Below are 71,268 nucleotides of genomic sequence, written 5' to 3' on the forward strand. Positions count from 1 at the left end.
CACAGTCACCAGTTCACCTTAGCCTCTCTGAACTAACAGGAACTAAAATTTCATGCCTATAAATTCCAGCTTATGTGGGTCAAGTGTGGATTAATTTTGTAACTCAGCTTCCTGAAAACACCTATTTTTATTGCTTAGACAGGCATTTAGGACTCAGTCTGATTCTACAAGGATCATAACCGCAATCCCTGTCATATCTCACAGGATGATGACTCTGAAGTGTCATTTTCTTGGCCATTTAAAGGCTCAAGTAATGCTGGCACATGCAACTCTTGGTCTATATCATGGAGTATAAAACAATATCAACACATAAAACAATAATCGCAACAATCACTCCCAGTGTTGATTCACTCTTACTGCTCCTTTGCACAAAAGTGTTTACCAGCGCAGCAAGACAGGGATTATGTAAAACCTACTCAGGCACAGCCGGCAAGTGTGTTGACAAGGGGCAAAAGCTTGATAGTTGCTGTGACTCGACCTTCCATAGTAAATGTTACAAAAGGAGGCAGGAAGGCACTTGTATTTTTTAGACACCTTCTGTATATCAAAAATAGTTTAAGGTGAAGAATTCTTCCTCCTCCAAAGCCCAGAACATGCTAACAACAACAGATCCAGAAGGGTTATTAGGAGATTATATTTTTTAAGGAGTCAACTAAGGAGGTAACATTGCTGATTAAAAATAAGCGCCTGTTTCTTGGACAGAAGTCAGCAAAGACATAGAAGTGTGGCGTCCTCTCTTACTTTCCATCAATCTTTTCAGAGAAGGGGGCTGACAAATGTGATGCAACGCCTGTGGAGAGGGGTACATCTGTGCTCCTGAGGGAACTGAACTTCTAACCTCTGGTGCAAGAATGTTTTGAAAAATCTGCGCAATCATGATGGCAGCGTGTGTGGCATCTTGTCACCATGTCACACACATTCCACACATCTTTATGTGAGAGGAAAATGTTGCACCCACACCACTGGAAGTCTGGCAGATGGTGAGTTGGACACTGGAAAGTCCTGAGAGACTGAATGATAACTAACTCTTCTTCTTTGAGTCAAAAGATCCAGAGCCACATTGGAATGACTTGTGGGTTAAATGTCCCAAAATTAAAGTTTAAGCACTCAAGTGATTTAATTTGATTATACACATCAGTATTTTATCTGGCAAATGTGCTTTTGTTAGCACAGAGGTAAAACACTGTCTCTCTCTGCTCTCTCATATTTTCTACTGCACATGTTCAGGTGTTGGGTTTCATGCAAAATGCAATAGAAGCTCCTTTAAGTCAACACTGTCCATTGAAGGGTTTATAACAAATGAAGGTAGAAAAATGTATCGTTATTTGCCCTCCTAGTAATAGCTACTGAGCAAACAAAACTGACTGTGTGGATGACACATCCATCTTTCAAACCGTACTTCCCAGAAACATTACACATTGCAATTAATTACAAATGACATGATGTGCTCCACATTTTCACCCCCAGATAACAGTGACTATCAGTTCGTAGGAAATGATGATGGCAGTGAAGATGACATGTACGCTGCTAATTTGAAGGTACTGTATTTACATGAGCAAGGGCTGCCATTTGGCTATCTGCATGACTCTGGCATGGCTGACCTGCACACACGGCATCATGTGGGTGGGATATGACTATAGAAACATGACTGCCAGTGGATAGGGAAGAGCAGTCTGCTTGTCTGTGTGTGGGCCTTCACCAGCCATCATGGAGGTATCAATTCAGTCAGCTCTGGAGATTCGTACGTGACAACAGGAAGTCACACTAATATCACCTTTTAAGTTGAAATGGAAAACTTGTTAGCTAGCAGCTGCTTATTTACACATAGAGCAGTTATGGAGGAACATTAGCTTCGCTTGGAGTTGTGTTTCTAGCCACTTGACAAAACTCTGTTTTAACTCTGTATCTGGTCTCTACCAACATTTGGGGCATGTTTGGGGCTGAGCAGATAGTGTCCAGAGCTGTGAGAGCTGTGAGGGTGAACCAAACAAGCTGTAAAACCAAAACTATGAGTTGAAACCCATTGTAAAGCTCAGTAAAGCTGAGGAAAGATTCAGCTGTTAATGTCTCTGTAGGTTCATCACTAGAGGGGACATTTTCACACCTGTATTTACATATTATCATTTGATTATTATAAAACTGCCCCTTTAAATGAAAAAGTCCAAACTTTTTATTGCATGTACATCTTACTCACAACCAAAGTAAAGTAACATTTTATCATTGCAGTTCATTCATGAAAGTTATGGCTAGGGTTATTCAACTATTATTGCTCAGAAGAAAAGCTTTTTCATCTATTAAACTAGAATCGCACTCAGTAGAACTCATACCTCCACCACAGCTAAACAATCCTACACATCATTTGTTCTCAAGTATAGATTTTATTCATTTATCGTCTTGAATTCTTATGCAACACAGCTGTATGGTTTTATTACCTATTCAGTGGAATTATGATCTCAGCATTATACAATCCATATTATTATCTGAATCTGCACCTAATTGTACAAAACAGTGAGTGAACGCCGTCTGATTTTTTTTGTCCATCCATTAAAGGGTCACAATCATCTCTGGCATAGTGTCATAGTGTCAGTCTTTGTATCAGGAGCTTAACAAGTTAATCTAACAATGAAATTGAAAAGCCTCTGGCACTGTGATTTGCATATCTGGGTCTGGATACCAGCGATTAACCTTTATTTTGTTTAATATATTTATTTTGTTCCAATGGAGAAACTGTCCTTGGGAAACCCTGTTCAAATATCACCATTGTACAGCAGCATATCAGTGCATCTCTCCTCTTATCTTGTCCCACATGTGTTCCCAGTGATCATCATTGGGATCCATTGTCTCTGTCTTCCTCCATCACTTTTTATATTCATATCAGGATTCATCAGCCTCCATCTCACTCCTCTAGGATATTAGGTAATCCCTCCAACCCTTCCTCAAACCTCATATTGCCAGAGGAAAAAGACAATTCCTTATGCAAAGGCAAACCACAGACATAAATGTCACTCAGCAGGTGACAGCAGTGTCACGGAGAGGCTACAGATATTCCTGGAATGTGTCACAGGTTCAAACACCCTGGGGTTGTACAATGTGGCTCCATGGCAAGCAGCCGTGGGTGGGGCTTTTACCATGACATCATGGGAGAGAGAGGAGAGGAGAAGTATAAGAGTGACAGAGCTCAGACACCTGCAGACAAACAGCAGCAGCAGCAGCAGCAGCAGCAGCAGCAGCACATTAAAAACACAGCTGTAACTGTACAGATAACAGTCTCTCTGCAGAGCTCCATCCATCTGTTATCAGCCATGTCGACTCACACCAATGTTCTTCTTCTCATCACTCTTTGGGCTTCTGTGCAGGATGGTAAGTCTATTTTTATGATATCTTAAAAAAAAAAAAAAAAAAAGTTTAATTCTTGTTTTAGAGGGATGTGCATGACTTAAAGTTTAAGCTCATCATCCTTACATCAACCTCAGAAATTTCTTAGTTATGCTGAAAGAGAATATCAAGAAACACTTTTGGTGTTTGTCGGCAAATTGTAGACTGCAGCTCACATATTGTATGTACAGTGGCATTAATCTCAGTCGCCCTGCACAAAGCAATGTGTCCATCACTGTAAGTTGGCGCGCATGCATGTTTTGGCAAGCCCAGCAGCGCAGGAAACATAATAGCTTCGGCTTCTTTTATCTCAGTGTAATTTTTACTGTTGCTAAATGTTGACACACAGTTTGCAATTGATTCCTGTGATAAGTCGAGTACAAGTAGTAGGAGCATGGTACAGTGTTTTCTTTTATTTATGTGAAATAGAGTGTTTGTTTGTGAGTCTTTGAGATTTTTTACTGTTCATGACTACAGCATGACGAAGAACTCATACATCCCCTTCCCGTGAACGTGTGTGTTTGCCCACTGTGAAAGATAAAGAGTGATGAGTTTTAGAAGAAAGAAAGAGAAATTTGTGAAGAATAGATGATGAGTTTCTTCATGTTCTCATAAAAAAAGTGGTTGGTTTAACTTGGCAGCAGTTGATGTTCATTGAATGAGCGGCTCTTTGTCTTGGACTAGGTTTCGGTCTTCCGATGATGAAAGAGCTGAAAGTGGAAGCTGGCGATGGTGTCCCGGCACAGAGAATAAGGACCAAGCGCTGTGCCTGCAGCAGCCCTCTGGACTCTGAGTGCCACTACTTCTGCCACCTGGATATCATCTGGATCAATACACCCAGGTGAGCATGAGAAAACACACCACATGGAGAATCTGGCACAGAATAATATAAATCGCAGAAAGACAGTCAGTGCATTATAACTCTGAGCCCAGTATCTGCAAAATAAACATGTGCTATCGGTATGTATTATTGTGTAAAGTACCAAAGAGCAAAGTCTGCCTTGTGTTTATATCACGAACAAGGCACTGAGTCTCTCTTTCTCTCTGCAGTAAGACAACACTTTATGGTCTAGGCAGCATTCTGTCGCGACGCAGAAGGTCCACTGGCCGCTGCATCTGTGCCAAACCTGACGATCAATCCTGTACCAACTTCTGCCTTCAGAGGTGAGTCGGGGGCTGGAGCATCCCATAGAAAAGCAAAGCCACACTGTCAAGCACCCAGTTAAAGGCCCTTGTGAGCTACGAGATAATGTTTTCCCTTTGAGGAGGATGAGGACTGGTGTAGTCTGAGGGAACATCTCATTTCACTGCAGCTATTCTTAGCCTAAATGTGTTGTTACTGTATTTGATAAGTCCTGCTTGTCCGAGGGTGTGATCATCAAAACAACAGAGCTGATGACCGAGGGAGTAAAGCAATCTAATCCTGGCGCGCAAAGTTCACAAAGCTTGTGTCTGATTGGCTGCGAGGGCGAAGGAGTGAAGTTTATTGGAGTCTGGAGGCAATGAAAGGCCAACTCAAGCTCTCACGTTTCCTTGAAATGATAAACAAATAATGTCAACACCCAGAAACAGTGGAGACAGTGACAGCAGGCATAATGTATGGTTGACAACGCCACATGTTTAAAGAGTGACATTTATAGTCTTGATTAAAATATTAAGTGCTGATTGGATGCACTTTCTTAGCATAAAACATTTAGTGAGCCTGTAAAGATAAGATTTTTTTTTAGGTTACTTAGTGTAAAGAAGTAATTACGGGGTGATCTTTAACTACGGAGACATAATAAAACTTTTAAAGTGACTGCAGTGTCAGGCTGACTCTTCATTTCAAAGACACATGTCATGTTTGATAACTATGCTGTTTCTGTGTGTGCAGGCCTGACATCACATCTGAGAAGACACATCAGCTCAACATGCTCAGCATCCTCAGGTGAGCTTTGAATTACTAGCAAAACAACTCTCACGACTTCACCTACATTCTGATCATATTTTAAATGATGTAATTTTTTGCCCCACAGAGCTTTTGCCAGGAGACCCGTGAAAGTCCAGGATGCAGTTGATCCACACAGAGACGGATTTTCTGAGGCTCAGAGGAAGAACACTCGCTAAACAACGTGGGTGTTGAAGCAGCGAGAGTGAGAGAGAGAGAGAGAGCAGCGAGCACCTGAACAAATGACACTCCTTTAACAGAGAGGAGGGAAAGAAAGGGCTGCTGAGAGATGTGTCCGATGCAGGAAGGCCAAAGCGCCGCAAAGATGTCTGTTTGTACCTGGAAATAGAGGGTGGAAAACACAACACATGCATCATGGAAACCAGATGGTGGCTCAACATAGAGAGGAGCTACTACTGTATCAGGACATGAGAAAGCTGCGCTGGTGGTCATGTTTGACTCAGGACTATCAGGTCAGTAAGAGATGTACAGACTGGCCAGGGCGGCGCTGACACAGAGGGATGTAACAGAGAGAAAGGGACTTGTATAGCATACATAAATGTATAGGAATTTCTCATATACATGGCATGTTTTTACTCATTCTTTAAGATGCATTTGTATTCTTTGTTTTATGGATGTGCAGATTTACTATTTTACAATTTAGACAATACCTTTGTTACAGGACTGTTTATATTTACTGAAGAAGTTTTGCAGACTTGTGGAAATTATGTTAGACATCTGATCAAGACTGGCAAATATGAATCACAACACCTCTGTATCAAGCATTTTATGTGTGCAAAAATCCATAAATTAAATCTGAATCATGACAATATCTACTTGTTACATTCTTTGTCAAACATTTTTGGTTGTAAAGATTTTTTTAATGATTAAAAAAACACTATATCTTATTTTTGTCTAATACTCAAATGTATGGCCCTCTTAGTTAACTTTAAGTGCACTGTTTAAATAAAGTGATTACTGTAAAGAAACCATACATGAAGATAAATTTCAGGGAAAATAAATTCTCTTAGGCGGCATGTGTGATTCAGTTGTGTGACAAGCAAACACATATCTGAGTTCAAAAGGAGGCCTGAGATGGATGAATGGTCCAGGAATTCAAGGCTCACAATAATAATAAGTTTACCTGGTATTCAAAGGCAGCACAGCCTGTGTTATCATAAGGATCTGTGGAAAGAATGCAGCGTTTTGTAACTTTGCTCAGGGGGTGAGAGAGAGGTACAAAATGCCCTATCACCCTGTGTTCCTCTCTGATTGCTTGTACTGTACATACCGTCCACACACACCTGAATATGCAAGGAGGCAGACGAGGGCTGGAGCCGAAGGAAACAATCGCAACAGATGATTCGTTGTCATCTAATGAATAAAGTGGCAGTGAACTGACCTGCTGCTCTGCTCTAATCAAAGAACTCTGATCAATGATAACACTCAAGTGTTAATGTGGCTCTAATTTCAACAGTAGGTTTTCCTGCTTCATTGCATTTCATTCCTGTCATACTTCTCCCTCAACATTTTTTTTCTGGAGATACCCCCTGCAGCCATTTTTTCCAAACACGCCTGAGCATAGTCAGATGCCGAGATTGTGCAGAAACTGGCAGATACACGTAAATCAACTCTTACTGTTGGAAGAGTTGCTCTTGGGAGCACAACTTAAAAAAAATTGACTGAGACTTAATTTTTGGGTCAGGATAAATTCTAACAATAGAGAAAAAAAATGAAAGAACTATTACTAACTGTGATTTTCACACACAACAGCCTCTAGAGTTTATTCTGAATGGTGCAAAAAACAAAAAACATCCAGTGAGCAGCAGTTCTGCTGATGCAAACGGCTTGTTCAGGAGAGAGGTTAGAGACAGTAAGGCTGAGGTAACTCGGAAAACCACTCTTTACAGCTGTGGTGAGTGGGAAAGCATCTCAGAATGAACAACATGCTGAACCTTCAGGTGGATGGGCTACAACTGCAGGAGACCACATCAAGTTCCTCTCCTGTCAGCCAAGAACAGAAATTTGAGGCTGCAGTGAGCTCAGGCTCAAAACTGGACAGATGAAGACTTGAAAAGTGTAGCCTGGTCTGATGAATGTGGATTTCTGCTGAGGTATCCAGATGGTAGCAACAGCATGGATCAATGGACCCGACCTGCCCTGTGTCAACAGTCCAGGCTGGTGGTGGTGGTGTGATGGTGTGGGGAATGTTTTCTTGGCAGACTTTAATACCAATCAATCATGATTTGATTGCCACAGTCTGAGCATTGTTGCTGACCTTGTGCATCTCTTTATGGTTTCAATTTACCTTCTTCTAATGGCTACTTCCAGCATGATAATGCACAATGTCACAAAGCAAAAGTTGTTTCAAACTGTTTCATGAACATAACAATGACATCAGTGTACTTCAGTCGCCTTCTAAGTCACCAGATCTGAATCAAACAGATCACCCTTGGGATGTGGTGGAACAGGAGATTGCCAGAATTAATGTTTGTCTGACAAATATGCAGAAATGATGTGATGCAATATGTCAACATGAGCCAGAACCAGTTTCCAACATCTTGAGGAATCCAAGTCACAAAGAATGGAGGATGTTTTGAGAGCAAAGGGAGGCCCGCTCAATGAGTGTATATGTTTGTTTGCATCTAATTCAGACCTTCCTTCGTGTTCTCTGCTTACACACCCACATCTGATTTTTGATAAATGTTTTTTACAATGATTTTGAGAAGAGAATGTGTTCAGCACAGGCAAAAAACTAAATAAATTGTAAATATTTCCCAAGACTGTAAGATGACAGTAGAAGCCATGAATGAACAGCACAACTGGCACTATGGACTTTTACATGGCTGCACCACAGAGCTTTGTTTTTTATGCCTCTGCGTGCATACAGTTTTCAGGTTGTCCATACATATGTCTAACACGATATCTCAGCAATGCCATAATGGAACTTCTTAAAATTTGGCACAAACATTCACTTGGACTCACACATTGTGGCAAAGAAATAGTTCTGAAGGTGTTATATTTACCCTTATGTTTTTGTCTGGATTAAAGAAATGAGATACAACATGTAAACTAGTGGTTGTCAGATTTTGTTGACCAAGCTAGCTGTTTCCCCTTGTTTCCAGTCTTTACGGTCAGCTAAGCTAACCAGATGCTGGCTGAAGCTTCATATGTACTGTACAGACATGAGACTTCTCAAACTGTTGAACTATCCCTTTACGGGCTTCTTTATCTGCACTTAAGAGTTAAGACTCAAGAAAAGAGTTTTCAGCATTTTTGTCTTTGCCTGTCCCTTTCGTTCATTATCTTGTATAATGTAGCATACTTTATCATTTTAAAAGGTTTAGGGGTTCTGAAAAGTCATGTTTGGGTATTATTGTTCTAATGTTAACATACAGTATTTTAGAACATTCACAAACATCATACTCAAAATCACTTGCATGCCATCTTTTTCATTCTTCCTTCTGCAAACTTTTCTACACTTTACTCTTCTTTACTATTGAACTCTCTGGGTTTAAATGGTCATCTGTATCCTACACAACTAAACAGGAAACATTCTCAACATTCACGCCAGTCCAAAGAAGGAGAAGGAGAAATGACAGCGAGCTGCAGGTCTGTCTCACCTCATTCACTCAAATTTATATGCAGCCACTGGGGGTCTGTGATGTGGGGATTCATTTTAGCCTTCAATTCTACAACCTAGTTACCAAGTTGCACCAACAGCAGCAATAAACAACAGCACTGACTATACTGTAAAACATCTTAAAAGATAAAGATGATATGGAAAACATATAAATTCTTATTAATAATTAACTAATATAAGGTAATGAGGAAATATGACTCAGCAGGGCTTTGGGAAACTGCAGGCAGCTTCAGTGGCAGAACTCTGTCCATGGTGCTGGAAAAGGACAGACCCTAGTGAACCACTTCACTGTTGCCACCACACACACATGAAAATCACTGATTTCCAGCAAAACATTGAGTGTAACCTTTTGTTGTCAACTGAAGATATACTGTAGTTGTTTTAACAAACACAGTAAATCACATATGGGCAAATACTCAGCATTACATGACCAACAAACTGACTTTAATGATAAATATTACAGAAAAAAGGGGGGAAACTGAATGAATGATATATCAAGTCATCACACAGAATGATCCCAATGACTAAATGCCAAACTCATTGATCACTGTCAAAAATAAAATGGTAGTAAACACAGATGAATAAATACGTGAAATGATGATACACGTGAGAACTTAGCCTAATTTCTTCCAAATATCACATAACACTGGGCACAAGTCTGAAAAAATACATTATTTTCTTAGTTGGAGCTGTTCTCTTCCTTCTTTGACAAGTTAAATTTTCTGCTGCATAAAAAGGCAAATTGTCTTTATTTTAGGCAGTAGTGAGAAAAATGACTTCTACATGTAACTGAGGACTAAATATGTGATAGGTCCTATAATTAAAGGTTTACTGAGCTGGTTTCATACTTGCTTCTCTCTTTCCAGAGGCTACAGAGTTCACAGTTCTTTCTTGTTAAAGTAAATAAACTTATTAACTGTGGAACAATGGTGAGCATGACTGTTTTTTTGTTTGTTTTCTTTTTATGTTCTCTCTATTCTTTAATAAAAACGATGGAGTCCCAAGTTATACAGTAGGTTTCACAGGCCTTCCAACTGAGCTATTGTATCCACTTCAGCCAGCTCCAGCTCCAAAACAGGAAGTTCCTCTTCCAGAAAACAAATAAACAAACTCTCACCTTTTCTCCTGCTCTTTTCTCCTCAGTAAGTCCCCCTCTCTGCTATTGTCCAACAAACCCCTTAAGTCTCTTGGGGCTTGTTGTGTTGTGTCTGGCAGTGTGTTGTTTGGCTCCTTTAGTGGCTTTACGTGACTCTAGACTTGATCTGTGGGGACTGACAGTTAAAAGTTATTGTTGCAGTTGCTAATAAAGGAAAAAGAAAAGATCTGATAAGAAAAAACTGTTACTGTAGAGGAAATAGATTACAAACACCACGATGTTAGTGTTTTCAAATGAACACCTTGTTAGTCCAGTTTTGCTCATTTTAATGTTTGAATTACTATGAAATTATCTAACATAAAAATGTTTATTGTACACTATAACATAATATGATGCATTTCTGAAGCAGGAAATATTACACACTCGAGAGGATGTGAACATTTATACAATCAAAATATGAAATTTCCTTTGTACATCTATAGTTTCTCAAGCTACTAGTTGCTCAGGATGAAAACCAATAAAATTTTTATTATTATTACACACTTGCATGCCGTTCCCTTCCCTTTCTCTCTCTGTCACTTCAGTGAGTCACACAATACTGCTACCTAAAGTAGACTGAAACTAGGAGTCACCCTGATGATGAGGATGTTTCGTCTGGCAAAAAGGAAGAAGACCCAGTTTTTCCTTGATCTTTTATCCTCCACAGCATTATGTTAGAGTGAAAACTGGTAAACAAGATGATAATAAAACTATGTGAATTTAACCTCCATAGAACTTTTTTTTCCCACTTTTTGCAAATGGTACCACAAATGCAGTTTTTACCTTCTCTTTTTTCCCACAGGATGAAATGGGTGAAAAAGATATAAATAACAATAACAATAAAGTAAATGTGTTTTTAAAAAACCATAGATTTAGGTGTATACATTATTGGATAGAAATTATTGGCAAAAAAATATGTAGTACACGTGATAAATGTTGTAAAGTGGCTGATGTCCACTTGGTGGTTTGTTTATTAGCTAGTCATGCTTAGCAAGCTAGATACTATGCCAACAATGCTAACAGGTTAATCTGCTGATGCCAGTCAGCTAGCAATCAGCAAAAAGGGGAGGGTACATAGTGAAGCAAGGTTCAGCTACACTACAACTACTTTCAGATTTGAGTGAATCATGAATAATATGTGAATAATGCAGGCTGATAAAAAATAATCCCTTTATGTTATCTATTGATTTTAAGACTGTAACAGTATCATGATTACCACCTATCTAAATTGTAATTGGGATACTGGGCAAGCCCTCAAGTGCAGGCAAAACATGCACCAGGTGAAAATATGCACTCTTTAAGTTCTACTACTTCCACCTAGAGATTTCACCTGTCAGCACTCCAGATATAATGTTATGTAACTGGAGTTCATGCATGTAAATTATGAGAGATGCAGTTTTTTAATGAACCTAAGAAGCACTTGCCTCAAATTGTCTCAGAAGATGCAGGCGTAAGATCAGCAACATCTGGTGCTGTTGTCACATATCTCATGTCTGTTTGTATATTTTTCATTGAGGGGAAGTCACCATGCCCTAATTGGCATCTGTTCCCCAAAACCCCAGTGGAGTGTGACTGAGTAATGCTCTTATGCTACGGTATGCATAATCTCATTTATTCACATTGTGAGCATAATACAGCTGAATTGCACTGAATCCTCTAAATGACTCATATGCAATACCCGCGCTGACCCCTGTGGTATATTTAGCTTCAAATGGTCACATTACATTAGATACAACCCATCGTGCTTCAACACACTCAGTAAACATTCTTTAAATGCTTTAGTGCTCGTTTACTCAGGTTTTTCGGGTCACAGCCAACTGGCATTGATCATTATTGGTAACAGCATGTTCCCACTCTTAAAATAGCCCTCTGTATCATACATCATTTCATACATTTCATTTCTTTGCTGAGTGAAAAACCTCAGCAATAAATCAAGAAAATCATCTCATGTGTTGAATCTGTAAAATGGCTGCTTTAGAATCACAAATATAAAAAATGTTTTGGCCGTAAGAAGCACTTTGCACTCCACCCGGTCATCAAGAGTCAGAGGTTGCCCGCCTTGTGTTTGTTTTAATAAGGGAGTAGAAATCCAATACACTTCATAAGAGCCGATTCAACAGTAACTCTGTGAATGAGAAACGTCTCAAAGCAGAGACTGGGATCTGCTGTTAAACAACCCTGATCCAGCCAGTGGTCAATTATTCCACAGCTGTTCCCCAAGAATGTGCAGTGCAGCAATAGCCCAGTGTGTCAGCCGCCCACACACGCACGCACGCACACACACACTTGCATGCGCACACATACTGTTTACACATAAATACATGCACACAACTGTTGCTATGGGGGGTGATTTCCAAAAAGGCCCTGCAGTATCATGCAAAGACAAGCGGATCTTACAGTCAAAAACATAAACGAACCCTTACAGCAGAACAAGTGTGTGTTTTACCCTCTGCTGTGCATTGCAATGATTCTTTACCACCAAGGCACAAGATCATGTTTCTTTATGGAGGCTGAGACAGCTGTCTGTTTGTCCCATTCATGTCAACATCCAAACCGCTTCATCCATGCAGGAACAATCCATACTGTGCAACGCTGTGTGGGAACTTGCTGTTTGTCATCGCTGAGTAAAAGAGGGATGAATATAAAAGTATGGGACAAAGTGCAAAGGCTCACTATGAGGGAGGGATAATATAACCCTTGACAGCAAAGGAACGATCCCTGCAATCAAAATATTTATTCAAAATAGATTGTCAGTCGCTTTAGGGGTTGTTTTGAAACGGTGTGGAGCAGTTCCATGGAAAGGGCTTAGCTTTTTCATTTTATGGTCTTTATCAATTATAATCAATTTCTGTCAGAGATACTGGTGAGGTTTTCGCAATATCAATTGATATGGCCCTAAGACAATATCAAAGGATACGTCACTGTGTAAACATTACCCTCATTATTACCTTCCTTTGGCATTTCTTCAGATAAGTTTTATTGTAGATATACAGCACAGTACTGGGCAAAACTTTTAGAAACTAAAAGTAAAGGGAAGATGCTTTAAAAAATAATATCATGATTTTTTTTCCCTTTTTGTTTAATAATTAACTCCATACAAGGTACAGCAGAAAGAAAAATACCTAAATCAAATCAGTATTTGCTCGGACCACCCTTTGGCTTTAAAACAGTAGCTGTTCTCCTTGGTACAGATGCAGTTTTCAGGCATCCAAGCATCTTGGAGAATTTGCTATCCATCTTCTATGGATTTAGTCTGTCTCAGAGTCTCAGTGTCTTCTGTCTCTTCATGTTATCACAGACTGACTCCATGATGTTGAGATCAGGGCTCTGTGGGGGTCAGACCATCTGTTGCAGGACACCTTGTTCTTATCGTCTCTGAAGACAGTTCTTTATGACTCTGGCTGAAAGTTTGGGCTTTGTTGTTAGAATGAATTAGAGAGCAATCAGACATCTCCCTGATGTTATTGTTTAGATAAGAATCAGAGTGTCTACACTGGCTTAAGCTTTTGAACAGTGCTGCATATTCAGTTACATCGAAATTATTTTGTTGCTATTGCAAGTTATCTGAAATAAAAATGAAATGTAATGAGTTGAATTGAATGTTGTAGAACAAAAACTTAAGCAGTTTCATTGCAGATGATAAATTGTTATATCACAAAGTTTTTTGTTTGTGTGTTTTTTCTTAAAGGACAACTGAAATCGCATAATAAAGCAAGCTTTAAAAGTCTACCATCCAAGTACCATCCCAGATAAATGGAATCATTGTGTACCTTGAGGAAGTTTTGGATTATAGGTATCAGATAAACTATTGAACCAGGAAGATTTCAGGTATGCTGCAGTGTAGTAGCCTATAAATGCTTCCTCAGTTGATTTTTTTTTTTTTTTTTAATTTAACTCCCACAACAATAAAAAAAGAAAAAAAAAAAAGGGTAAATTTATTGGTTTAGGTTTTTCCCCAGTGGGTCAAAATGCTTCCTTCTGTTGAGCTGTGATATGCATAAAAGCTTTAAATTGTTCACTTATTAGTGTAATAAAGTCTTAGTGCACATTTATGATGTAGTCCTAAAAAAATAACCATCAGATTTTCCATTTATGCTGAAAGATGTACAGCTTTTTTAAGATAAAGGAAAACTCATCAACCATCGTCACTGTGTGGGGGTGAATCCTTCCACTGAAACTAATGTAAAAACATGCTATACCTGCAGTTGACCAGTAGATGGCCTCTGGCTACCATTGACTCAAACTAGAAGAACCGCGTCATCTGATGACACCATCAATTCAAAACTTGCTGATCTGTAAGTCACAAAAACTGTGTTATGTCACACCAAGCTTATCAAACACTACTTTTACAAGCTTAACTTTGCACCTTGAAAATATAGCCTACTAAAAAAATAACCTGCACCATGACATTTCAGAAACAACCACCAATAAAAAAAAAAGAAGAAAAAACAAATTTTTCTTCATTTACTTCTTCTGAAAACATAAATTATGACCTAACACTAAGCAGTTTGTGAAGGGGTCCCACTGACGGCTGCTGGGCCCTCAGAACCACTTGTGCAAATCTATTTTCACAAGAAATCCTGGTGGTGTCAATAACAATACTACAAATGGATGTAGAAAGACAACACAGAGCCCTAATCTTTCCTCTTACGTGTGATCTGTAGGCTCATTTACAGCCATGATTATTTGAAATGTTTTCGTCTCTAAAATGAGATGTGCACCACTGAAACATCAGCGATCCCTCTTCAGGATTAATTTCAGTTGATTTGTTTGGGTTTGTAGGCTTGTTTCATCTCAACGCATTTGGTTAGAAAACTGAGAACCAAACTGAAACTGTAACAGAACAGAATCCATTCATAAAATTGAGAAGCTATCCATTTAATGTAATTATTTTTTTCTTTGTGCCAAAGTGAGGCTTCTGTTGCGTTATTGGAGACAAAGAAATGATGTTTAGCAAACACTTAAGAATGACCTAACCATGTTAGATGCTATTTTTAAACCTGACCCATTAAAACAGTATCATAACTTATGGTGTGAGGTTAATAAGGTGTAATGTGGGGATAAATTATGACAACAAGCTCTATGTCCGTGCGGGAGCTATCTTTCTATTATTTTTTGTTTTCATAAATGAAGTGGTGTAAGCGAACACCACCTCCTACAATATAACGGTGTGCTGCCCCCCCACCACCACCAATACCACCACCACCACCACCACGGATCAATGCACTGCAATGCCTAGTGGGTACTGAAGTCTTTACAACACAAAGAGGAGCCGTGATTGCAACGCCCACCGTGGAGATGCAGCTTCGACCGAGAACTACCGGTACCGAGATGCCCGGCACGGGATGGCTTCCGGTAAAGTGCGTAAAATGTTTGGACCGGGCGCTGCGAGAGTGGGGAAACTGAGGTGAGGAAATAACCGGGCTGCTATTTTTAAATCGACTGTAACTAATTTCACAGGATGAGGCGGATGAGGAGGTCAAGTCAGGGGAGAGGTAACGCGAGTGCTGATGTCCTGTGGGCCACAGAGTTGGGAGGGAAGATCTCTCCGCAGACAATGACCGAAGTTGCGCTCCAACTTGGCCGACACAAAACAAGCCGGCATCACTATTAAACTGCGCGTTTCCAACGCGATGCTGCGCTTGAATATCTTGGTTTCCCCGCAGATCCTGGGTGCCACCCTGTGCATGTTTTTATGTGCTGGCTTTTCGCTGAAATCACAGCTGCTGCTTCACCACCTGAAACTCCATTTTCCACTGATGCTCTGCAGAGGCGTCCACGCACAACAAAGGATGCGTGTGGTCTCCGGGATGTAGATGGTGTGCGTCGATGTTTGTAGTCGGATAACTTTAGTGGGATGCACCTTAAGGGTCCGTATGTCGTTTTCTTTCCTTATTACGGCGGCGTTAGATGGTGGGGGGGACAAACACTTACAGGCCTCTAGCAACGCGTTTCCCTGCATGTTATCTTGTCTCCAGGCGTCAGACAAGGATGCTGGTTACACCTGAAAAATGATCCGTTTATGGATATGTCTCATATAGAAATGTAAGTGTACTTATGCACATTGTGCACATAGCTGCATAAAAACATAAAATAAAACATCTGCTGCAAAGTAATAATTAGCAAATTACCAAATGGATATTTGGTTCATGGTCTAATCTGCAAGTGAAAACCCAAATTTGACTAAAATGTCAGCAACAGTGAGATGTCCATGCATAACAAATACCACTTTATTTACATTATAGGCTACTTTAATGGTGGTGTTTTGTACAAAACGTCACATTATGTATTTATTGATATTACTTTTATTTTGAAACGTGTGACCGGAAGGCACCGTACTCGCTGAAGCTGACTTGACCCTGGTCTCCCATTCACTCATCAGCATCTTGAGTCCACTGGCGCGGGATCCGGAGAGAGAGAGAGAGAGAGAGAGAGAGAGAGAGGGAGAGAGAGAGAGAGAGAGAGAGAGGGAGGCAGGTCGCTGGTGAAGCCCTCACACACGGACGGCTCCGTGCTCTCCTCCTGTACCGGGAGTAACAGCTGTTTCATTTGATGCCTTTCACACGATAGACCGAGTCAACCTCTCAGGTAATTTGTGTTTTGCCTCGGGATAAAAAAAAAAAAAAAAAAAAAAAAACAAGAAAAGAAAGAAAGGGGGGAAAAAAGCGGTGAAGTAACAGTCAGTCTAATCTCGGCGACGCAATTACAAAACAGCGCTCCGTTTAGATCTAATTAGGACGTGGATTGTTGGGGCAAAGATGGAAGACGTGATACACTCGCCTCTACATCTTCACGGCGGAGATCGCGCTTGCATGGCTCTGATTTTTTTTTTAAGTGTATTTCGAGAGATTGTAGCCGAGCATAGTTTTTTTTTCTCCCACATACATACATTTTTTTATTTATTACAGGCGAAGCAGAGATGTTTTTTTCTTCTCCCCCCCAAGGACATTACAAGATATTGGATGCCATAAGGAACCTACAGTAATTTATTCAAATTACAGGTGACAATTACAGGGCAGGCTAAGACACTTCCTGTCAGAAAACCTAGTGATGGAAGCTCGTTATGTTAAGCAGTGGGTTTTCAACAGGCATAAAAAGTGTGTGTTTGTGTGTGTGTGTTCATAATTATTGTCTGTATCTCTTTATATTGTATTTATTCCAGTCACATTAATACATGTGAGTCGCCTTGAAGCCTGGCTTTCAGTGCGGTCAGCTGCCTCTTCTCCATCTTGAACCTGCGTCTGCTCTCCTATACAGTAACATGCATTTCCTCTGGTTTCATCTGCCCATGGCGCAACAGCTGCTCAAGTTAATTTGCTCTTCTGAGAAAAGAAATGCTGCCTCATGGCTTGTGTTGTATCTTAGCTCTTTCCACTTCCCACTGGAAGCCCCCACCATCCTCTTTAATGGTCCATTAAGAGGCAACCAGGATGGTTAAGCTGTCAGCTGGGCCTGATTGATTCGGTTAGACCACAGATGAGACTGAGATTCCTTCGGAGCGCTCAGCTAAATGTCTTTCCTCCACCCCCACCCTTCTCCAGGCAGGGAGCAGAGGTGGATAGCCTTGCTTCAAGCTGAAGGCGCTGAATGTAAAGTGAGCGTACAAGCGTACTATGGTAACGCGTGTTGTGTACGATCAATTGCCTTCATTGTAGTGTCAGTGTAGTGCATTGTGTTGCATGATGACGAGTTCTGCTCCATCCCCCTGCAGTGCAGTCTTCTTCACACAGGTGGAGGGACACTGAGGAAGAAAAGTTTAGCAAAGGCGAGGAGCATTTTGGGCTCCTTGCAAAAGTGGGCCACTGGTCCCTGTGGTGAATGATGCTTTTCTGGGGCAGGCTCGGTGATGACGCTCTCCCGGCCCGGATTGGGAACACACACCCTCGTCCATCCATTTCGGAGAGAGGGGTGCGGACGCCGTGCAGCTCGGATACACACTGCAGAAAGGTCCAAGTAGAGAGACCGCTCGTCTGACTTGGTGGCCACTTTTTGCCATCTACAAATCTGTCACTGATACCTCCCTGGAGCAGGCCTGTAAGTATACTGCAGCTCAGTCCACCTGTCTCAGGTATTAACCGGTATTAAATCAGTTGACCACCATTCTTGTCAGTAAGAATGTGAATTGTTCAGAAGTCTGTTGCAGACAGAGGCCTAACGTGTAGAGTTAATGATTTTTCTCCACTGACTTGGCAGATTTTTGTGCCCAAAACCCAAGAGCTGAACTTCTATTTAAAGATGGCATAACCCAGCCAGCTGCTGCTGTTTCCGCTCCCATCGTAATTGAATCAGCGCTAGTAATGTGCGCCAGTGAGGGTGTGTGCGCTCCACAGAAGATTATACGGTCGGGACCTCTAGGCGGGCTGTAACGGCTACTTTCGCATACCTGATTGGTGGCTCCTATTCCTGGTGAGTTGTGTTTGTGGGACGGACGCTGGGAAAAGAACAAAATCCCAGCTGGTATCATCTGTCCTAAAACTATCGTCCACGAACAAGGATGTGGATTCTTAATGTGAGTTTTCAAACAAGGTAGTTTGTCCTGATTGTACAGAGTTTTGACAAGGTCATAGTTTAGGTGGTGATTGATGAGCCTGGGAACCGAGGTCTGTCTCGTTATTTAAGCTCTAATTGGGTGTTTGTGTCATTAATTGGTTGTGTGTGTCATGTCCACTTAGATCTGTTCGGCCAGTACTGTGAAGTGACTTGTGATGCCTGTCTAAGGCTTCAGAGAACATATGTTTCATGACGGTGAAGACGCTGAGGGACAGACGTCCTGCGCAGTTTGGACAGACTCATCACTTCCATATTGATCTGTTCTGTTCGGCACAGAGCAGGGAGAGGGTTAACAACTCAAAAGGGAACTAGGCCATCAACATCCCTTTTTCATGGGCACATTCTGAGAATGACTGTCAGCGTGACACAAACAGCAAGTGAAACCGAGCAATATTTGATTGTGGAATGCATCTGTTCAAGCCAGTTCTTTTCTTTTTTTTTCTTTTTTTTTTCTCCCTTTGGATAGTGTATGTTGTAGTTGACATGTGGCAAGGCAAGCAAGTGTCATGCATACATAACATATGAGGCTGTGGCCGAAATGGTGGAAGACTCTGCATTTGTAGTTCTACCCCCTCACTGCCTCAAATCCGCTCTTACTTTCAAACACCAAAGATATTTTCTCTTTCTCTGGATAGAGAGAAACACTCACCACTCGGCTCGATTATTTTGAGTCATCCAGCCAAGGCTGTGGCACTGGGCGGGAGTGCAAAAAATTTCATCTCCCACCACGGATACATCTGACTCCTCTCAGCGGTGTCAGGGTTTTCCTCCAGCCTGTTTGTATGGCTGTACTACAAAAACTACAACACTTTACAGCCCATTTTATGTGGATTTAGGCAGGATGATTGGCCTGAGTGACATTATTCGGGCCTCTTTTTTTAATAGGGAAGTTCACCTCTGATCCTGCCAGTGAATTGTCCTGGAAGAGGAACACAGAAGAATACCAAAATGCAGAATGTAATTATATGGGTAGGAAACAGTTTCTGAGTTTACACGACTGACTTGTGTATCACAATGCCGTACAGCCGCGCATGTGCACAGAGCTTTCCTTCATGGCAGGATATTGATTATCATTGATCACATCAAGAGTTTTGTCACAGGGCCTTTCTTGGCATCAGCCTGGACACCACCACGGAGTCTGAAGGGGCTTTTGCTCTTATCTCCCCGTTGTTGAAAATAACATTAGCCCTGAAGACCTGGATGATGCAGTTTGGTTAGATCAGTGATTCACTGTAATGTAAGATGATGGAGCTCCATTAGACCACCAGCAGGGTCACTTTGCAATGAAATTCATTAGTAATGTTAAGAGAGGAACTGAAGGAATTTTGTGGTCCCGTTTAGGTTTGGTGTTTGGGCTACTGTCTTCACTGCTACTTATAACCAGCATTGTTTTGTTTTGTTTTTCTCGCACGTTATTTATGCTTTTTGGTTTCTCATGCAAAGCAAATCTCTTTGCTTGTTTTTCTCCACTGCCCTAAAAGATTTGGCTTTCATAGTATTGCAGCTGTTCTCCTGCAAAGAGTGGGCCATTTTCAGTCGAGTGTGTAATGATGTTGTTAAGTCTAGAAATTAGGGCTGCAACTAATTTTTTTTAATTTTTTTTTTTATCAGGCAATTATTATATTCAGTAAAATTCCTGTAACCTGTGTAAAATGCACACCTAAATTCCCGAGAGCCTGAGGTGATGTCTGAAAATTGCCAGCAGTGTAAACACACAAAGGCAGCAGAGCTGGAACAAGCAAATGTTTGGGATTTTTACTGTTGCCAACTTATCAATTAATTGACTAAGTGGAACTAATGATCATTTTCATTGTTGGTTTATCTGCTGATTATTCTTTCACTGTTTATAAAATGTCAGAAAATAATGAAAAATGCCTTATTATTATTCCCCATAGCTCAAGGGAATGTCCACACATGTCTCGTTTTGTCTAACCAACAGTCTAAATCACAAAGGTATTTAGAAAACGATTCTCCGATTATCAGAGTAGCTGCAGATTAATCTTCTGTCAGTCGACTCATCTGCGCGATTCTTGTAGTTTCAGCGCCACAAGAAATGGATCATTCACTGCTTTCTGTTGTCTTTCCATCCGTTCTCTCTAGAATTCATACCCCATTATTCCCTTTTTCTCTTTAAAATGAGAAGAGCAGATGTTGATATTTCCATTCTCAACAAGTGGGCATATGCAACAGGTCCAGTAGGTGCAGCAAACTAAAGTCTGCTCAGTTTCTCAGTTTCTCAGTTTCTTTTATGAGAGCCTTTTGTGCTCCAGGAGATCTACTGGAAACAGCCTCTGTCGGGTGGTGCCAAACTCACTCTCTTTTCAAAGTCAGTCAAATCACAGCTGATTCTGCTTCCCCAGTCTGCCCTGTCTTTTGACACTACTACCCAAAAAGAGGAACATCCCGTTCTTCCTATTTAACCTATGGTCAATAAAATGACATATCTGTGAGGACCATGCAGTCTATACTACTAATACTGGGTATCTTGAATCCCAAACGAAAGATCCTTTGCAAATAAAAAACTTTATATGTCTTTTATTCTCAGTTGTTGAAAACTGGAAACCGCTCTGTTGGTAGAGTCTGCACTGTTCTGAGTTAAATTTGTTCTGGGTCACAGTTTCAAGGGTGGAACTTGAGCCAAACCAAAAAGAGGATGAACAAAAAGATGCAGAGAAACACACAGACGGTAAACTGTAGTCCTGCAAAGCTTAGCTGGGTATGCAGCATCACCTCCTTCTGGGACCAGTGAAGTAATCACATCATTTCCTAATTTATTTTGAAGGAGACTGGATCATAGCTGCATGTCAAGATCAAATTAGCATCTTTTCCTATGAATTAGTTTTATATTTCTGAAATGAATTAACAATATTTCTCAGACATTTGCTTTGTCAGAATAGCCAGTAACTAAAGTCACCAACATAAATGATCCACTTAAGGTACTGAAAGGGTTAGACTGTGATTATAAAGTGATGCACTTGGCCATCATAAGTGTATAATTACATTATTGAAGTGTTTCGACGAGAGTGCTTTGTCTTTTTACCAGTGAGTAGTTTTGAACAATGCCCAGATGGAACGGAAAGTCTGTGTGCGTGCCTGGAAACCACTCTCCCACCAGATTTTAACACCACCAGCAGCATGATGTAACAGAAATCGATTCACACTTCATTCATCCAGTTTTGAGGATCGCAGTAGCATCATTGTCTTTTTTTAGTTGAGCAGGATAGTGTTGTGCTACAGTCCATCTACTTCACATTTCATCAAACTGTGTTTCTCCTCACCATGTCCTGCTGCACAATGTGTATAGCTTTACAAAATCTCATACGTCTTTTATTGTCCTGGGGGGGGGGGGGGTTACGGTTACAGCTCAAGGTGGTGACACTAAAAAATAAATAGCAAACATAACAAGCTTAGCAAACGTGTTCACATTCATTCCTAAAGTTTAATATTGTCCTTCTGGCTGTGACACCTAACACGCCTACACAGTGCTGCAGCTTCAGGTGGTGTGTAAGCTCGACTCTGACCAGACTAAAAATGTTTCTGGTGTTGGCCCTTAAGCACAACTCTAACATGGCAGCTTTGCTACATGATAGGCAGGGAATGTGGATGTTTTTGTTGCATCTTTTAAATGAAGCTTGATGTCACCTTGATGCTGTCAGCCTTTAGAGCCCATTTACACCTTGTACTTTACTGTAGTGACACAGAAGATATCAAGATGCAGATCACACCTAATGCTAGGTGTAAATGGCGTCTCACTGTTCAACCCCAGACATTCTGGTTTAAATATGTTGGGTGTTTGTGTTTTTTTGTAGTGATATATCCAAGTTTCTGAGAATCCATGGGTTCCCACTAATCTTTAATCTTCACTCCTTCTTGGCAGCGTTCTCAGTTTATGACTAACTATGATCTAATCTTCTTTGTTATTCATCTTCAGAGGGGTTAAGATGGGTGGAGCTGCTATCATCGTCAGGAGACCTGAATAAATACTGCTGTACTGCCACCACCCCCACCCCACCCATGACTTTCTACAGTGTATGTCGACACCTTTTTTTATATTTCCACAAATCCACAACTAATAATGGTCATTTATAACGAGGACAATGTCGCACATCCTAAAATTCTATACAAAAATGTGTATTAAAAATGTTTTAAAAGATGCATTGCTCGGCTATTAAGCCCTAGAATGAAAGAAAAGGCTCAGAGATTTTTTTAATATGATAATAAAATAAAAACACACACGGACATCAGCTGCAATAGTAATGAATGCATTGTAGATGGTAAAAATATTATAATAATTGTATCCAAAATGACCAGCTATTGACAAACACTGTGAACCAGACCAGTGGAGCAGTTAATCTGGTAAATGTTAATTTATACGTAATGATTAATATACTGTTTTTAAAATGTGATTTCTTCAGCTAAATAGATGTGACTTTTAATTTGGCTTGATAGTGCCTAAGAATTATTGGGTTCATCTTTAGATGCTTCAGATGCTTTTTAAATGAATTTAAATTTTTTAATTACATTTAAATTTAATTTTAATGAAAACATTTAAGACTTGTGAACTCAAGACCACAGTGTGGATGTTTTTCTGGAGCAGGAAAAAACAAATTACCGCTGCTACTAGACTGGTTTAACTGAAAGTGTCTCAGCTCACATCTTGATGATCAAATTGTTGTTTTTCAGGAACCGTTGACTGGTGTGCCTCAAACTCTGTAATGGAAAATCGTGGTGAGTACCAAGTTGCTCGTTGTGGTTTGTTAAGTGCAGTGTTAACGCTGTGGAGAGAGCTGTAGATCCACTCATCTTGCTGTACATTCACTGTGTTTATGGGGGTCTGTCTAGCCATGCACGTTTTTATGAGCCAATCAGGACTACAGCCATACATCTCCTCAACCTCAGGGCCTGACTGAGGATCAGTTTCTCCTGTCAAATCTTGGCTTTTCAGGGTTTTCCCTGAACGGCATTGGTCAGTGTGTTGTGTGTGTGGTGTGCTGCAGAAGACGTGTAGTCAGTATGTTTTGTGTCATTATTTTTGTGAATTAATGTGAATATTGAGAATATATGTTGCTGTATATTAAGATGAGCAGATTTAGTCTCCCGGTGTTAACCACCTTCACAGGCAACACTGACCCTCCCTCTCTCATAACAGCTGTGCAGGAAAAGGAACCGTTTTTCTGTTGTTTTGGTTACTGGTTAGTTAACCAGTTCCCTTTTGTAAAATGTCTCTGAAAAAAAAAATCAGGTAAAAAAAACAAGCTACCACTTAAAACTTCCTGCGGCTATTTCACAATAAAAGCCATGCACAATTCTCATCATAATCTAATCTCCTCATACAGGTTTGTTGCAAATGTGTGGGATTTAAATTGAAGGAACATTTTGGGAAATACTTATTCGCTTTCCTGCCAAGAGATGAGATGAGAAGATTGACTCCAACCCTGTACAGCTCACTAACACACTGTACCTGATTTATTTAATCCATTGAAAAACAAGTAATAATAACAATTTGTTGTTTTACAGGAGGTTATGGGATTAATTTACTTTCTGGTGTATTTTTTGTTACCTGTGGACAGAGCTACTCAAGCTGTTTCTCCCTGTTGCCAGTGCTTAATTTGGCTTTTTTTTTTTCTTTTTTTTTTTTCGTGCTTGGATTTAAAAGTCTGCCCTTATACAAAAGTATATGTTAAGACATTTTTAGCTAATTTCCTGTCATGAATGAGAGTGGCAGCAGTGACACAGAGCTTTATAGCTCGATCCAAAGGGCACGTTCCATACACTCCCCGTGCTGGACGGGACTGTGTATGTGCACGTCTATGTGTACCTGGCTCAGTCTTTCTGCCTGTTAAAGTGGCCTGGCCCAGTCTGTTATCCAGGTCAGGCCAACAGGTTCTGGGCTCATGCGGATTGGCTCAGCTCTCTCTGGAAGCCGGCCCGATGTGGAGGCTGTATGTGGGGCACAGGGAGAGAAAAGGAACGCTGCCGAACACACTAGCTCTCCATCTTTAGAAACAGCCCGAGATGCAGCCAAACGCTCAGAAAACTCTGATCTATCCAGGCATAATGACACAGCTCGATGCTCTGGATTCCTCTGAGACGCAGTCGGACAAGGTTTTCTGAAGACACTCGAACCTCAAAAGGAATCAAAGCACTAATTCAGGGGGTCCAGTCCGCACTCCTTCTTTTCTTCTAGTTTAGAGAAAGTGGTCTCTCTTTTTTCTTTCTTGCTCTGCCTCTCTATATTCAGGCCCCAAACAGGGCAGCTCTCCTTGGCAAACATGTTTCAAAGTCATGCTAATGCCTCAGAGAGTGTTCATATTGTGATAAGAGACTTGGAGATGTGCATAAAATGGTGTCTGGAGGCATTAAGAGAGGTGAGCAGCATGATAAACACCCTCAGCTACTTCTGAACAACAGTAGTGGCCTAATATTAGCATACATACTGGATACAGAAATGGTAGCATATGTGTGATCAACACATCTTCTATTTGCCAGATTGGCTCGTGATCCTTCATTCCTCCTTAAACAAGTTCAGTGTCATAGTAGCAGCTGCACTGCTGCTGGGATTCACGATCAAATGTTGGGCTGGAGCAGCATCTCAGGCACACCTTCATGCTGCTCCCACAAAAAAATCTCTGATCTTTTCTACCTTCTTTCTCTCTTCCAATTGTTTCTCATCCATCCTTCATGCACAGACATAAATAAGGTCTTTGCTTGTCAGTTGAGGTGGTTTACGGATTTAGGAATGGCTTCTATAGATATTGTCTGTATGTCTATCTTCTGAGCTTCTTGTCAGTTCTAGGAAGACAAAAACACTGACACCAGTGTGTCCGGCACGTAATTGTTTTCAGGGCAAACAATGTGAGCTCTGTGGTTTTAAGTCTAGTTTTTCTGTGGTGGTTAAATCCTTTTATTGCAACATTTAGCCTGGATCAGAGTTATGGTCATGCAAGTCCTTGTTCTCTTGAGGCCCACTGCACCACATAGCATGCATCACATTGTACATACATTGTTGGGCACACTACATTGCACCACATACCACAGCACACACATGAAATTGAAAACATAACCCGTCTTTCTCCCTGGAATGGTAGGCATCTTTCATTGAATGCTGACCTGTGCTATGAGCCAAGGAGGGAGGGTCAGTGAGAGAGGGGGCGAGGGAGTCCAGCTCCTGGAGGGAGGGAAGGTCTTAAGGAGATTGCGAGAGGGAGGGACAGAGCAAGGTCTGAACTGAAAGGCGTAGAAGACTGGCAGAAGAGAGAAAGACAAAGAAGAGGAAAAGACCTGAGGTAGAGGAGATCAGGGGGCTTTTGTTGAAGGAGGAGGAAGGCAGGTGCAGCTGCTGATCTGTCCCAGTGTGGTGTGCACGTTTCTGGGTGCAGGACAGGTAGAGGCCCCTCAGGGGCTGGATCATGGGACAGAGCCTTCGTGTGGAGACCCCAGCTCAGGACCCACAAAAACACAACAATGGCGGTGAGTTTCTGGACTCACTCATGCACTCTTTGTGTACTGTGTGCATTTATGCATTCCAATCTTACTGTTTAGTAGTTATTCATTGCCTTAAAGCATAGAGGAGAAACAGGGTTTGGAGATTGTATAATCAACTCTGCACAGTCTCCTCTCTCTCTCTCTACCCCCTTCACTTTCACCACCACAAGGAATGTTAAATCACTGGGATCACGTGGATGAATCTCAGCTGTGTTTTTACACTCTCGTGTGTGTTGCGCACTTATTTTCTTATCTTATAATGCACAAGAAGATGACCTTAGATATTGGAATGATGTTTTCTTCCTTAGGGACTTTTGGAAATAGGAAATGTGTCTGACTGGACGAGATTTTACATAATTTTGGAACCATTCCAACATTTTCCCTTTTAATTGTTGCAGTTTTTCCTATTACAGACTGTAAACAGACCTAATTAATCTTTAATCAGAGATCGTGAGTTGAGTTGAGTTTGACAAAGTGATGAATTCATATGACAGATTAAAACATTACTTACCATAAATAGCATTCTCTAATTGTATTTATTTGACTTAATGCTACTGTGCTATTGGGGTTTTAAATGCTGTACTGATTTTGGGGCACATGAGATTCCACAAGAAGCAGTGTCACTGGTTATAACCTCTTTCTGCCGTCAGTTAAATAGATTACATTTCATAATCTGCCCAGGCAAGGGTTAGGGTTATAATAAGGTCGGAAGTGTTTCCCAACTGCTGCATGGCGTGGAAGCAGGTTTCTTATGTAAGTGATCGGGTTGGCTTGGCTGGCAGATTGGCTAAAGGCTGGGGGCCCTTTAAAACAACAGTCTCCTTTAACCACATGCTCACCTGACCAGGCTGCCATGACTCATTGAATCATGAGGTTAGAGGCAAATCTGGCCTCTCTGGGACAAATGTGAGAGAGGGGTAGGTGTGGCTTCACGATAGGGGTACCAGAGTATCAGAGGAACACACACACACACAGTGTCACACCCCCCCATGTTTCCTGACTGGTATGCCTTATCTTGGCAGACCTACTGATTACAGAGCATGACAGCTAGAGTTCTGGTTCTGGATTAGTTCTGAATAGAAACTTGTTTTATATTATCTGGATGTTTTACAATCAGAATGTTAATTAGTTTCACTGGTGTCACTGTATTGTACCCTCCAGCACTGAGTTTCCATGAGCTGTACAGTGGACTGTGTTATTGAGTGAGAGGGGAAGAGGTTGTCTTTGTTCTCGGTCACAGAATCAGGGTGGAGTGCTGTTTCCTCCCTGTGTTTCCAGCCTGGTCCCCCCCTCTATAAGTCCTGTTCTTTTTCTGTCTTTTGTAGCTTTTTACCCTTTACTCTCATTCTCAGACCTCTTCTCTCTACAGCTGAAACAATGTGGGAGAGCTTTTTCTCTGAGTCTGTGAAGAATCATTTTGAGTGGCTCCACAGCTCTAGTGAATGTGATAACTGAGTTGGATGTGCTGTTCTTTTTGACATTTTCTAGATTTTTTTTTTTTTTTTTTTTTTTTGTCAGTGGATTGACACATTTTATAATCAGGCATCACTGGCTAATGTACAAATCTTCTAAGGATATGGTCAGTCCTCTTTTTCAAACAGATGCCTGCTGCATGGGCTGAGTCGTCTGCGATCGTCATCTCTGCAGTGCTTTGGAGTGTGCAGGCCTGGCACAGCCAGCTCTTATCCTGCTTCACTGGCTTCAGCTGAGCCACTGTGTCAGAGCAGTCTGCTGTGTGAGAACCTCAGTTCTGGATCACAGGGAGGCTGCCTTAAGCAATGCTTAATCTGGATGTTATGGCAGCTGGTCTGAGTCCTCAGATTTCTACCTCGCCAAGATAAGCTGGATTTCCATGGTGCGGACATGTTTCTTGAACCAGGACCCTCTCTGTTGTAGTTTCGAACAGTTTCCTGCAACTTGTCCTTCTGGCATTTCCTTCCTTGCTGATTTGACTGTTGGGATATATACAGGAGAGTTGATTTTGGGGTTGCCGAATGCTCCGTGCTTCCCCATGGCATGCTGTTTCAAGTCCCACCACCATGGAAGCTGGACGCTTAACACCCCTCCTCCAGGTAGACTAGTGTCTGTTTTTTGACAGGCTTGTCGAATGAAACTTTTCAGAACATACAGAGAAAAAATATTTTAAAATGTTCAGAAATGCAGGGACTTAGACAGTTTTGATTGGATCTGTTTTGATCCCAGTGAGGCTTCTAAACACTTTGTAAGCATTTAGTTCCGATTGTACCCTGCCAGCAGCATTGAGGTAGCAGTGTGGAGCAGCGGTTTAAGACTCTGTCCTTCAGCTGCAAAATGGGTTTGAATCCTGTGTCAGCAACCATCCACCGTGCTAAAATGTCCCTTAGCAAAGATCCTGAATCCCTGCCAGCTGCAGGGGTGCTGGTCCGTAGCTAACCCTGACTTCCCCTGCTGCGTGTGTCAAACGAATAGTCAGTGTCCACCAAGGAATGGCTATTGTTGTTATTATGTTCCTGATTTCTTTACTGGACTGCTAAGTAAGCCACATCCGAATTGTATGTATTGTGTTAGGAGTATATTGTTATGGGAATCAGACTGCAAGGCATTATTGTCGCCAAGACATCCTGTGTGTGCCTGAGACTGGATGTTTTAAATCGGACCCTATTCTCTCTCCACTGGTAAATATTATGTCTGCAGAATACAGCAGCTGCAGCCTTGAGAAAGCTAATGTTTGAAACTCTGTCTGAGCTCAGCACCCTGTCAGTTGGCCTGTCAATTGCGTAACCCAGAATATGTAACCATGACTGCAGAATGCCATTTAATGGAGTACTTCAGGTCTTAATGGCATCTCATAATGATCGCCGTTCTTTAAAAGCTTTTGCACCTCAAATGTTAGCTGCACGTACGTATCGCAACTGACAGTTTTTTCCTGCTACTGTGTGATTGCGTCCATGTTTGTGCCTCTCTTCCCTATAGAGGCAGGGAGGGCTGAAAGGCTGATAAGGGACTAGTCTCCATCCAGCCAAGGAATGTGAGCACTTGACAGAACGAAATCCTGGCCGAACGCCAGCGTCAGACTTCTCCCGTTAACTGTGGATGTGTGGAGGAGTCCATGAGCTCTCAGCATCACCCTGCCAAAGCACACTTGGTGCCCGTGAACTAACAGCTAAAGATAATAACAGCCGTAATGAGCATGGCCTTCTTTACAAAGGCAGCAGATGAGCTTGGTTAGAAAAAAAAGCCCTCTGTCAGAACATTGCCACTGCTGACGGATCCGTATTTTCCACGTCTCGTTTTAAGTTGCACAAATCTTGTTAATGCTGCTCTTGCTGTTTGTAGATGATGAAGCTGAGCAGCACCACAGCACAATGGTGGGAGAGGGGGGCAGCACGGGGGACAGCACCCCTCCCCCAAAGCGTAAGGGCAAGTTCTCTACTCTTGGCAAGATCTTCAAGCCGTGGAAGTGGCGGAAGAAGAAAAGCAGCGAGAAGTTCAAGGAAACTTCAGAAGGTTTGTGTTGTGAACTCATTGTGTTTGTATTGTGAGTAACCCCCCCCTCACTGGTCATATCAGTTACATTCGGCTTTCATCAGAATTCCTCAACACATGTGTTCCTGCCTGAACGCTACAGTCCCCTCTGCTCTCCTTGTGTTTTCAGTCCGCCTACAATAAGACAATGAGCTGCTAACAAAATATCCTGTTGAGTGAGGATCTCTGAACTTGCATCTTTGAATTCTGGAGCATGAGATCATAAACTAAAATGTGACCAATTTTACTGCAGTATGTTTTCCCTCATGGAGATCTTGAAAAAAGAAAACACAGTGTGTAACGTGAGTTCTGTTTATTGACGGCAGAGCTGGAGAGAAAGATGTCGACGAGGCGTACGAGACAGGAGCTTATAGAACAGGGAGTGCTGAAGGAGGTCCCGGACAATGGTAAGAGTACTTCTGTGATCTGTCTGATCTCTCTGCGCAGTGGTGTCTGCATCTGACAGTAGCCGCCCTGAGGTTTTCACACCCACACAGACAGTACAGTTAAGTCACTAGTACATTATGGCAGGAACACCGTCCTCCTCTCCAGCAGGTGTCTGAGACATTTAAAAAAAATAGTAAATTTCCTCTCACCTTGCTGTTGTTCCAAAGTAATGTAATGTCTGTTTAAAATGTTATGCCACTCTCCAGAGCTGAGGAAAAGTGGAGCGAATTGTGCCCTGCAGCAAAACAGCTTTGAGAGGGGTGTGTGCAAGCGTTCTGCCGGCCCCACTGTTGCAGAAGCCCATTTATTAAACCTACAGCTGCTCCTTCATCACACCAACAAACACAGTCTTGGTCTACAGGGCTTGGGTTAAGGGCACCTTTCTATTTTACTTGGAGACCTGCCTAAAACTAATGATTATTTTCACTCTTGATTGATCAGGTAATTATTTTTTCTATAAAATGTCAGGAAATAGTGAGAATATTTCAAAGCCCAGTGAATCAGCTTGAAATCGCTAGATCTGTCCAGCCAACAGTTGGAAATTAAAAAGTATTCAGTTTATAATCATATAAACCAGAGAGCAGCAAATCCTCATATTTGTGAAGCCAGAATGAATTGTTTGGAATTTTTGCTTAATAAAACACCAAAAAGATGAGCCATTCTGAATCAAAATTGTGGCCTTGTAATGTTCTGTCAATGAAATAACAGATAAATCAACTAACTTCAACTTTATGTGGATCATGTCCAGGGTCGACAAGGGAGGGAGCAGTAAATCGCATGGATACTATACAGTATCAAACACGACTTCCAGTACTAAACCAGTCCAGTCTAATCCAGTATTACACATGAATAATTTGGACAGTTATTCAGTGGAGTGGACAGCGTCTCATTTTCATCTCTTTGTTAATGACTCACAATAACGTTGGATCTTCTCAAGGGCTCGTGTTCTTTTGTCTAACCTTTCAAGATGCAGATGCAGAGGCACAGAACGTGAAGCAGTCCTACGTGAAGAATGGTCACACTCTGCCTGTGAGCGCTGGGGTCGGAGGAGTGGTCAGCAGTGCCAGGAGCCCATGCAACCAGAGTAAACTCCCCTCTGAGTCAGACTTTAGGATGAACCCGGCCTGGCTCACCCAGCCAGACGATCGCAGGGGCCGCCCTCCTTCGGACGGCAACCGCCGGGGAGCTCCATGCTCCAGGGGTACAGGACTGCATGAAGACGGGCGGAGAGGGGGAGGGATGGGGACACGTGTGCACGGGGAGGGCGAGTGGAAGCCGAATGTGATCTGGCAGGGCCAGATTCACACCCAAATGGAGGAGGGCAGACGAGGCCGGCTTCACCCTGAAGACGGGCAGAAGAGGCCCGGGTTGCAGAAGGCGCCATCGGAGGACGGCAGGAGGAGCCGGCCTGTGGAAGCAGACTGGAAGCCCACACTCCCTCGATATGCATCAGCTGAGGAGGGAAGGGCTCACAGAGGTGAGTCATTTCCAATATGCCACCTTAGATCTTCCACCAATTCTGAAGAGCTGTAATCATAAGATCCCTGTTGACTCTTCCTTCCTGTTACAAAGAGATAAGGTGTATGTTTTACAACTTGACCTCCTTCATACGTGTTTGAAGGTGATAGGCTATTCTTCAGTCTATGTTTTTTTTTCTTTCTTCCTCCCTCTTGCTGTCACTTTCCTGCTTATGCGCTGTCCTCCCAGATATAGACAGGCTTCTGTCGGTTCCCAAGGGCCCTGCTCCAGCTACGCTTCTTATTCAGGAACATGAGGGAATAACTCGTCCTCTCTTCTCCTCTCCTAATTAATGTGGCACAATCACTACACCCATTATTGAACTTTAATGCTTTAACACTGTCAGTTCAGTGAGAAGTGGTGAAGAGCCACAGCTAATTGATTTCACTGAGGCGTTACACTTTGAGAAAGTAAGGTGTTTTGTGCTGTTTTTAGACTTAAGTTGTCCAGTCGTCATGTGTCTGACACACGAACCACAGTCATATTGAAAACTACTATAGGAAAAGAGAAAGTTCTGTCTATTGACAGATTTTAAGGTGAACAGATTTTCTCCCCACTTTCCTTCATGTGTCACTGCTCAGCTCTTTTCTCTGTCTCACCTTGCTTTTCCTTTTTTTTTTTCCTCTCTCTGATGCTGTTTTTCTCTCCCTCTCCCACTCTCTTTCTATCTTTATCACATCTCCTGCTTTCTGTCCTCCTTTTCTGACTCTCTCTCTCCCTCTCTTCTCTGTTCTTCATGCTCACTTCCTCCTTTCCTCTGGATTATTTCCTCTTTGGTTGTATGACATCAGAGTAATAAAGGTTCGTCTGTAAATAAATAACCCTCAACTTCAGAGCTGCAGCTTTGAGGAATGGCGTGGGAGCAGCGGCAGCAGCGGCAGCTCGGGGGTGCGGTGGGGTGGGCAGAGGGAGGTGGGTTTGTGGTGGTAATTGCAGCCGCCTACTCTGTTTATCTTCACAGCTGATCCCTAGATAATGCAATTCTCAAACAAGAGCTATCACAGAGAGCGCTTGGAGTGGTGAAGCAGCAGAAAATGGCTCACTGCTCAGTCCCTGAGCTGAAACATTTATAGCCATGTACAGAAGTATTTTATAATGAGATGTTGCTAATTCAATAATGGAAAAGATAGAAGTACACTTTGTAAATGCCTGCTATGTAGAATATTGTGCGTGTGCCACAGCTGGACACTGATTTTAAAGTGTTTCTCAGCCTCAGTTGAATGGAGAGGCTGTTTTCAAGTTATTTCAGTGGAATGAACTTTATTTTATAACATATCCTCATAATACTGTGTCTTCATAGAGCCAGATAGCCATTTTGTCCCTGACCCGGAAGCTCTGCGGAACACCCTGCGTGAACCTCTGCCACCCAAACATCCTGTCATGCCTCCAAAATGGCTGGTGACCTCCGCCCCTGAATCTGACAGCGAGGGTCCGCCACGCACCCCATCCAACCACCCCACGACCCAGTACTCCTCTCCCTCCGCCCCTTTGGCTGCGGCATCCAAACCTGGTCGGTCCATCTCCTCTGCGGGTGCATCCACTCAGCAGTCTTCGTCTGCAGCCCCGACCCCCACCTCTCAGGCCGCCAAGCAGCCCCCGCTGCCTCCACCCAAGCCAGTGAACAGGAACAACGCCGCCATGCTGGGTAAGTTCTGCTGAGTAGTGGCTGCTTCTGTTAACAGGTGATGGAGGGAGTGGACTTGCAGCCTACATCAACAGTCGCAATGAACACTCCACTGTGCTCAGTTAGCGTTTAGTCTTCCCACAGGTGAATTCAGTATGTACATGTATGAGTCTGATGGCGAAGAGAAGCCTTCAACACAGCTAGCAACACACACGAACACACACTAGCGCACACATCCTGGTAATGATGTTATCTGAACAGCTTGAGCAGCTTTTCCCCAGCTAATTACTTATTACGCCTGGACTATTTTAGCTGCTACTTTTCCAGCATTTTACACTCTGAAGATAACAGGGACTCTTGTGGCTGTGGGCCGCTGCTCACACAGTTACAGGGTAGTGGTGGTTGTTGTTGTTTACTGGGGGGTTTGTCTCATCTTGCCTTAATTCCCACTCGGGCAAGGCTGTCTACTTTGATTCATTTTTATTTTAACAACAGATCTGATGACTTTGGTATCTTCCAAGTGTGTGCAACTCAGTGTGGTTGCATTATGCAGGGTTCATTTTAGGTATGATTTGCTGTGAGGTCTTTTTCTATTTTTCAGATGATTATCAGTCATATCATCAGATAGTCATGTGACTAGTCAAGTGAGGAGAAAAACATTAGGAAATGTCCCGTTTGTTGTCTCTTGAGGATAGAAATGGAATGAAGTGCAACTCACCTGGAAACAGCATTTTAAGCTTCTCAAAATTTGGACTAAGAGTAGGCCAACTGGAAATCTAATTTGGAGAACAAAAACCTGTTGATGCAGTTGTGGAGAGCTGTCCCATAAAGTCAGGGATACTAAATATTTTAAGGAAATATTCCGGCAACTTGGAAAATTCATGTTTGCTTCCTTGCTGAAGGTTAAAAGAGAAAATTGATCTGTCTGTTAAATTTGAAACCACAGCCTGATGGTTTTAGACTTTGGTGTTGTACACACTGTATGCCAGGCTGGGGTTAGGGTTAAGATAACCTTGTTGTATCTTCATATTTAACAGACAGATGTGAGGGTGGTGTTGAGAGGAGAACAATAGTAATTAAGAGTGTGGTTGAAAGTTCCGTAAATGAATGACAGAATAAAGATCATTTAACGTAACTATACCCCACCAACATACACACTACACCATGTACCTACCATCATTCAACACACCAGCTGAAGGCCTCCGTCTCCTCCCTGTTAGTCTCCGCCCTGCAGGGGGGAGAGAACGCTCAGCTTCCGCTCTACTGGTCCTGCTGGAAGCGAGAGTGCGACTATGATGTCTACCTGTCCCTGCCCGTCTACCTGTGCCGACGGGCCGGAGGCCTGCGCTCAGGTAAAAAGATGCCCTGTGGTATCTCTGTGGCCAGGGTGCCCATGTCTGGAATGTCCTCCTTCAGCGTCTGCGTTCTTCATCATGTCGCGTCCTTTTTAGCTGCCAACATATCCCCCCTCCCCCAATGCCTTTACCTTGTTGACTGGGCTTGATTGCTTCTCTTTGGGTGTGGTATATAAGAGCCGCATGCACATAATGAGCTGATAATGAGTGTGCTGGGTGCTTCATGAATATGAGAGAAGACTTGTGTGTGAGAGCGCGGTTGAGTGTTTTCAATGCTCTACTCTGTTACTTGGCATGTGAATGTGGAAGAGGCTTCCGCGGGTTCCAGCTGTGGCCTGCAATGCATCAAGTGAATTTCATAGCGCTAATCCACTCAGCTCCTGCTCAGCTGGGTGGCTATGTGTGGATGGATGAGTGGAAGGAGCAAAAGGGTTCTAACATAAGGGCTTGACTTCATTTAGAGAGGAAGACGTGATCCAGTTCAGTCTAGTCTACTGCATGTTTCAAGTCTGGCAACACTGACCTCTTATTATGCCTCAGGAGCACGGCTATGGCTTTTAACCATTCTGCAGAGTTTTAAGAATCTTATTGCAAATATACAAATGTGCATGCAAATAACTAGAGGGTTTGCATTTGAGCTTTTTGCACTTAAAATATGCTAATAAAGAAGATTTGGCAGCAGGTTAATAATCTAGCTGTGTTGAGCATGTAGGCTGAATGTATCTCTTTTGTCTCTGTGACCTGGGGCACATGCTGCACACTGGTTTGTTAGGGCCGTGTGTGCATTCATGTTGACATGGTCATGTGATGTGACCCACTGTATGTACGCAATAATGCTCAGTCACACATGTAATCCCAGTATTTATATTTGTTCATGTGTATTCTGGCATGCTGGGTGCATCATACACATGGCTGATGTGTGTGCACTCATGTCACAGTGGCAAACTAGAGCACTTGGTAGCAGCTCACTCAAAGGCCTAAGCTTCAGCTATTTTGCTTCACGATTGGATGAATTAATTGGTTTTCATTTGCAGGTGACTTCAACCAAGCCACTGGGGGTGCCAGTCTTGTGCCAGCCAAGCCCTCTCCACCGATGCCCCCGAAGAGGACCACCCCCGTCACCAAACGCAACACGGAGGACTCCTCTGCTTCGAGTCATCCCATCACGCCCTCACCGCTCTCTCTGGAGGACCACAGCAGCCTCTCTGTGGGCTTCCAGCTGCCTCCCCCTCCTCCCTCCCCTCCCCTACCAACTCACATACCGCCTTCTCCGCCCCGGCAACACATACACACCCACCACCTCCACCATCAGCATTCCTACCCCCACCCCCTGCCTCAACCCATACCCATGCTGTTTGACCCGCCAAGCCCGACCAATGAGTCCCCCCAGCGCCCGGCTCCTGTTCCGCTGCATATCATGATCCAGCGAGCCCTGTCCAGTCCTGGCCCCGCTCAGCCGCATCCAGACGGGTTACAGCGTGCACACACTCTGCTTTTTGAAACCCCTCCGGAGTACCAAGGAGATCGCAGTCGCCCCCTGCCTGTCAGCATCCAACCACTGAAACTGTGAGTCTCTCTGCACATAATGACAGGAGAACTTTAGTTAAACAAAGCTAGTCTGTCAAAACAAAATCACAAGTCAGTGCAAGCAAAAACAAGGTTATCAGACACAGAGGACAGAAATAGTTCTTCTGTCTTCAGTGTTGCTACCTACATGAGAGCCAGCTCTGCATCAGACCGTCAGTAGCCTCCACGGCCATTTTTAAGCTATTTAGAGCTGGAGAAAATTTTTCCTTAATCATTGCAAAGTCAGGTGTAGCCAGAAGGGTGAGGTTGTCTCCTGGTTAGGCTGAAGTGTGAAATCTTGAGGGTTGGATCCATAACTTTTCATTTGGTAAAAATGTGTCAGTCTTGTTTAAGTGCAAAAGCTACTTCTAAATTATTTTAATACACACAAACGGATGCTTTGTCTGTATCCATAATGATTATGTATACATTTATTTTTCTCTTTCCATTAGATCTGAAGATGACTACTCAGAGGAGGAGGAGGAGGAGGAGGAAGAGGAGGAAGATGACGAAGAAGAGGAGGAGTACGATGGGGAGATCCCCCAGCCAGAGCTGGAGCCACGGAGTCGCCGTTGCTTGGTCGGTGATGCTGGCGTCTGTGTCATCCCAGGGGGAAATAGCAGTGAGGAGGAGGAGGAGGAAGAAGAGGAGGAAGAGGATGAGGAAGAGGAGCATGACATGCACGGGGAGGACAGCGACTCAGACGGTCCTGTGCCTCATAAAGATGAAGACTCAGATGAGGACGAGGAGGATGAACCCCCACCTAGTAAGCATAACTAAAGTTTGAGAAAATATTTAAAGATTGTTTAGAATTTCAAGTTTTCTGTAAAGCGGCTTGCAGTGATTTGTGCTCCTGTGCACCTGACCACATCTCCCTGCTTGGCTTTTATCCAGGCGCCCTGGCCAACAGGGTCAAGAGGAAGGACACTCTGGCTCTGAAGCTGAGCAGCCGTCCCTCTGCTCCGAACAGGGACAGGTTTACTCAGGAGAGGAGCAGCAGAGACGACCAGCCCCCAGGACAGACCGGCCTCACCTGGCAGAGCAGGGAGCAGTGGGAGGCCATCCGCACACAGATCGGAACCGCACTCACAAGGTGAAGACAGGCGTTGTCGTACTTATGTGCATATTCTATTGCCTTTGTATCCTTTAAACTGAGGAGAGTGAATGTGCATTTCCTGAAGAACTCAGGCGATCGTCTCTTAGATCTTTGTCCTACTTATTGCCTGAATGACAAAGTGATGAAACTGTGTAAAAATAGAGCTGCTCTTATTTTCTTTTTTCTTCAGACGACTTAGTCAGAGACCCACAGCTGAGGAGCTCGAGCAAAGAAACATCCTTCAGCGTCAGTATCAACTCTTCCTTTCTTTTTCACCAGTTTTTTTATTACATTACTGCACCTAATAATGCCACCAGTGAAAAAGATTATTTTTCTTGACGTAGATTTAAACAAAAATCACAGTTCAGCTCAGGTTGATTGTTTTGTCTATGAATTACTCTTGTTTTTGTAAGTAAAGCCACCTCTTAACATTCCTGAACCAATTCTTTGCAGTGTATAACAAAATCAGATTTTTATGCACAATGGTGACAAGAATTTACACTTGAAAAGATGTTTGAAAACATGGATCACAGTTTAGATGTCTAATTTTGGAAACAGCTTTTACTCCACTGTTCCTGCACATCAAACAGGGCTTTCATACCTGAGTCTAAATTAAGCTCTGATGTTTTTTTTCTCCTCCCTCGTTCTTTCCTCAGCCAAAAATCAGGCTGACAGACAAGCTGAGGTTAGAGAGATCAAGCGGCGGCTGACCAGGAAGGTGAGGCAACACATCCGCAACAGACCTCAGGTGTCAAGTCATGTATTTGCTTGATATTAAACTGACATAAAAACTCTGTTTACTGTAGCTGAGTCAAAGACCCACAGTCGCAGAACTACAGGCGAGAAAAATCCTGCGGTTCCACGAGTATGTGGAAGTCACAGACGCCCAAGACTACGATCGGAGAGCAGACAAGCCGTGGACCAAGCTGACTCCTGCTGACAAGGTATGCACTCAGTGTGTCATCTCAAGCGAGTACTAAACAACCCCAGTAAATGCACCTAACTAATTTCCCTGTGAACGATTGTTTCTAACATCATTTTAGCATCAATGTGATGGTTAGGACATGTCTCCTTTTTTAAATTCACTTTTAACTGACAATCTCTTTCCTGTTGTTTGGTCAAGGCGGCTATCCGGAAGGAGCTCAACGATTATAAGAGCACTGAAATGGAGGTTCATGAAGAGAGCAGAATTTACACAAGGTATCAGTTGGATTGTGACTTTATATCCTTCAGATTTCAGTCCTGGTTGATTTGGTGACCCCTGCAGTTCGCATGCAGTTTAATACTACAGGAAATACTCCTTGTTACCACTAACTACTTTATCAGAAATATGACAGAAGAACAGCTGGTATATCTGTTTATAGGCCTAACCTTGATGACAAATAATTTTTTTTTCTGTGACTGTTTCACATTATAATCCACTCTGTGTTTCACTTTTAATGTAAATTATCACCGGGAGCAGTTTCATTAGCAGTAATTTAATACTGGTCTGGTATAGTAAACAGTGAGGCTGATAATGAGGTAAAACCATAACACTGGATTATACACATGCATCGTTTCCTGTGAACAATTCCATTATGCATGTTAAGGCAATTTAAATCCAGCATGGGGATCACAGTCTCCAGCACTAACAATGAAAACTAGATAGAGACGTAATTGCAGAATGTACAGATATTGAATGGAATTGAATGGAATTGAATTTCTGAAAAAATGCTGACCACAAATAGGTTCCATTGAAAATGTAAAGGATTGTAACTTTAAACAGAACACAAACATCTGTTTATGACTAATGAGATCTCTTTGTTATGTTTCATTTAGGTTTCATCGGCCTTAGCGTCCCCGTCCCCGTCCCCCCTTCGTGGATAACGAAGCACTTAAGATCTTTGTGGCAAGAGGCTGCTCCCTATGCAGACTTATGGCCCTTTATGTTTCTTGAATGTACTGTACAGATCATCAGGAAAAGCCTGGAACTTACTCAAAACAAGAACGCTTCTCGCTTGCCCTCCATCGCCCTCTCACTACATTGCTTTCACTAAACTGAGGCGGTGGTGGGTGAGGCCCACATGCAGTATTTCTCCCGGACAACAGGGGGAACCACGTGCCAATGAAGTGGAGAAGTGGCAGGGGACCTACAGGGCTTACTCTCACTCTGCTGTTATGTGGTACCCCTCAGGGACTTGGATCTAGTTACAACCTTTAATGCGGCCTCATTCTGTGTTGCCTTTTTTCTTCTTTACTGTATATGGAAAAGCTAATTCATCTTGTTAATCTAATAACATACAATAATAATAGTAATAATAATGATGATGACTTATAATACTCCACACAGTAATAATAGATAACAGAGACAAACGGCAGCAGGGAGAGCAGGCTGGAAACTGAAGACTGGGATATTCTGTTTTAGGACTGGACATCTCTGGGATATTGTATGTGTTTTATATTAATTGTGTACAGACTGCTATTGTGATACCTTAGAGAATGAAACTTGGAGAGATCTAATTACAAAACAATCTGTAATGCACAAGATATTTTATATTGTAATTTTGATCACATGAGTAGTGACAGCTTTTATTTGAGCCTTTTGTTTTATTATTTGGCTTGCCTGTATTTATGGTTGTGATGTGAGGTGGCCATTTAAGCGTCAATCTAGATATAAAAAAGGGGCAGGTCAGGAGGCAGTTGGTGTGTTTATGTGTGCCAACGTACCCAATGCCTAAAGGACTATAGGAGACTGGCTTTCATATCAATGATTTCTGCAATCCACTGCATGAGCCAACACAGAATCCAGTGCCACTGGATCTGGATAATCTCTCTTCATTTATACTTTTTTATGAGTTTTTGTACTTCCCTTTAAAGATCAACCATGCAATGCATTCTGTAGCCATTTTGAATAAGATCATGCTAATAGTGTCTATACTAAGAGTTAAATGTAAGTTGCTGTGAGTATAGATCAGGGATTTATCAAAAAATCAGAAAATGTATAAACGGCAAACAGGGAGTCATTTTGGCTGGAACCTTCTGACAATGCAGAAGTGATTTATCTTGTATTGTTGTCTGGCCAGTAGCTTACAGGGTTCTCTATGCTGTGTACAGGTTGATATAGGTTTAACTGATGCTTGTGTATATCTTGTCTTCCTTTCATTTGAAAAGAAATTTTAAATATAAAAGTATTATAGGTTGCTATTTTTTTAAGCACAGAATATTAGTTTATGATTAAATGCTACAAGAATGGGAATATCAAAGTGTACCTTTTCTGTAAAACTAAGTTCATTTTTAATTGAATGTGGAATTGTATGGACTGACCGTTTTCTTTTTAATTGTAAATAGTCACATCTGGATCTAATTAAAAATCTTACAATTCCTCGAACCTTCTGTGCAGTTACTCTGTCCCTGGCTCAAATCAATAGATCCATGTGCCTACTGATTTTGTGGGGACAGTGTAAATTGGGAGCAAAAAGTGAAAATATGAGGCTGCAGTGACACCTGGTGGCAGGTGAGTGTTTTGTTTTTTTTTTCTCTGTTATCATGAGGAGCTAAACCTGGCCTGGGGATGGCTTTAGATGCATTATGTATAAAGATAAGGTCTATCTGAACCTTGGAATACATGTGGTGTTCTAAATATGCACCCCTGAGGTTTCAAGCAGTATATTCTGTAATTTTTATGATGAGGCTGTAAAGGTGACAAATCTTTGCAGCAGCAGAGTAAATTGATAAATTACGACAACATATATGTGCATTTGCAAAACACTCAAATGAAGGCTCACACTTGGTGATGATACAAAAAATAAATGCCCAAGCATAGGAAAATATTCATGCACAACATATGAGGAATAAAATAAACAGTCTCAAAATAGAGGGTGAACTAAACTAGTACCATACTTTGCAACTAATATATTGCAAGTGGATTACACCCAGGTTTATGCTGGCCACAATTCATCATGTCATATAAACTTGTGTTTGTAATTTGCAAGTCTTTGGTGATTGTACGTGACTTGAGTGTTTCTGTTTTCTTCTTATTTTACTTTTACTCAACCACATCTATTTGACAACTATAGTTATTAATTACTCTGCAGATTAAGGTTTTAATATAGCATATATCGACTTCTAAAATACAAAAAAAAGTTGTAGTTTAATTTTTATGAATAATTATCAGTGATAGAGAAATTCATTATAAGTGATAAAGATTATAGCTTACACTACAGTAGTTTAGAAAGTATTAATATTATTGCATAATTAGTACTTTTACTTTTGTACATTTTGTCGACAGTAGACTACTTACCTTCTAGTTAAGCAAAATCATGAATGCAGAACTTTTACTTTTTATGGACCCCTTTTACATTTTTATTGCACTTGTGCAATTTTATGTATTTTACCTCAATTTTACAATACTGTAGGCTATACTTTAGTGCCACAACATTTCAGAGATTTGGTAATTATTGTCCTTTTGACTTCACTACACATATTTCACAGCTGAAGTTCCAGCTTACTTTTCAAATCATGATCTTATACATTACAGGTCAAGTTTTAGGACGCCTACATTTTTCCAGTCTTTATTCAAATTTGCAGTTTAATGTCTCAATGTACTATTAATGCATGTAGTCGCAATTAAAGCATAGACCAATTAACAATTGGAGATTTTTTTAAGTGAGTAATTCTTTCTGTTTTACCAGATTTAATCTAATTCATTTTACTTATGCAACACCCAGACACATTTGTGACAATCTTTCTGAAAAAGGAGATCAAATATTATTTGGAGAATTGATCCCAACACCGTTGCAGACATTCCCACAAATGTCTTTACTTTCACCCTCTCTCGCCTCGTGATCTGAGTAGTACTTCTTCCACCATTGGTTATCAGTACTTTTACTTCAGTAAATGAATGAAAACTTGGTAAATGGGTACCACTACCAGGACACCGCCGCTGGGTTTGAGTGTTTCTGTCTCTTTAATTTTACAAAAAACGTAACGTCGTGCGTGTGTTGCGTGCCTCAAGACCGGGAACAAGTTGCGCATGTTCACTTCTAGGCAAACTACAGACTTCTATATATCACAGGTTAGTAAATTATCAGCTCCTTAACTGTCCAACTGGGAAAGACATGCAATAATAAGCACTACTTAATCGAGGTGTATGCAGTTCATTCAATAAATAATGTTATTGTGGTTCATTCATGTCCGAATGTCATGCTAACGCCGCTAGCTAGTTAGCTGGCTCGCAGACAGTTAGCCAGTGTCATGTAGACTAGCTTTACTTTATTGTGAGTCTACTAACATGCTTATGGGGTAAAAACGTGACTTTTGTAAGTTACATTTTTAATGTCTTAGCAGCCGGCTGTGTCACCTTTATTTACAATCAAGAATTAGACTGAAGAGCAGCCGTGTGCGGCTAACGTAAGGTAAAATGGTAAATGTTAGCAAGGACACATGGACAACTGCCAACGTTAGATCACGTTGCCTATTTTAAACTGTGGGTTTAAGTTAAATGTTAACGCACTGTCAGCCCTCTCTAAACATGTCTACAAGATAAGTTGGTGTCTGCCTTGAACGCTGAGTGTGGTTCCAGCTTAAATTGTTGAACAAGTGGTCATGTTCATACCAGCATGGAGGCAGAGGCGGAGGAGGCACAGTTGTCTGTGGGGTGAAGGAACCTGACACTGCCAGCCATTGAAATGAGCCTCTGGCAGCTGTTGAACCCTAACAGCTTCTGGTCAATGTTATGACCCAAATAAAGACTGATTGTGCCTGTCGGTCCTCTAGGTTTGTTATAAGCTTGTGGGTTTATGAGAATGTCTATATTATTCAATATGGTTATGCCTTGTACTCAAAGCCCCACAACATTGTTATGGATATTCAGTGTTGTATGCAGGCATTATGCAGGAATGTGGCAATTTTTATGTTAACATGAGCTTGTTTTTTCTGACCAGCAGTCTAAAACCTTAGGACATAACATTAATGTCCCTTATGTGTCAGAGGCTAGAACCAGTAAAGGGTATTTATGCTTGATAACTTACTGAATCTATTTTCAAGATGTTGAAGAGCAGATTATTTGCTCTTTGTCAACTAATTGTTCTCACGATGATTGATCATTTTGTTTGCGCAGACATTTTGACATTTCACATCAGGAAAAGCACAGGTATAATTAAAACAAATGATGATTCTCTGTTCCTCTCAAACTTGCTAAATCTTGGCTATGAAAAATGCTTACTGGGCATATCAAGAAGGTGCATCAGTGCTGTTCCACTTTGCACTTGAGGCAAATCTATGATTTGCCCTCAAATGCCCTAGTTGTCATGTTGCCATGCAGCTCAGGCCTTAGCAGCTGCCCATACCATTACAGATCATCAGTACTATTGTTCAGCTGGCAACAGACAGGGTTGAAAGCATCTTATGGTTTTCTCCAAATGTAAACCTTACAGCATGCGAAAAGTAGACCATATTAAGTATTTGATATTTATTCAATATCCAGCCAGTCCACCATGTGTCTTTGTCCACTGGCCCTGGAAGAAAAGACAAAGCTCCCCATGCATAGTGTTTGCTTAGACTGGGCCATAGAAGGTCTGATAGAATTGTGTTTTGTTTTTTTAGATTTTTGTTGCATTTTGCACCACCAGATATACAATTCAGTGACTTTAACCCATGGTAGTTTTTTGAAATCTCCTCATATGTTTTTCCCAAAGTTTTTCCTAAAGAGTTTCCGTCATGCCTGCTAAAAAGACCGCCATCAAGAGGAAGTCCGAGGCTATTGTGGAGGATGATAAAGACTCAAAGAAAGTGAAAGGTAAGTTAATGGCTGTTTTTTTTTGTTTTTTTTTTTGTTTTTTTTAAAAAGGCATTGAAAAAGGCTTGACTGGACCAATGTCTCTGCTCATGGATAATAAAACAGTGTTTTATTTGTGTTTTGTTAACTTGCTAGCCCAACTGAGACTCCATTTGAAAATACACTACAGATGTATTTCTAACTTGAAGAATAAAATCAAATTGCTGTTAAGATATCAATACACACCCAGTTTATGGAAGGAAAACATGTGGCTATAAGAATGTCACAATAAACAACCACAGTTTTAACAAGTTGCCTCGTGCACCACAACAGTTCTTTGTTTTTCATTTTTTAGATTTATGTCACATTACAATTTGTAAATCTAATAACATGTGTGTGCGTGTGTGTACCAGTTTCCCACAGGAGTCATGGCAAGGAGGCAGGTCAGGTTCTGGTTCTGGGCCAGGGTGATGTTGGACAGTTGGGTTTAGGTGAGGACATCATTGAGAGGAAGAAGCCAGCCCTTGTTTCCCTACCAGAGAAGACTGTGCAAGTGAGAGCAGGAGGCATGCATACTGTGTGCCTCAGCGACACTGGCCATGTAAGTGAATATCTGTCTTATTTCTTTTTAAAATTGCATGGCAGATTTCCTTCTAACATTTTAACCAAGGGTCTTTAGTTTCCTAGATTAACTGATATGGTTTTTTCCCCCCAGGTCTATACATTTGGCTGTAATGATGAAGGGGCCCTTGGTCGGGACACAACAGAGGAGGGGTCTGAGATGGTTCCAGGAAAGGTGACACTGGAGGAGAAGGTGGTCCAGGTGTCAGCAGGGGACAGTCACACAGCTGCACTCACAGAGGACGGAACTGTTTACATCTGGGGGTCCTTCAGGGTTAGTTACCTGCTGTTTTCAGCCACTGACACCTGTGCTTGGAAGTGTGTGTTTGTGTGTGAGAGATTTTCCCAACAACCACTCAACTACTATTTTTATTACAATGAAATTATAAAAAATATAAATATATAATTAAAATATGCACATTATATTATATTATATTATATTATATTATATTATATTATATTATATTATATTATATTATATTATATTATATTGTATTGTATTGTATTGTATTGTATTGTATTGTATTATATTATAACCCCAGGAGAAATGTTAAGTACTCATGTTCACCTTGCGCATACACTTGAGCATCACAGACACACAGTATGTGCAGTTTGAGACCTCTGTCTTTTTAAAAGACATTTTCCTTCAGGTTAGATACACTTCAGCTGGCAAAAAGCTGGTCAGAATAATTCACTATTCATTGAAGCATGTCACCATTTTGCAGCATTTTCTGAATCGTGACAACTCACATACTCTATATAATGTATTTAAATTGTCTCATATTGTATGTTTAAAAAGTAGTGAACTGACAATGTTCAAAAGCCCAGGACCATACTATTATATATTATGCATGACCGAAATACAGCAGTCTCCAATATTGTCTTCTTCACTTTTGATGGAGTCAAGCGTCCAATGTCAGATATACTCAACTGACTGAGTAAATGAGGATTTATAATCTTCAGACTATTCTTCAGGTACATTTTCTGACTTCATCCCTTTTTTCCTGTCCACCTTCAATTAAATATCTACACTTCACTGTTCAAATGTTCCTGTCTTTTCTCTCTTATCTTCCTCTATATTAATGCTTGTGATGTCTCAGTGGCATCAGCAGTCCATTTCTATTCAGTATTCTGTACAATACAATATTGCATTTGGATGAATAATTAACCAGGAACTCTTTCTCCTCCTCCTCCCCATTATCATTATTACTGTTTGCAATAACTCAATCAAAGTTTTTAATTCCAGCCCTCCCTCCTCAGCCTGCACAGCAGAAGCTAGGAAGCCTTAAACAATCTTACAAAATAGTAAAACTAAATATATCAGCTCTTTCCAGCTCAATTATTTTATCCTCAATTTAATATATTTTCTAACATCAAGCTTTTATTACGGACAACTTGAATCCCCACATATTATCCACATTTTCACTTCATCATTTCTTTTATTTTCATGAAAGGAAAAATATCCTTGATCATTATGCTGAACAGTAAATTACTTGTATCACTTTGATTCCAATTAACTTTCACTCCTTTTCTTAATGTGAGTTCAAGAGCAGATTCATTTCCTGTAAGAACATCTCTTCTAGTCATGTCGCCATCATTCAAGTACTCCAGGCTGTCAAACCTGTCGGATTAATCTCTCCAATTAATCTGAGCTTGTGTGTGTCTATATATCTCTCTCTCCAATCGTCCAATTGTGGTGAGCCTGTGTGAATTGTAGCACCTGGTGTGGTCTTCTCTGCTGTAGCCCATCTGCTTCAAGGGTCAATGTGTTGTGCATTCACAGATGCTTTTCTGCATACCCTGGGTGTGAGAAATGGTTATTTGAGTTACTGTTGCCTTCCTCTCAGCTCGAAGCAGTCTGGCCATTCTCCTCTGACCTCTGACATCAACAAGGCATTTTCGCCCAAAGAACTGGATATTTTCTCTTTTTCGGACCATTCTCTGTAAACCCTAGAGATGGTTGTGTGGGAAAATCCCAACAGATCAGCAGTTTTTGAAATACTCAGACCAGCCTATCTGGCACCAACAACCACGCCACATTCAAAGTCACTTAAATTGCCTTTCCTCCCCATTCTGATGCTCGGTTTGAATTTCAACAGGTTGTCTTGTGTGAGGACACTCGTTGACATAATACATTCCCTACACCCTAACCATCACAACTGAATGCCTGACCCTAACTGTAACCTAATTCTAACCCTAAAACCCCTAGACCCTGAAAATGTAATTTGAAGGTATGTCAGAAAGTGAGGACCAGCCAAAATGTCCTCACTATGTAGCATTTACAAGTACACATATACACACACACATACATACACATAATGTATGTGGTTGTGTATATATGTAATATATCTTCTTGTCTATTACACTTTGCTCATCAGTTTCTTTTCATAACCCTACAGACCTGTTTATACCCCATAGCTCAGGGCTCCCCACTTGCAGTATGTCATAGACTTGGGGAGAAATAGGGCTTCACATTTCATTCATGAAAGACAGAAGTGGAGAAATTCAACCACAGTTTGATGACCTTTCGTAAAGCCAGTCCTTGCTGTTTTCCTCTCTCAGCACTTATCAGGCCTCCCGTGAGAATACTCATCAGTGTTTTATTATTATACTCAGTGGCACACTGGCAATTACATCTCTATTACCTCTGCCTACCTTCGACATTCCCACTTGGTTTCTGATGGTGATAAAATTAACTCTGTGTTAAAGACTCTTCAACCTCTGCTTTGAAAATTTCTTCAAACAATGCTTTTATTTTTAGGTGGGGATTACATGAAAAGAAATTTAGCAAAACAAATGTCTCCAATTGCATGGCCTCTAATGCTCAACTCTGCAGTGAATGGTCCTTTTTTTTTGGTCATCCAAGAAAAATCAAGTACATTATCAATTAGAAATTGATAAATTAGCTAAAATGCCTAGTGCAGTGCAGTTTTCTTGGTGGGTAAAGCAGACAAACCAACCAATACTGTCACAGAATTGAATTGTATTAATGGGTATAGTGTGTTCAGGTAGTATTCAGAACCCTTCAATTTTTCAGTATTTTCATATGTTGCAGCCTTATGCTTAAAAAATAGAATACTTTTCAAGGCATCAAGGCACTACTCACTATTAAAGGTATTTTGAATAGCATATGTTCAATGGGCATCAAAATGTGCCTAAACGTGAAATCATTCATTCAATTACTGTTTTCAGTAAAAGCATACAGTCACACTGCAAATGTCCACTGTAGATGAAACTATGTTCCCACTATCTGTTATCATATCATTACAGCAAACAACAATTTGGTCACATTTACAGCCATGCTGTATTTTTTATTTTATTTTAATTTTTTTTGGTAACTTAGTATGAGTAATGCATATCTCTGAGTTAAACCAATACTATTCTGGACCTTTTCTTTCCAGGATAACAATGGTGTCATAGGTCTTCTGGAGCCCATGAAACCATCTCCTGTTCCAGTCAAAGTCCCCATGACAGAACCTGTTGTGAAAATTGCATCAGGTAAAAAATAGGCCACTTCAGTCACATATTTTAATTTAGATTTTTTTTTAAATTATTGTTTGCGGCGTATTAAGTTCTAACAATATATTTGGTCAATTTTCATGAATGTGTTGATAGGTAATGATCACCTGGTCCTGGTAACACTGGAGGGAAATCTTTACACATCAGGCACAGCAGAACAGGGGCAGCTGGGAAGAGTGCCTGAGCATTTTTCAAACAGAGGAGGCAGGAAAGGCCTTGGTAAGTAACAAAAGCCTCTTACATTTTGATAGAATAAAAGTGAGTGAGAGAAAGATTTTTACATTGACCTTACTCTATGATTTGTGATTACAGTGACCATAGATGTGTTCATTCCTTGTGTTATTACTGTGGCGTTCTTGCTTACTGTGTGTCCTGCAATTTCAGGCCGGCTGCTGGTACCGCAGATGGTTAAAGTCAAAGGGAAAGTTCACTTCATCGATGCCTTCTGTGGAGCATACTTCACTTTTGCTGTATCAAAAGAGGGACACGTGTATGGATTTGGCCTCTCCAACTATCACCAGCTGGGTCAGTGTGGCACATCAGTGTGTTGTCATTTGATAATGTGAATTGCTAGAAGTCAGTTGCTCCTGCATTATGAGGTTGTTGAGTGTGTCCTTACACCTTTTTATTTATCCCACTAGGCACTAAAAGCACCAAGATGTGTTTTGTCCCAGTAAAACTGACGTGCTTCAAGAACTCTACCACTTCATGGGTTGACTTCTCTGGAGGACAACATCACACTCTTTGCCTTGATGCTGAAGGTAAACTGCAGCTAACTGACCATATCTGACTTGAACTTTATTGAATGGCAGTTAAAATCTGTCTGGAAGGAACTACAAAGTCTGATAAGGATCTTATATAACTTATAACTTATTAGTTGTAAGTACACAAGTAATATGTTAAGAATGGTGTTAAGAGTCATGTTCTAGCACAAACACAAGTCCTAACTCTGTCCTAAAGGCCATATATCGCCAGTTTTTGATCGAACAGCTTCTACATTTTTATTATGTTTTGGGGTTGGCTGTCCATCCATCTGCTCCAGTCTCATGAATGTAACATCTCAGTAACGCCCTGAGGGAATTTCATCAAATTTGGCAGAAACATTTGCTTGGACTCAAGGATGAACTAATTAGAATTTGGCGGTCAAGGGTCGAGGTCACTGTGACCTTACACAACTCATTTTTAGCTATAATTTATGAATTCCTAAGATGATTATGATACAATTTAACACAAAAGTCTAAAAGGATAAAATGATGAAGTGATGACATTGTGTTGAAGTGTTTACAGGTCAACTTCACAGTGTGTTCTGCAAAAACACTTCTGGCTGTTAATTAATACTCAGGAAGGGGAGATTGTGACAATAATTTCCTGCAACTTGGCTGGTTGTGAGGCAATAATTCTAGTTTGTGATTTAACAATGTAATCCAAATAAAACTGATGAAAAGAGAGGCAAAGTGCAAAACAAAACATCAGGCAATACAAGGGAATGTAATAAGTAATTTTTAAAATGTCAAAATTATATTAAAACGCAAGAAGTAAAAATGAACTTTGTTAAAATGTGTCCCTCTTTTCCTCTCTTAGGACAGGTATATAGCCTGGGCAGAGCAGAGTATGGTCGTCTTGGTCTGGGCCAAGGGGCTGAAGAAAAGAGTGAGCCCACACCTGTGATGGGGATGGAGCTGGCTAGTGGTGTGACCTGTGGGGCATCAGTCAGCTTCGCTGTCACCAGAGAAGGTAAGAAACAAAGCAAATGAGGCAGAGCGTTAAGTGACCGACTTCTGAGTCTGTTTGCTTTTAAGATTATGAACCACAACAAGCCCTGATACTTGAACAATCAACAGTCAATTAGACTTGCTTGTTTTCTGATTGGTCATTTCTGCAGTTGAAGTAAGGATGGGTCACCATTCTGTGTTTACAGCAAACTACAGCACAGACATAAACAGTCACCTGTGTCAGTCACACCTTTTCTACACACAACCATCCTGAGTGAACTTCTCTCTAACAGGTTTTACAACAGTAAAAGAGCAGCTTGCGTCTTCTGCCTTTGCTGTTTACAGAGGACCATCATTAATCACTCGATTGCAAGCTGTTCTTTGTCAGGAAAACAAACATTGGTTTTAAGTATAGTTGGATGTAAAGTAGATATCCCTTATCACTGCAGTTTCTCTGTACTGCTTGCTGGTATGAATTGTATTTTTCCAGCTGTGTGTCAGCTGTATTTGTGCAATGTTTGCAATGAGCTAAGTGGATAAACAGAAAAGGATGATCACTCCACTTACTGTTGGCTGTGCTTCCAGGATCTGTGTATGCCTGGGGCATGGGCACCAACCTGCAGCTCGGCACAGGAGAGGAGGACGATGAGTGGAGCCCCGTGAAGATGACAGGCAAACAGCTGGAGAACCGTGCAGTACTGATGGCATCCAGTGGAGGGCAGCACACGGTCCTTTTGGTTAAAGACAAGCAGGAGAGCTGATGACCATCTCTGGCAGAGAGTGAGGGAGATGTTTCGATCTTTGTCAAGGTGGGGCCTTGCCTAAACGTAGGGAATGGGTTAATCTGTATGTGACTTCCTGTGCTGAGCCGAGGGAGTGTGAGAGGTGCAGGGCGAGGGGAGGGGAGAGGTTCAGCCCCTTTTATGAGAACTCTGTTCTTCCTAGTGTGGGGAAAATTTTTGTGGATGTTCGGTAGATCATGACAAATGAGAGACTATTTTTTTAAATCTAGTTTTTGATGTTCCCGTTGAATTCATTTCATTAAAATTCATTAGTATGACTGTAAGATGGCATTTGTGATGTGTTTGTGAATGTGACTGCATGTACGTAAAGGAAATGAGAGTGCAAGCCTTTTAATGACTTCCCCAAACAATAGTCTTTTTAATGTGTTTTTTTTTTTCTTTTCTTTAAAGCAATAATTTCATTGACCTTGGTTCAGACAGGACATTTGTACTCAGTGAGTTTAATATGCGAGACTACTGTTCATTTTACCTAGGGCACACGAAATGGTTGTGGCTATTTGAACATTTGATAACGTGTATCCTGCATTTTGTTGGTTTCCCTGTCTGAAAATAAAGATGACATTTTAAGTTTTTAAGCCTTTTCTTAGCATAGACATCAACTATGTTGCAACTGTTTTCATTATCAAATATCTTTTTTTTTTTTTGTTTGGAAAATATTTGTCATTATCATTAGTAGCAGCAGTAGTAGTATTGTTAGTGATCATTATTTTCCAGTCTAAAATACCAAACATTCACTGGTTCCAGCTTCACAGATGTGAGGATTTGCTGCCTTGTCCTTTATGACTATAAACAAGATAGTTTTTGGTTTAGAACGACGGTTGGACAAAAGATGTCATTTTCAAAAAACTGTAGGAAACTCATCGATGGAGAGTTTAAACTATTTTCTGACATGTCAAAACAAAACAGTCAGTTGACTAATCAGCAAAGTAGTCTTCAGTCAGAGCAGTGATTAAAATTTGTAACCCTTTCATGAACTAACCACAGCCATGTTGGCAGGGTGCTGCATCTAACACTGATTGGAAAGTGGAAAATCCAACACAACACAAAACGCACATTATGTTAATGAAATTTGACATTTCAGTCAATCTGAAAGATGTTTGTTTGTTGTTAATATTTCCAGTTTAGAGTATATGGGCACATTTGTTGTTCACATCTTTACTACCTTAGTGGAGCTATGTGTAAGTTTTGCTATTGCTGTATAGCCAACATTAGCATTAACAGCTGTTCAGTTGCCAGTCTAGAAGAAACGTTCAGCATCAAATTTCATTCCTTAACTCGCCAAGAGCTGTCTGCAGTGGTGGAAACCAATCCTCTTGTTTTGCTTCTGTTTCTATCTATTATTTTCTTCTGAAGTTTGTATGCTAACCAGCTATCCCCAGCCCAGTCAGTAAATGTCACTTTCCAATACCGAGTCACTGTAGCTTCAAGTGTGCCCTGAAGAAGTATCGCTTCTCGGAGGGTGTATTATAACCCTATCTTATGAATGCAACGAGGGCTGAAGCTCTTGGCAGGACCGTTAAGTGAACAACCATCAAAGCTAATGTAGGTTATGTAGTAGTAGCTACATACCTTTAAAGAAAAAAAACAAACAAACTGTAAAGTAGGATCTGCCCTTATTGCTGAAACCACCGCTGCCGGGAAGGAGCGAAACATCGCATAGTTTTAGTCCGATCTGATTATCAGTGCCCTTCACCTTTGCAATAGAGCTAATTTAATTTAGACAGTTATATATACATTAGTATAGGGCATTATCATCAACTCTACAGACATGTCATTCTAAGCCACTGGAAAAAGGTCAGCTTTGCTAGCTTATGGGCACAGCTGCCCAGAAGTTGCACCCTAGTTTGCTTTATGTCTGTTATGGATGCAAACACTGCATTCCATACACGTGAAGTCATGAATGTAAATCAGAAACACTTAAGTATGCAAATGATGGCACAAGTACATACATCAAAGCTACATGCCTTTGTGTTGTATCTGGGGTGAAATGTACGGGGGTCCTTGCTTGTCTCATCTTGCTTTCATCTGACCAAAAGGGCAGATGATGAAGTATTAGGGCTGAATCCTGTGAAAAGCCCTTCTGGCAAAAACCTTGTCAAAAAGCTTTGAAATGCTAAAGTGTCTTTCATAAGCAGTTAATTGATCAGAGTGAAGCTCTTCCCTTGTTTGTTTTGCATATCTGCTCTGCGACAAAGAAGACATGTCAGGGATAGATTTGGAAGCACAGTGTCACTGCTTGGTCATAATGGTTGTACAGTGGCTATAAGAGTGTTTTAAAAACAAGATCGATGATTGGGCTGAACTGTTTCCAAGGCTTCTGTTTTGCTACTTGGGTCTAAACACTTCAGTCTGAAACTATTGTGGGTATTCAAAGAAAATAAGCTTTCTATATCACAGCTGGAAAATATTCTACAAATGTTTATATAGTTGTTGGAGGTTATCATAGCACACTTATGAAAAGAACTTCTTTTTTTTCTCTGTCTATTGTATTAACAGTTAAAAAATGTTATCTTGCACTTTTTTAACTCAAAAAAAGCCATATAGTCTGTTTTGGCAATGACAAAAGATCATTTGACATTTCATCCTGTGTACTGTGACTGCAGTTTTGGACACTTCCACTGATGAGTCAACCCCTTAATATTATTCAGATACAACATTTTCTTGTTTGAATTTTTGCCTTAGTTCAGTAATGAGCTGTTCCAGTGCCAAACACCAAGCTGAGGAAAACATTCAGTCATTATGATGCACGCTATTACTTGGGAGCACTGAAACTGTTTAAATGACCTTTAGACATGCATCAGTTTTTGTCTTGTTTTACTCACTGTGAATTTTAAGTCCAACATTTTGTTTTTGGATAGTTTTCTGAAACCTCCATACCACATTAAATGTCTTAAATCTGTTATGAAATGTAGCTGTTGCATTGTTGCTCTTTGTTTCTGCACCTTCAAGACCTTTCAGACCTCCGAACAAAAGCATCCCCTGTGCAAACTTGCGGAAAATAAATGGGATTGATTTAAGAAATGAGGTGGGGATGTTTGTCTTTGACATCTTTTAACAGCTTAACAGATGTCAAAGGTGGAGCGTTCAAAAGTCTTATAATGCTCAGACACCTCATACATTCCCAACAGAACGAGAGACATTCATACAGGAATTCAGCAGTGACACCCTGTGATTAATTCCTTACACTCACAGGATTTTTCATAATGCATGTGGGCTCTAATCTTCTTCTTGTTGAACTAATCACAGAGGAAACTGAAGGAGACTCAGGCACCTGCACTGCCACACATTCACTCTAATAATGAAGGGAGCCAAATTAATCACAGCTATTGGCTGCTCCATTCAGAACTTTGCAGAAGGCTTTTATAAGCTATTGCTATGGTAACACTATTTTTTTACAGTACACATCTGAAACAGGCTTGTGACAGGCTGCACGGGGCATCCGTGAACGATAGCGCCGTGCTATTAAAATTATAGCCTTTACAATGAAACGCATCTTGCATCATTTAGCTCTGCCTTGATTGGGATGTGGCAGCCCTTGAGTCACCCTGCTGTTTTTTTTAATTAACTTGTAATTTCAGATGGTATTGAGTGCTGTTTCTCAAGTATGTCTTAATCAAGACATCCAAAGTTCTAGGATGATTTGAGCACTGGAGAGGCTTTACTCAGTGCTGTTTTCATCAAGTGGCTCATCATAGAGGAAACCTATTGAATAGGATGCAGCAGGAAGCTATTGTCCTAATAATTTCCTTCATATTTTCTCTCTCTGTCTCTCTCTCACACACAAACACATACAGAAAAAATCCTTATTCTGAACAAAATATAAAGTTGAAATGTATGTGTGTATGTGGAAAGTTTAACATTTAGAAAAAAATAGATTGCAGCTGGAGATAAACACATCTGAGAAATACTGCTCTGTATCTTGAGGGAATTTTTCAAACTCCTCAAGAATCTTTGTAAATGTTGTCTTCAGACAAGTACACAATTCTTTCCAATTTTGTCACCCTTCCCAACAACAACAACAACAACAAATACCCCTGGCTGTTACTGATGCCTTAAGTGATGTATGAAATACTAAAAGTATGAAACAGTCAAATGTTGCCATTGTAGAGGAGATGTTTTTTTTTTTCTTGAAAGCTCTAATAAGAGAACAGTCTATTCTGAGAAAACATGCATTTCTGTGACTGTGTGCACAGGGAACTAAATAGGGTATTATTAGCAAATGAATATCTCTCTTGCTGTTAAGCTGCTGGTACTCCATTGCCTGTGGACCATACTTGTAATTACTGGAGATTGCTTTGATAGATTGGACTCCTCGTCCGGTGTGTTGAGGGCTTCTCTTGAGCCCCACAGCGGAGGACCAACAGCTGCGCAGGAGCTGGTAAGAAGGGACCATCGCTTGTTGTGATGCATATTTACAGATCTGTTATGTTCACCGGATGCCACTGGGCATTAAACCCTGTTAATGAAGCACCATGGAGTGTGACTCATCCCTTTAATGGACGTTTCTTGTTATTTACTTGACGCCTGTGTGATATTGATTGTGTCTAATTACTCAGAGAAGTCCACGTAAGCTATGATCTTATTAATCACCTTTATGGACGCCACAGTGAACAACATGGACAGTGAAGAAGTTGGGTTTGCCTGCCCAGACTCTTAGGGACGGTATGAAAATTAATAGGGATGGAGAGGGAAAGCAGGATGGTATTGAGATTTTTATTTTGTCTGAAAGCAGGATTGTCTAGGCAGAGAAGAATTTAAATTTATACTTTATTTCAGGCTTCCTTTGCAATGTAGAAACCAGTTACATAAATAAATACAGGGCTTAATTTGTGCCAGATCAAAACATGATCCGGGATCTCCCATAGTGGGACTAACACATATTTGACTGCATCTGGAGCAGAGGAGATTGATAGCTACAGATGTAAACGTCCGTCAGTTCAGTTAGCCTGCTTGATTCTTGTGGTTGTAAATAGAGCTATCAGCTCTAATTTCATTTCCCCCCATTAGCAATACACAGCCTGAAGAAACAACAGGGAAGTGAAGGGCCAGTCAATAAAAGAGAGAGAGCTGCAAACAATAAACTGCTTCTGGACGCATCCCCCTGCTGATTTTATGAATACTCAGCTTATTAAATGTAAATAGATAATGCTTTGTTTGTGATGACAGTTTTGTTTGTTTGGTTTGGTTTTAACAGATGTAGCACCCAGGCATTATCCATTGTGTTCCAGGCACCAGAGTTCAACTGACCGTCGGGATCACCGGAACAAATCCTGGTGGGTGCTGTGAGCCTCAAGCGAAGATGAGGAGCAGGTTTCAGAGGTCTGGCGTGCTTTCATCTTTCTCACTCCACATCAGCCTGTCAGTCATGTAGTTCCTCAGCCCCAACCAAAAGGCCGCAAAAGAGTTCATAACTTTGTTCACATATGCATTTGTACTCTCCAACACCTGTAAACAGCATTTGATGTGTGAAATTAGTGTCCATTAGTCACACGCATTAGAAGTTCCATTAAGGTACTAAGATTTAAACTGGGTTACGTGATTTTAAAAAATGTACTGATTTAACATCATTATATCATTTTGACAAATCAAGAGGAGGGTTAAAAGACGACATTTCTAAGCATGGGGAGAGACTTGTTTTTTTTAAAAGTGAGATCTTCGGCCTCCCACCACTCCAGTAATTCTCATCCAGTCCCTTACAGCTCTCAGCTGGCAGATGGCACCCAGTTTGAATCCCTGTCACAGCTCCTCAGCAGGAATTACCCAAGTATTTGGCGCCATGTAAAACATTAAGAAAAACTTGGTCCAGAGCGTTTTGTACTTCTGGCATTTTGTAAACACCTAAGGGAACGTGAAAGTTTGATGATCTGTCTTATGACAGACAATCACACAAAACAGCAGGCCAGCTCATCAAATGCTTTATCCAAATCTCTGCATAATCATCAGCTCATTAACTAATTCCTTTTGGGTGCATCTTTAATTTTGGATTATGTGGTTTTGACTCAGCGCTAGCAGGTTGTGTAGTGTCAGCCAAGATGCTGCGTCGTGTGAAAAGCCTCTCTTTCACTTTGTAGTGAAAGTGTAGTGAAAGTCTGCCGTTCTGATGAAAGAATTACACGGCTGCAATACTGTGGTGTAATGGAGCTCAAGCCGTGCTTCTGTTCAAGCTGCCAAACATGATAATTGTGTTCCATCAGGCCAAGCAACAAATCTGCCTTCACAGTGTTAGTGAGCAGCACTCACTTAGATCTCCCTCACAGACAAATGAGCAGGGGAAGTCACATAACAAATGCTATTCAGATGAAACAGAAAATAAAATCTTACTTCAAAACTATTGGATGTCGGAAGCTTTTGCTGTTAGCGAGGGAGTGATGAGAGCTGTTATTCAAGTAAGATCCAGTCTCTGTTCTCCTTTCGCTCTATTAATCTCTTTAAGTGCATGTGCAACCATTAGTTAGGGTCCGCAGATGAAAGCTTTTAATTTCTTCCTGTCACTCTGGAACTAGTCTACAGTATGTCTGTGTGTGACTGTACATGTCTGATAGCAAATGATGAAAGAGAATGAGTGTAAAACCCTGATAGAGTTCAAAATCCAAAGCAAACTGTTCCTATTGGGACAAAGATCACGGCTGCACTGTAGATCTGACTGCACTGTTGATTAAAACACTTCAGTATTCACATTTTTAAAAGTCCAGGAGTCGGGAGCCAGCTCATGGTGTTTGACTAAAATATTCATTTTGTTGCTTTTCCATTTGTCTTTTGCACAGTGAACTTACAGTATAGGCATGTATATTTCATAGGGAACATGCTGTATGTTCTGCTCTGTAGCAGAGAGGAAATCTTCAGCAGGTCCCAGAGCCCCCCAACCCCCCCACCCTACGCCCAACACCCTACGCCCAACACCCTACGCCCAACACCCTACGCCGTCATCACAAATGTCACTCTGTGTCTGCTCTGTCTGATACCAGCTCTATAAAGGAGCTTCTGAGATTCTTCCACTGAATATCCCTTCATTTCAGTGATATATTTAAACATTCACAAGACCCTGAGAGTGGAGCGCGGGAAGGTGATACCATCTAAACACAGTTTCTATTCTCCGAGACGTCATCAGTCTTTCAGCAGTGAATGATTTCAGCCCTTTAATGTGTGCAAGAAATTCAAGGAAATACCACTTGCACATGTCATCTGTGGACCATTATACAGAAATAGACAAGGATCTGTGATTTTCAACAGGTCTTCTGTGAGCCTCACTGGCATTTACAGTAAGAATGTCTCATTTAAGTGTAAACTGTATCTGTAAAAATGTCACAATGGCTGTTTGTATGCGACTTGCACTCCAGTGTGACCCATGCATTTTAAATGAGCATAGTCATCGTTCAATGAAAATGAATTCTTTTAAAAAGATAATACAGTGGTTTATTTTATTATTTCCTTTTCCATGATGAGTATACAAAACTGTGAATAAAGTGGTAGTCTGACTGTGTCAGTCAGGGGCTGTGTAATTTAAAGGATAAGGCTGGTGATATTCTACATCTGCCTTAGTGCCAACAAATTGTGTGGAAGGACAAAAAATAATTATAAATTGATATCTGTCTATGTAGCCAAAGTGTGATATAACATACTCCTCTGTGCCACAGAGCTCCATTACAGTCCAAAAAAATATTCAAAGCACATCAGTGAGCCTCACCGTTTACTGGGCATGACATGATCCGTCACTGTCAAGAACATGGAAACTGTATTTCATTTTGAGTCGATCTGTCCCGCTGCTGTAAACACAGCTGTAAATAGTTCCCAAGAAATACACTGGTTAGCTTTTTAGGTATATGTTTGTGTCCTACATTGAAAGATTTACATCTTCAGTAGATGTCAGTGTGTTTGGGATGAGGGCCACAGACAGGTTGGGGAAGATTTGTTGACAAAACAAAAATATGAACTATCACCAGCCTTATTCTTTTATTAATACACTGTAAAATGAGTTATTTCTCCAGGGTCCAGACACCCCTGACTTATTTCACATTGTGCTTTCATTTGTTCAGTCACATTTACACACACATTTTAGATGCATCTTATTCACCCCCGTGACCTGTGACCATGAGGGGCTCCCAGGTCAGAGGCCCCTGGGCCCCTGTCCACACAACCCAATCAGTAATCCATACATCATTGTACCAACTAATTACATGTGTCACTCCCATGAGGCCTTACTGGCATTTACAGAATACAAGTGTAAACAACATCTGTAATAACAACCACAGAAAACAAATTATTGGATTTAAACTGAAAGTTTAACAACAATATTTCAAAAATAAAAGCACTTACAAGATACAACTTATTACATATGACAATTGTAAAAATGTTTTCAAGAGACAAAAGCAGTTATTACATCTATACAATAACTTGCTTTATATGTCATATTTGCTGAAACAAAAAAATATGAGAAATTTATAAAGATCAAGCACTTTTCTCTACAGAACAATTCACTTTTTGCAACAAGAACTAAACATAACACTGAATAAGGCATTATGGTACATATTTTCAATCAGCTGAACATGCTGTCTACCACACTGCAGAAAAAAAACATTTATAAATGCTGAAGTGGCTATAAAAAAGTTAGAGACAGTCCAGACTGGAGACAGGAACATGTTATTTTGTTTTTTTTTTGTTTGCTTTTGGTTTTTTGTAGTGTTTTTTTTATATATATATATATTTTGAATGCTTCACTTAATAGCACTTAGCACTTAGTGTAAATACATAGTTGTATAACATTTGACTTGACTAATTGGTTGCAAGTGAAGCCTAATGGTACAACAGCTTGACGGCACATTAAAACAAAACAAAAAAATCACATTATCTCTTAATATGCTGTTACATAACGATATTATCTTTACACTTGATACAGTATATACTGTAGATGCCTGCCTTTTTAACAAAATTGCACTGCTGCAGTGGCAAGATGACTGCCATCGGTTTGACTGTTCTCTCAAAATGTGCAAAAAAAAATTTCCACATCATCTGCTGCAAGTGTCCAACGATCCTCAGCATCAAATTGTCCATTAGCTGTAAAATGTATAAGAAGGTTCTTGTTACATGTTAATGCATTTCATCCGATTCAGACTGCCTTCATGCGCATTTGGGGTCATTCAGTCACCTCACTATGAGTTGAAACTACAGTGGCAGTGTCTCCCTCCTCAGCTCCTCAGTATTACTGTAAGCTAAATATTTTGGTTGTGCAAAAAAAAAAAAAAAAAAAAAACAGAGCAGCACAACTGCTAGAGGAGTGGAAACAGTGAGTCAACTGAACACTGATGTGAATCATGAGTATATGCTAGAAGCGCCCATCATCCCTGTTTATCATGAAGGCCCCTATTTTTGTTTTCATTTTATTTCAGGTATCTTTTACAAGCATCTTTTTTCATAATGTATTGATTTAATAAAAGTGGAAAAATGACACTGAATCATGGCGCTGTGGTCATATAGAATTTCACCTCCATTAAAATTGTTCTTAATTATGTGTGTGGCCTTCGTTTGGAATATTTCTTCTCCTACTATCACTAGAAAGTGCATGAAATTGGATACATCCTCTATTCTAAATATGTCTCACAGAGAGACAATAAAAACAGTCTCAGCTTAACATTCACGTTATTGGATTCTCATTACCTCCCCTGTGAGGTTGAGTAACAATACTATTACCAGTCAAGATACAGAATCAGAATAAATTAGAGCAGAGATGCATATTTAACTGTGTTGGCTCTTTACTCCAGCACTGAGGTGAAATACTTAAAACAAATTTAGCTTTAAAGCTGCTCTAAAATATTTTATAGTAACAATGGATTCGGTGACTGTGTATAATGTGAAAGGAGCTGCTTGAAGTGATAAACCCACAGATAATTATCACTTGATTCTGCAGTTCCCCTGAGCTCTATGTAGAATTACAATGTCTTTCAGCTCATTGTTTTGGTTTGTGGTTCACTCACTACTCGCATAGCATTGTTTTCAGCCATAGCAATCCCCCAGTTAGGGAATAGAAAGTAATTTCACCAGCTAGTCTAAATTTAAATAAAGTCCTCATGTGTAACATTTAGCTGTAAATCAATGACAGGCTGAAGTGTCTGATTCCCAGAAATGTCTTCATGGCTGATGCTCTGCCAAGCCTGGACTGTAGCCGTCTTCACTTCTGGCTGCTACAGAGAATTTTCTCAGTCAGTCTGGTCTCCATCAAGTGCAACACATCATCTGTGAGAGTGAGGTCAGGTGACCTGACACGTCCAATCATACACTGGCTAATGTGTGGCCATAAAAAGACTCTTTGGTGGCCTTGACTGTGTGTTTAGGATCAATGTCCTGCCTGGCAAACTTTTTGTGAGACTATGCATACACATGGCAGTGATTCCTCCTTTGTTCACCTAATATGGATGCGAAGACCTGCAAACATTGTTAAAGCCTAGAGTCAGCGCTTTAACCTTGTATTTATCTTTTATTCTGCTGAAGTAGAGCCAAAACAGTAAAAATCCTTTAATTCTCTGACTGTACTGTGTGTGTGTGTGTGTGTGTGTTATACACACTCCAAGATTGTATGTGCATTGTATCCATCCACATCATTCATTCCATGAATTAAAAACAATATTGATCATTTGTTTTGATTGGAAGTCAAAAGCCTGCTGTGTATCTGCAGACTCAGACCCCTGTGGTGGACAACTGTGTCACCTCACTCTGGAGGTCATCTTGAACCGTCCCCCCGCCCCACTGATCCATGCCTAGTCAGGCCGGCTGTCTCTCTGTTGTCGCAGGAGCACAAACAGACGCAGGCTCCCGTGTGCTGTTGCGCGCTCTGGAGAAGCTGCTCTGCTCCAGCCGGGAGCGATAGGGCAGGCAGAAATCCCTGAAGCACCTCTTGAAGTTCTCATCCAAGAAGGCGTACAGCACAGGGTTGAGACTGCTGTTGGCGTAGCCCAATGCGATGCACAGATGCCAGCTGGCCATGACCAGCAGGTTGTCGCCGTCAATTTTCACCATGGTCCTGACAATGATGTAGATGTGGATGGGAGTCCAGCAGATGATGAAGGCCGCCACGACCACCAGAACCATGCGGGTGATGCGCCGCAGGTTCCTGTCTTTCTCTTTAGAGCCAGAGAGCAGACGGACGCTCTTGAGTCGCAGGATCATCAGGCCATAGCAGATCGTGATGACCAGGACGGGCACCACGAAGGCAAAGATGAACACGCAGATCTTCATCAACGTGTCCCAGTACAACTCAGGTTCGGGAAATCTGAGTGTGCAGTAAGTTTTTCCTGAGGAGTTAAAAGAATTAGCAGTTTAACAGAGGGCTACGTGGAGAAGCTAATTTAAGTTAATAACCCATTTCAAATGTGTTCTCTTTTAAAGCCCCCTGAAATCAACACCTGCCACTGAAGATGCTAAATAACCCTGTGTGAAGAAATTAAGCTTTGTACAAAATGATGGCAATTTCCAGCATTTCTCTTTCTTGCTACTATAAAAGTCCCTCACCTTCATTCGTCACCTTGGTAACGGCTATGATCATCACAGGTACTCCAACAGCAGAGGAAAAGACCCAGATGCAGATGTTGATGAGTTTGGCTTTGGCAGGCGTGCGGAAGTCCAGGGCCCTCACCGGATGACAAACAGCGATGTAGCGGTCCACGCTCATCATGGTGAGCGTGAAGATGCTGGTGAACATGTTGTAGTAGTCGATGGCAATGACCACTTTACACAGCAGCTCCCCAAAGGGCCATGTGCTCATCAGGCACTTGGCGCTCTGGAAGGGCAGGGTGCTGGTGGCGAGAGCGTCAGCGAGAGCGAGGTTGAAGATGTAGATGTTGGTGGCGGTCTTCATCTTGGTGTACCTGGTTGTTTGGAAGAAAAAGCACTGAGCTTTCTGAACTGATTCTCTCTCACAGTCGACAACAAATGTTGGTGGTCGGAGGAGGATTGAATTTTTTTCAAGGTCTGCCTACAGTGCTGCCGTGTGGCAAAGAAGATGCTTTGTGTGGTTGTCTCATGATTTCCATTAACACGTTTCAAGGTTAGAAACCAATTTGTTCTTGCATCTAATCTGTTTCTACTTTCAAACCAATTATCTGCTATTTCCCCTTGAAAAATAAAAGAGCTTTTCAGATGCATAATGTTTTTATGGCACTACACTAAATGCATGAGAGCTTCTATGCCCTGCCAAAGTGACTGTAAGCCTCCATTAAACTGCACTTCTACGTAATGAGTCGATTCCAGCTGAGAACTCCCTCAAAACTTTCCTCCTTAATTTTCGATTCACACATTTTTTTTCTTTTGCTAGTGGCCAGCTTTGTCTGAACGCCAGCTGCACAGTTGTCTGGCTGTTTAAAGATGGATTCCTCCACATGAGTCCACAGTGTGACTGTAGTTGGTCACATTTAATTAAATTGCAGCAACAGGCTGTGAAAGGATGAAGGAAGAGAAAGGGATGCCTTACTCTTTCTCTTAATCCACCACATGAAGAGATTTATTGCATTACACACCATGTTCTGATCTCCCTCTGAATGTAATTGCTTTGTCAGGGAGAGAGTGAGCACAATGTCTTTTATATTCACTTTGATTAGTGTGAAATAGATTTTTTTTTTTTAAAAACCCTCATATTTCATCTTTCACACATTTGAGAGGAGTGATTGGCAGTGCAGGTTCAACCATCACATCAGTGCTCTCTCATTGAGGCTGCATTATTTCAGCATCAAATCAACACACAGTAGCAGAGTCATTGCTTTTGGTTTACAGGTGAATTCAACATGCTGCTCCTTCCCAATGCAAATGAATCAGCTGAGTTTACAACATCATTCCTGACAGGTGCAATGAAGTGATTTAAAGGCTAAGCTGTGGATCACAGCCCTCCATCCCCTCCCTCCTCATGTGTGTAGGAGGTGTGTGTGCTGGTGTGGGTGTGCTAGAAAGTGGCTCTCAGACGCACTGGAACTGTGGGCAATTAAAAAATATATATTTTTAGACATATCCCATCCTTAAAATGTATTATTATAGTCATAGAAAAGAAATACTGCCACAAGTGAGTTTGCAGGGCACTTAAAACATGCAATTAAAACAATTCTTGAAAGATGTAGGCTATTCATAATTTCACATAATTGTTTCTGTGTGTGTGTGTGTGTGTGTGTGTGTGTGTGTGTGTGTGTGTGTGTGTCGTTTTTCACTGTTCAGCATGTAGCCAATAGCAAATTATACTAGTTGTGAATATCAACCTAGTCACAAATAACTTCCTTTAAAATATTTCTTTCTTTCTAATTGGTTTATGGCTGTTTGCTCACGCATACCACATCATGTATCACATGTCTCTTACCTGACCACCCCGTACATTACGAGCACGTTTCCCAGCAGTCCCACCACGCAGATGAGAGAGTAGAGAGCCGTGATACACACATTGATGATGAGACCTGCGGTGTCCCTTGTTGCAGCCCTGCTGGTCACGTTGCTTGTTGGAGACGGGAGCAGCAGATTCTCGGGGAATGAAGCGTTGAACGGAGTTACGGAGACCGAGTAGCGCTCCTTAAAATCCCCAAGAGCGTCGGGAGGAAGAGTAGGGAACTCCATGCTCTAAAATTCAGGTGTGATTTTTTTTAAAGAGAGAAGTCAGGCAGGTGCACAGGAGCGCACGAAAACTGGACGGCAAATTAGTGACGAGGCGCTCTGACGATGTTTGTGCTCCCTCTCTCTCTCTCTCTTTCTTTCTCTCTCTGTCTCTCTGTCTCTCTCTCTCACTCTCTCTGTGCTGTGTGTGCCTCTCCGCGGGCTCCCTTTGCCAAAGCGCACTGGCGCACAAAGCAAAGCAAGATATGAGGACTGTTTTCCTGCCCAATTCTTACCCTAAAGGCGCTGCCATTTGTCAAAGTGCTTTAATTGGAGCATAGAATAATCACATCCTTTTTGTGTCCCTCATTACTGGCTGTTATCCAAAGTCAACAGCCCCTTGCTCCACCTGCCATCCAACAGCTCCTCAAACAATGTCAACCAAACCTTGTGTAAACATTTCTCATAGTTGTGGCTTTACAGCTCAATTAGACATGTTTTTATTGAGCCATTCCTCTCATTGCCTGCCAGCCTTCACCCTTGAGGTACTTCATCTCCCACTCTCCATGGCCTGTGGCCCTTGTTAGCAGAGCTCCATTAGCGGACTGACTGTTCTCACCTCCATGAAATTACCTGACTAAACCACAGGATGCAATTACCTGCCAGTGGCAAGGCTGATGAAATATTTAAGATATTTATTTTCCTGTCTCTGATGATTCTTGATACATTTGGAACATTTCTCATCCCGGGATAAATCATGTCGTCATGTTGAGTGTGCTCTTTTGGGTATTAAACATGTTTGAGCATTCAGTCTTTATTTCCAATATTTTAGACCAGGTCAGCTCACACCACTTAAATCCTTGATTACACAAATGTTTGACTTTAATGCCAAGCAGGTGTGCCTTTTTTACAGTTTTCATCAAAGCACTCATTTATCTGTGGCTGCCTTTTGTCCTCAGCCCATTACTGCGAACATCAGAAACCATTAGGATCACACAGCTGCATGTGATCGCGTGTGTCTGCTGAAATTGGCGCGTGCAAGTTTGAGGACAGTTTGAGAGCATTTCTCAGGGGTGACTGTTTATTTGAACACAGATTAAAATCCTCCTGTGGCCGCATCTGTAGTGTTCGTAACTTCAGCAGTCTTCTTGCACTCTGCAAAGTGACCTTTACAAAATCCGCCTTTAAGCAACCACCGTCAGCGGCGCACAAAGCAGGGGACAGTCAGAAGAATGGGGCCAGCTCGCTGAACAAAAGCTCTGAAGCCTCCCTCTTTACTGTTCCTTCTAAAGATAGACCATGCGCGTCTTCCTAAGATGAAGAGCAGTAATTAAAATGATCCGGCTCATGCTGTGGGAGATCAGTGAGCTCATTCTCTTTCACTGCTGGGGAATATTTGTTACAAGCTTCTGTTTAGATTTCTGGCCATTCACAGGTGAGCATGATTCTCAAAATGATGTTCAGTGCTGAATTTTCAGCCTCACTAGCAGGTTATGGTTCTATGAATAACAATGTTGGTCCGTCCATTCCTCGGCTGGTCTACCATTTTGATCCAAACTGAAATTTCGAAACAACCGTGTGATCGATTTTTATACAAATATTCATGGTCCCCAGATGATGGATCCAAATGACCCTGGTGATCCTTTCCTTTTCCTCTAGAGCCACCATGAGGCTGACATTTTTTATTGTTAGTGAAATGTCTTGACAGCTGTTGGAAGGATTCCCATGAAACTCTGTCAGATATCCGTGTTCCCTAGGGGATGAATCATCTGACTGTTCCTGTAGTACCACTAGCAATGTCACAATGTCAAGATGGATCAGCTCTAAATTCTGCACAGACATTCTTGGTTCCCAGACTATGTATCCTAATGACTTCCTCATACTTTTTATGTAGGGCCATCATCAGGCAAAAATCTCACTTTGCACAGTTCTCTGGTTTATGACCAAATACAAAACACCACATAGATGTGTGGGAGCGAAGGACGAGCGTTTGAGAAAATAAAAAAGAAAGAGTGTCATTTTAGACTGAGCTCCCTCAGTTTTTCTAAAGATGACATCATACCATGACAGAGAAAGAGAAGCAGAGCAGTGACTAACATTTGTAAAGTGTGGTTATGGAGGCAGTCTCCAGTGAAATGTAAGGGTGAATGTTCAGTGAGTGTAAGTTGAGCGGAGGGATGCAGAGGAGGCAGAGAAGTCACGGTCATTATTGGACAGATGCCTCCATTCACATATATTTCATTGAGTTCAGCCCACATCACCTCCACGGTAGATCCTTTCCTGTATAACTACACAACTCTGATCAAAGCACTCGACCTCCACAAGAACGGTCCAAGTGATGCAGTTCAGAAAGTACATTCACTAAGTTTAATTTCTGTTACAGCTGTTTATGACACCTGCTTCTGCGGCAGGAGTTACAATGAAGAGGACTAAAAATACTGTATCGTTTGAGTGCAGGAGAGGTACACTCGCTAATGGCAGCAAGCTGAGTGTATATGATGAGCCATATCTTTCTCTGCACACAGTTTTGAGATCAAGAGGAAATGTGTCATAAAAGGCAGCGAAATGGGTCTGGACGTACAGTAGCTGACACGGACAAAATGTTGCTGTTGCTGTTGTGGTGCTTATGTTTTCTGCTCTCCCCTCAGGGAGAATCACTCATGATTAGTCTGTACAGGCAGCATGATTACTCGCATCACTCATCAGCCCAATGGAAACCTTGGGAAGCATTACGCTCCCTCTCGGAACCCATCACGTTCTTGGCAGGGAATAAAGAGTGCACACACTTGATATTCGTTTTTTGCACAACGATGGAGTAATGATGATGATGATGATGATGATGCGTGTTCGATTTACTAATTGCCACATGAGACAAAAAGACTCTGCAGATAATTCATTCATTCTTAATGAATCACTTTTGATACACTGACATATCTTCCATCAATTGAATAATCATACTTGTTGCACTGGCTATGTTTTATATCTACTATCATTTTGCAATATCTCATGCACAACTGCAGTTCTGATATAAGCTGGTAAACTTCTTAACTTCTGAAAGGTCAGAGAGAAAAGGAATACATAGCATATGATATCCCGACATTTTATTTCTCCACGTTGCCAGTATCTGACAGTTTAGACAGTATTAGATGGGAGAGAAACTACAGGAAAATACATTTGCTGAGGTTTTGTAATATATTAAGTTTGTTTGTTCTGCAGCTGTCAGAGCGGAAGCACAGAGGAGAGCTGAGTTTCTGCTTGCTGTCAGATTGCATCATTATCTAACAATCACACATCACCTTTTCAACCATCTAGCGTGAACTCATGTGACATTCTGGCTCGTGGACAGACGAGGGCTATCAGCAGTTTCTGTAAATAAATTTTAAAAAATAGTGTGAATTCCATGAGATGTGGTCATATAATTGTGCCATCACACGTTCAAGATGTTACATTTCATCTCAACAATGACATCTTGTAGGGTCCATAGCTGTGTGAAGGTGACCTTTACTACTTCATTTGTACACACTGAAAAACAGACAAAGGAAGTGTCACTGTGACACCAAGCAACCGTAAGATTAGATGTGAAAACCTGAAGTGGTCGATCGGGATTCTTCATGAATGCACAACACATATCTTTGTATTGTCAATATTTCCTGTATCTTTTGGAATGAAACAGCAGCAAAAATTAAAACGGAGACAAAAGAGTCATTACAGGGAAAAGACCAGAGCAGAATAAAACAGCGCTGAGGGATTGCACAGCCACCAATCTCATTCATTTTCAGTCAGTGTTTGTGTACAGTTAAAATTTTGTTAAGCCTAATAGGCTGTCTTTTTGTGGCAATTTAGTGTGTGTGTGTGTGTGTGTGTGTGTGTGTGTGTGTGTGTGTGTGTGGGCAGTATCAATAGAGCGCAGCCATTAACTGTACCCTAGTGACAGAGGCTCACAGAGATAAACAAGAACACAGGCTTTGAAACATCATGTTGGTGTAGGTTTTGTTTTTTTAATCATCTGTCAGCTTGTATAAAATGCGATGGTGCACAGTGTACGTTTATGTGTGGAGACGTCACAGATGCCCTGCTGTGCGTTTATGCAGTCCCAGTGCAGAACAAGACGGAGCATGATGTGACCTGCAAATCTGTGTCACATCCTGATATTTACACATTTAAGCAGAATATTTTTAAGTATCTTAAAGTTTGGGAAACATGTGGATGATAAGCATGTTTCCATCATGTGAGAGTGCTTTTCAAGTCATGAGTATTGATAATAAATACACTGTCGGTATGATGGTGGTAATGAAGGTTACATCTACACACATAGGGGCTGTACGAAAATAATTCATGGGGGGTGGAGGGTCAGAAGGGGGGAGTTATCTATTTTTTAAATATTTGCTGAGGGAAGGTTAGTCAATATTTGAGATTTCAGCCTTTTCATTTTTTTTTTATCCCAGATTTTTTTTCTTCTGTCTTTTTAAGGTGCTCATGTCCATCAGCACCAATAGAGCTGGTGCCTGGGCCTGAGTTGACTCGGGCAGTTTTTTTTCACAGTTTTTTTGTGGCTCTGGTCAAACACACTTTGTGTTTCACGTCACTGTTGACTTTCTCTGTATTAAACCCGATCACAATCTTCCTCTAACCTTAACTGAATGTTGTGAGTACCTAGATATAACCATAAAAAGGTTAATGATGCTGCAGGAACTACAGTTTTGTTGCAGGATCATTTATATTGGTGGAAAGCAAATGAGAAATGTTGTTGGCGAAAATTTTACTGATACTGACTGACTAACGACCTCTTTAGGATTTGGCATTCCTCATTATGCTGATAGCAAATGTAATCCAGTCAGCATTACATTTCCTTCACAAGTTATTTGTTGGTGCAAATTAGTTTCATATAAACATGAGTTCTAGGAGACAGAGTTGTGTTTTGAGATGTTGGTACAGAGAGAGACTGTCCTCTGGTGTGTACTCAGTGAGCATGTCAACAATGTAGAGAGGAGCGAACTCATTCAGAGATATAAAAACAATAACAAGCATTTGAAAATCAATTATTTGTTTTCCCGGGAGCCAGTGAAGAGAAGTTAAAACAGGAGCGATGTGTTCAGATCCATTGGTTTAGTTTATTTAACACCTGCTTTTAAAGTTCAGAAAAAGAGCATTACATTAATTCACTCTGCTAGAAACAGATACATGAACTAGCTTTTCAGAATCTCACTGAGGCAGGAAGCATCTAACTTGAGATATATTTCTGAATGGAAGTCCTTGGAGATATTAGATTTGTGATATGTTATATTTGATATGTGATGTTACATTAGATATGTATGTATATATATTAGAGTGAATCTGGTCCTTCATCACCTTGGGACTTACTAAAAGAATCTCTGTTTCCTCATTTAGCTGTGAAAAATGTTAGGAATCATATTAAATATGATGTAGCTGAATGTTGGCCTCAAGTGGGAGTTTATAAAATTGAAGCTAGGCCGGACAGGGAATAGAGACCAGCCTGAGCAACTGAAGCTCTGGGTTTTGCAGCAGGAGGTGGAGGTCCTCTAACCTCTAGGTACTAATTTTAACCCAAACCACAATCTTGTCTTAAACCTAACCATGTCGTCTTTTTACTTAAACCTAACTTTTACCGTAGCATTGTCACAACATAAATGTTAGTTATTTATTTTTCAACAATGATTTGTAACAGTGTATCTGTGATATACTGTATAGACCAGCAGGGGCGTTAATTCAGGAGACACTACTATATTGAGAGGGTATGTACAAATGACCTACATGGTATTACAATCTTGCTTTTTTTTATTAAATAAAATATAAGTTTCTGCCCCCCACTCTCCTCTCCCTCCCCTTCCTACCCCAATAATTTTCATACAGTCCCTTAGTTGAGGACGAAGTTAACACATACATTCTTGTCTTTTTCTTCTTTTTGCCTCCGTGTCAGGATTTTGTGTTTGGTTAGAGGACGGATTGGATAGAGAGTGTGAAATTTTACATGAAGCAACCATGAAAGAAAATTAGGTACTTAGTCTTTTATGAGTCTGTGAACTAGTGAGTCGTCAGCACAACTGTGCAATTACTCAGAGGGAATTGGAACATTGTTATTTGTGCGGTGCCTTAGACAGATTTAAGTTTCATGAGCTTCATGTTTTTTTCTCTACAGCTGGGTAAATACAAGATAAATAGAGACCTAAAACCCGACTGATACATTTAAATGTAAACATCTCATGATTAAATCAAAAATAATATCTTATAAATATAGAATTTATTTAGAATTGGTTGGCTGGTTTATGAGAAAATAATTAGTCACACTTATAGTTTATCACTTCAAATCATGCTCTTTACGTCAGTGCCTCTGATTGCAAAGTTACTGATGCTTACCAAATCCATTTAGTGTTTCTTTTTTCTTATCATCATTTGAGCGCTAATAAATCATTCTTAATGTAAAATGTGTAGAGTTCTCCCTGATTGAAGTGCTACTCATTTTAAACAGGAGACCTCCACATGATGGCTGTGATTGACAGATACAATATTTACACTGTAGCTTCACCTGCTGAATTTGAATCTCTGCATCTCACAGTTTCTATATTTTTATTTTCTTTCACAGCAGTATCCAGGAATAACAGGCAGAGGTTCAGCAGTCTCAGCTGACAATTAGTTATGCAACAGTGATTTGTCTGGGTCGGGGACTTGATTAGTTTTCTGATTTCCGTCTAGCGGAGGCAGTCAGCACAGTTTAGATATGACAAGACAGAGGCAGCATGCACTAATTGAAAATGTTTGTAACTGTAACACAAATTGTGTCAGTCATTAAATAAACATCGAGTTTTGTAGACCAATTCCCAGCAGAGCAGAGTGGGTTAGAGAAGTGAGGCTGAGGTAGGGCTAATGTGCCTTATTCATTGTCTCCGTTTGAGGGGAAATGATGTCACACAGATTCTGGCTGAATGATGGCAACAGAACAAAGCAGAGGGGGGAGACAGGTTACAACCTTCAGTATGTAAAGACATCTACTTTTTTTTTTTGTTTTTTTGTTGTTTTTTTTAAGTTTTTTCTCCTTGTCAATGTCTGAGGCATCTCTTCTTT

General features: G+C 41.1%; 4 protein-coding genes across 10 annotated transcripts; 3 read left to right on the forward strand and 1 right to left on the reverse strand.

The window, feature by feature from the left end:
• Positions 1–3,196: 3,196 nt before the first annotated feature.
• On the forward strand, positions 3,197–6,335 carry LOC139613336 (endothelin-2). The gene is made up of 5 exons (XM_071469902.1): positions 3,197–3,360; positions 4,060–4,216; positions 4,426–4,539; positions 5,249–5,302; positions 5,391–6,335. Exons 1-5 carry the CDS (start codon positions 3,303–3,305, stop codon positions 5,479–5,481), a joined length of 474 nt encoding a protein of 157 aa, XP_071326003.1. The 5' UTR covers positions 3,197–3,302; the 3' UTR covers positions 5,482–6,335.
• A 9,056-nt stretch (positions 6,336–15,391) lies between these two features.
• On the forward strand, positions 15,392–40,592 carry phactr4b (phosphatase and actin regulator 4b). 7 transcript variants are annotated; one of them, XM_071469785.1, is made up of 16 exons: positions 15,392–15,487; positions 22,562–22,659; positions 23,314–23,358; positions 29,431–29,601; positions 29,946–30,026; positions 31,034–31,543; positions 32,885–33,229; positions 34,429–34,560; positions 35,598–36,129; positions 36,582–36,895; positions 37,024–37,222; positions 37,416–37,471; positions 37,882–37,943; positions 38,032–38,169; positions 38,349–38,425; positions 39,044–40,592. In XM_071469785.1, exons 3-16 carry the CDS (start codon positions 23,346–23,348, stop codon positions 39,057–39,059), a joined length of 2,646 nt encoding a protein of 881 aa, XP_071325886.1. In that variant the 5' UTR covers positions 15,392–15,487; positions 22,562–22,659; positions 23,314–23,345; the 3' UTR covers positions 39,060–40,592. The 7 variants fall into 7 exon arrangements, with proteins under 7 accessions (XP_071325886.1, XP_071325888.1, XP_071325885.1 ...); XM_071469784.1 differs by lacking the exon at positions 15,392–15,487 and adding an exon at positions 16,486–16,668; XM_071469786.1 differs by lacking the exon at positions 15,392–15,487 and adding an exon at positions 17,946–18,114.
• A 1,549-nt stretch (positions 40,593–42,141) lies between these two features.
• Positions 42,142–51,204, forward strand: rcc1 (regulator of chromosome condensation 1). Its single transcript, XM_071469885.1, has 10 exons — positions 42,142–42,278; positions 43,900–44,000; positions 44,393–44,580; positions 44,695–44,874; positions 48,002–48,098; positions 48,216–48,338; positions 48,504–48,644; positions 48,761–48,880; positions 49,701–49,853; positions 50,417–51,204. The coding sequence occupies exons 2-10, from the start codon at positions 43,922–43,924 to the stop codon at positions 50,590–50,592; spliced, it is 1,257 nt and encodes a 418-aa protein (XP_071325986.1). The 5' UTR covers positions 42,142–42,278; positions 43,900–43,921; the 3' UTR covers positions 50,593–51,204.
• Positions 51,205–58,571: 7,367 nt separating this feature from the next.
• Positions 58,572–64,488, reverse strand: oprd1b (opioid receptor, delta 1b). Its single transcript, XM_071470407.1, has 3 exons — positions 63,962–64,488; positions 62,134–62,489; positions 58,572–61,916 (listed from the first exon to the last, which is right to left on the reverse strand). The coding sequence occupies exons 1-3, from the start codon at positions 64,210–64,212 to the stop codon at positions 61,387–61,389; spliced, it is 1,137 nt and encodes a 378-aa protein (XP_071326508.1). The 5' UTR covers positions 64,213–64,488; the 3' UTR covers positions 58,572–61,386.
• Positions 64,489–71,268: the final 6,780 nt, after the last annotated feature.

Source organism: Trachinotus anak, unplaced genomic scaffold (assembly GCF_046630095.1).
Source record: "Trachinotus anak isolate AG129_WGS33_773 ecotype Australia unplaced genomic scaffold, CSIRO_AGI_Tana_v1 ptg000032l, whole genome shotgun sequence".
Taxonomy (NCBI): domain Eukaryota; kingdom Metazoa; phylum Chordata; class Actinopteri; order Carangiformes; family Carangidae; genus Trachinotus; species Trachinotus anak.

Coding starts and splice junctions, on each gene's coding strand:
- LOC139613336 (XM_071469902.1), top strand. CDS start 3,303: ATGTCGACTCACACCAATGTTCTTCTTCTCATCACTCTTTGGGCTTCT. Junction 3,361..4,059: donor TTGGGCTTCTGTGCAGGATG/GTAAGTCTATTT, acceptor GTCTTGGACTAG/GTTTCGGTCTTCCGATGATG. Junction 4,540..5,248: donor ACCAACTTCTGCCTTCAGAG/GTGAGTCGGGGG, acceptor CTGTGTGTGCAG/GCCTGACATCACATCTGAGA.
- oprd1b (XM_071470407.1), bottom strand. CDS start 64,212: ATGGAGTTCCCTACTCTTCCTCCCGACGCTCTTGGGGATTTTAAGGAG. Junction 62,490..63,961: donor GTAATGTACGGGGTGGTCAG/GTAAGAGACATG, acceptor CCAAACAACCAG/GTACACCAAGATGAAGACCG. Junction 61,917..62,133: donor TACCAAGGTGACGAATGAAG/GTGAGGGACTTT, acceptor TTAACTCCTCAG/GAAAAACTTACTGCACACTC.
- phactr4b (XM_071469781.1), top strand. CDS start 27,968: ATGGTGCGGACATGTTTCTTGAACCAGGACCCTCTCTGTTGTAGTTTC. Junction 29,602..29,945: donor GTTCAAGGAAACTTCAGAAG/GTTTGTGTTGTG, acceptor TATTGACGGCAG/AGCTGGAGAGAAAGATGTCG. Junction 36,130..36,581: donor AGCATCCAACCACTGAAACT/GTGAGTCTCTCT, acceptor TCTTTCCATTAG/ATCTGAAGATGACTACTCAG.
- rcc1 (XM_071469885.1), top strand. CDS start 43,922: ATGCCTGCTAAAAAGACCGCCATCAAGAGGAAGTCCGAGGCTATTGTG. Junction 44,001..44,392: donor AGACTCAAAGAAAGTGAAAG/GTAAGTTAATGG, acceptor TGTGTGTACCAG/TTTCCCACAGGAGTCATGGC. Junction 48,099..48,215: donor TGTTGTGAAAATTGCATCAG/GTAAAAAATAGG, acceptor ATGTGTTGATAG/GTAATGATCACCTGGTCCTG.